Source organism: Cucurbita pepo, unplaced genomic scaffold, assembly GCF_002806865.2.
Source record: "Cucurbita pepo subsp. pepo cultivar mu-cu-16 unplaced genomic scaffold, ASM280686v2 Cp4.1_scaffold000330, whole genome shotgun sequence".
NCBI lineage: Eukaryota > Viridiplantae > Streptophyta > Magnoliopsida > Cucurbitales > Cucurbitaceae > Cucurbita > Cucurbita pepo.
Genome location: NW_019646573.1, coordinates 1 through 54,325, shown reverse-complemented (window position 1 = coordinate 54,325; position 54,325 = coordinate 1). Strand labels below are relative to the sequence as shown.

At 37.8% G+C, this 54,325-nt stretch overlaps 4 protein-coding genes and 1 pseudogene across 4 annotated transcripts; 4 read left to right on the top strand and 1 right to left on the bottom strand.

Moving 5' to 3' along the window:
• The first annotated feature begins 14,695 nt into the window (after positions 1 to 14,695).
• Positions 14,696 to 16,478, top strand: LOC111785006. Its single transcript, XM_023665491.1, has 4 exons — positions 14,696 to 14,947; positions 15,526 to 15,737; positions 15,816 to 16,071; positions 16,182 to 16,478. Exons 1-4 carry the CDS (start codon positions 14,696 to 14,698, stop codon positions 16,476 to 16,478), a joined length of 1,017 nt encoding a protein of 338 aa, XP_023521259.1.
• A 9,490-nt stretch (positions 16,479 to 25,968) lies between these two features.
• Positions 25,969 to 26,869, top strand: LOC111785005 (annotated as a pseudogene).
• Positions 26,870 to 31,786: 4,917 nt separating this feature from the next.
• LOC111785009 (receptor protein kinase TMK1-like) lies at positions 31,787 to 36,194 on the top strand. Its single transcript, XM_023665493.1, has 2 exons — positions 31,787 to 34,482; positions 35,456 to 36,194. The coding sequence occupies exons 1-2, from the start codon at positions 32,085 to 32,087 to the stop codon at positions 35,962 to 35,964; spliced, it is 2,907 nt and encodes a 968-aa protein (XP_023521261.1). The 5' UTR covers positions 31,787 to 32,084; the 3' UTR covers positions 35,965 to 36,194.
• A 675-nt stretch (positions 36,195 to 36,869) lies between these two features.
• Positions 36,870 to 38,441, top strand: LOC111785007 (pentatricopeptide repeat-containing protein At1g05750, chloroplastic). The gene has a single exon (XM_023665492.1). It carries the CDS (start codon positions 36,900 to 36,902, stop codon positions 38,430 to 38,432), a length of 1,533 nt encoding a protein of 510 aa, XP_023521260.1. The 5' UTR covers positions 36,870 to 36,899; the 3' UTR covers positions 38,433 to 38,441.
• Positions 38,442 to 53,672: 15,231 nt separating this feature from the next.
• LOC111785004 (translation initiation factor IF-2-like) lies at positions 53,673 to 54,283 on the bottom strand (the record flags this gene model as incomplete). Its single annotated transcript, XM_023665490.1, has 1 exon — positions 53,673 to 54,283. A coding segment is annotated over one exon (611 nt), but the record flags the coding sequence as incomplete, so codon positions are not given.
• Between the last annotated feature and the right edge of the window lie 42 nt (positions 54,284 to 54,325).

Here is a 54,325-nt window from a genome sequence, read left to right as displayed (position 1 = left end):
GTTTTTCGTACATATTCGACAGCGTCTTCAACAGACCTGACGTTGTCTTCTCCTTGATAATGTTGAACACCACGTTTCTGGATAGCGTCAACCGGATCAGCCCCAAGGCTTATCGATCCTTGAGCTTCCACTGTTTCGTGATCATGGTATCCGGCTTCACCCCCAACAGAGGTTCGTGAAGATCTTTCTGGTACAGATAATCTTCAATCTGCATCTTCCAGAAACCGAAATCGAATCCATCGAATTTCTCAATTCCAATCTTTGAAATTAACATCTTCACAGATCGTGGTGAATTTCATTTCGCCTGGCTCTGACTTCCGCCTGGCTCTGACTTCCGCCTGGCTTTGACTTTCGCCTAGCTCTGATACCAGTTGTTAGGATCGATATCAGTCGTTAGCTCTGATACCAGTTGTTAGGATCGCACAACAACGCACACGCTCGATCTAGATGATCACAAAGAATGGGATAGAGAAAATTTGCAAGGAGAACTCTGGTGGCCAAAAGGATTTTGTATTGATGATTTCAGGTATGTACAACAAGAGAGTACAGAGAATAGAAAAGTACATTTTCAAAGCTCTACCCTACCAGATATATATATGGTATAGTTTACTATATATAGCTTTACCGGATATAGCTTTACCATATATAGCTTTACTATATATAGCTTTACTATATATAGCTTTACCGGATATAACCGTTGACCAAACTATAAATAAGTATCAGGCTCCATAAGCCTAACACCCATACCTTGCATGCCACCTCCAAGATAAACCGTGCACCATCTCCACCTTCTGTAATTTCTGTAGAGCAGAAAAGTTTAGGTGCCCATACCTTGCGTGCCACCTCCAAGATAAACCGTGCACCATCTCTTCCTTGTGTAATTTCTATAGAGCAAGAAAGTTTAGGTGCGCCCATACCTTGCGTGCCACCTCCAAGATACCTCTTCGGTCCTGGCTGAGAGGCTAACTGGTTGCTCTATCTCCAACTCCAGGATGTAAAGGCTGAACTTAACTGTCCCACAAATCCCCGAGTCAACCTCGGAGAACGCAGACTTGGCCCTGGTCATATGGTTTGTTGCCCTCGTGTCGAGGACATGCCCCATACCTTGCGTGCCACCTCCAAGAGAGGCTAACTGGTTGCTCTATCTCCAACTACAGGATGTAAAGGTGGTTTTCCGTGCACCGAACATGTGTGAGCAGCTGTCGTCGATCATCGCGGATCTTCGAGTTGACCCAGGCTAACTGGTTGCTCGATTTGCCGTGCACCAAACTTGTGTCGTCGACCATACCTTGCGTGCCACCTCCAAGATACCTCTTCGGTTCTGGCCGAGAGGCTAACTGGTTGCTCTATCTCCAACTCCAAGATGTAAAGACCGAACTTAACTGTCCTGCGAATCCCCAAGTCAAGCTCGAAAAACGCAGACTTGGCCCCGGTCATATGGTTTGTTGCCCCCGTGTCGAGGACCCATCGTCGGTGCTCTTGCTGCTCGCCTCTTTCACCAATTTGAGCGAACACTCGCTACTCCTTCAGTTGAATTAGCTCCATAGCCGGTGCCTTTGTTATGCTCAGTCGGTGCTCTTCCTCGAGTTCACCGGAGTAGTTACGCAGTCGTCGATTACCTCCATAGGGACGTTAGGTAGGACTAATGCACTCACTATGAAAAGATTTGGAATCGGAAGACCAGAAGGAGAAGTGGAATCGGAATTAGGGACGTCAGGTAGGACTGATGGATTCACCATGAAAAGATTTGGAATTGGAAGACCAGAAGGAGAAGGAGCTCTCGGAGGAGTGAGCCTGCTCGGGATGGACCCCACGATGTATGTATTTTCACACTATGCATTTTCTTCTACTTGAACCTGAGATCTGTGTGTTGTTAGATCGACGTTCTATTCAACTTGACTGTTGACAAAGTTGGCTCCTTTGCAATAATATACCACTGTAGATTAAACTTGGTACCAAACTTCTATCAATTGAGAGGAAAATATTGTAAAAACCAAAGAAACTTCTTCTAAGAAAAAAAATAACGGACAAATTTAATCCCAACAAATGGAAGAATATTTAAATAACAAATTTAATCTTAAAAATAGAGTAGTGGACACCTTCCATCCATCTAATTGTGTAGGTTTAACAGAAAAGATGGTTACCTTAGGAATGAATTTCAACCGAGAGATTTACCTATCTGAGGGCTAGTACGTCCCCTGCATCAGATGGTGTTGTTTTGCTTGAATTTAAACGGTCTTCTTCATGAAGATCCGGATGCTCTTCCGTCGTCTTAGCTGACTGGGAAGGTAAATTGGAGGAATTCAGTGATGGACAGTTGTAAAAAGTATCAGTAACACTCTTTTCTTGCTTCTCTGACTGAAGCTCCTTCGGAGGGTCCCTCGGCCCGACTACACTAGCAGCACCGTAGGCAATCTTCCTTTGAAGGTTGAAGTAAAAGTCACTAATGTCACTCTTCTTGGGTAACCTTCAAATTAGTACAAAAACAACGATCAGCTTTGTGCCTGCCGATGGAAAAACACATATTAAAGAAAGCATAATCTTGGATATGAAGCGAATTTATTTGGTCGTAGGTTCGAGTCCTACTCGGGGAGATTTGATTCATTCCGAATTCTTTAATTCAGAAAACCTCAGATTTACTACTCGCTTCTAGACAAAAATTGCAATAAAATCAGCAAACTAGCCATTACTGTCAAGGATGGTTGGGAGGGTGTCACACCTTCTCTACTTTAGAGAATGATCGTGGATTTATAAGTAAACAATACATCTCCATTGGTACGAGGCTTGTTGGGGAAGCCCAAAGAAAAGCCATGAAAGCATATGATCAAAGTGGACAATATCATACCATTGTAGAGAGTCGTTATTCCGAATAGTTATCGGGGAAATCATGCTAAAACTCACTTTCTTGTAAAAGAAACTATACAACTTACACTTCTCATTTTTTCACTGTATTAGGAATTTAACAATGATAAGAATTTAAAAAATTTAAAACGAAGTGAAAAAGACGGTTAAAAAAGTTATACATACATCCTGTTTCTCCTCCCGAAGTTGTCGGAGACGTTCTTCCTCCATCCATTTTGCTTGTTCTGCAAGTTTCTTTTTGTAGGCACTAGTGACAAATTTGTCCTTACCAGCATAGAGACTTTGATAGTTTTCTTCACTAGAGTGGTAGGATTAGATTAAGGTGATCATGTATTTTTGTACATATATTCGGTTTTATATAAGACTTTGATCAAGTCGGTTAATTTTGCACTTATACTCACCATTTTCTCATTGCTATATTTATTCTAATTAGTATACATAAAATAGTCAATTGTGGTTTAATATGAAAAGAAGATCAATTTGCTTAAATCTAACTTAATTGTACACTTATTTGAGTTATTTGGTAAAATTCCAGAACATTTATGCGAAACTATGATGTTGTAGCAAATCTGGAAATAAATTGCTGACTTTGATACTGAAGCAATCCGAAAAACAAACTTTTCAGGGATGACCTGGAAATTTTAATCCACATCAGCTGTGCACGTGGATCATTGGCTACCAAACTAGAAACATCATAGGTGGACGATTTTATCCTTTCTCAGCCCTAAAGGAGAAGAAACAACCATTATAAAAGGGAAAGGATACCTAAAATAGAGGAGAGCCACACTTTGGAAGAGAAATCGGATTAGATAGCAGCAGCCTCCACTGCTGTGAATTGTTGGAAACCAGAGAAGAAGAAGAAAATCCTAATCCAGTAGCTGTTGACAGCAGAAGGAAAAAGAGACAAAAAAGGATTGAGTAGGGCAAAGAGGTGGACGTGAGAGCTCAAGGGAGGGGAACTTCCATTGACGAACGACAACAAACCGGGATAACTCTCTATTTCCTTATTCTCTTTTCTCATTTCATCAATTTTACATGATTGAGATGCGAATTCCTCTGTTTAATTCAGTTTGTATGGAGAGCTCAACTTTACAGGGGAGGTGAGAGAGTTTTATATAGCTTAAGTAGGTTGACGGTATGATTTTTAGTTTATTAAAGAGTTGTTGTTAATGATTTACATGTGTTCAAGGAGACTTGAAGGGTAATAGAAGGGTTACGAATAATTCTTCTACCGGAGCCTTGTTAATAAAAATTACAACGATTATGAAAATAATCCCCATCCATGAACCTCGAAACTGGGCTTGGGAATCTATTAAAAGGAACTAAAATCTACCACAAAACTCAACGACTTATCTATTTAATTTCTCTTAGCCAAACCTTTCTCGTTATGGTCGATTTTCTCATTATTTTCTGTTTTTCGACAGCAGTGGTACTCTGCTTTAATTTTGTTTAAGTAGTCAAAGTCACCAATACTCATTTGAATGTTAACAAAAAAAAAATCACTTAATTTCCAACAATTAAATTTACTAAAAGAACAGGTTTTATGTGGAATCGATAATTTACTTATTACTTGCTACTTGTGATAGTATATACTTCACTTATTCTCGTGAGTTTTACATGTTTCATTAAGTTTTAGGTTCTTTTGTCTTAAATACAATCAAGTTCATGTTAATTAGGAACCCATTAGGTTATTTTGAGATCCTCTAATTCTAATTAGATTACAAGTCGGAGTTGAAATCTAATGGGATCGAAGTTGGGACCAAAAGATGAACATACCTTTCTCTCTTCACGATCATGTGTTCGAGGTTGAACAACCTTTTCTTTCATTGCATCATAGACTCCATCATAGTCAAAAACAGACAGGATCCTCTTTTAGTGCTTTCTTGTGTTGCTCCTCAATCTAAATCGATTTTTCAACAGCATACAACCTCGAGATTCTCGTTAATGACATTGTCTTTGCTCCATATTTTCAACAGTAATTGAACAAGTACCAACAAACAGAGAGAAAAATAGTAAAATACAAGCTAGCTTACATCCTTAAGCGCCTTATTCTTGGAAGCTTGGCGGGATATCTCTCTCTCAACATCGTTATTGTCATCGTCTTGAAATATAAGAGGAGCAGGAAGGGGCAGTCTTGTAGCCTGTTCCTGTTGTGATGGCTTAACCCTAAGCTGCAGGCCATACTTGCTCATTAACTGTTCCTGTGAAAACATGAATGTAACTCATTGATGCACAAAACATACAAAAAAAATTATTCCATATTAAACACCAATTTTCTCCTAGGAAAGATTATATAGACAGAAAATGTCTGCAAAAGTAAGACATCTAACTCAGATCAGCCCGTGGTTGTATGCTAGCCTTAAATATCAATAAACAAGGAATTAGGGAATATTAAAGATATTATTAGGACATTAATAGGTTGATGGAGGATTGTTAGGGGAAGTTCCACGTTGGCTAATTTAGTGGAACATCAATGAGTCAAAGTATATGCTCAAAGTGGACAATATCTTACCATTGTTGATATCCGTAATTCCTAACATAATGTTAATTTATTTAATCTTGTATTAACCATAATTTATTTTATTTACTGTTTGTATTTCAAATTATGTCAATTAAGGGAAGTTTAGCCGTTAAGGGAAGTTATTAGCGATTAAGGGTAGTTATTAGCGGTTAAGGGGAAGTTATTAGCAGTAAGTGTGCCTATTCTGTCTATATATGTACTATGTAACAAGTTGAATAATAATGAGTAAGTTGGTTCCTCTCTTAGTTGTATGAGTGTTTTCTGACAATTGGTATCAGAGCCAAGTTACATGTCAAAGATCATGTCGTCGAAGTCTGCAACAAAGGAAGGTCTGGTATCACTCCAATACTCGACGTATCGAGAACCAACTACTCAGCATGGGTTATGAAGATGAAGATCTATTTGCGTGCTCAAGGGGTGTGGGACGCAATCGAATCAACTGAGTCTCTAGATAGTCTTGATGAAAGGAAGGATCAAATGACTTTAGCAGCTATCTATCAAGCAATCCCTGAGGAGATGTTGTTTTTGTTAGCAGAAAAAGAGACAGCAAAAGAAGTATGGTAGACGTTAGAAACTATCCATGTCGGTGTTGAACGTGTAAAGGAGGCAAAGATCCAAACTCTGAAGATTGAGTTCGAAATTATGAATATGAAGGAGTCCGAGACTATTGATGATTATGCAACAAGGTTGACAGGAGTTGTTAATAAAATACGTACTTTTGGAGACAAGTTTGAAGAGGCATATTTGGTGAAAAAATTTCTCCGCTCAGTACCTTCTAAGTTTCTTCATATCGCATCGACAATAGAGCAATTTGCCGATTTAAAGGTGATGACCATGGAGGAAGTCATCGGCCGTCTTAAAGCATACGAGGAACGGATCGGTGGAAACAAAGAGAAAGCTGAGCATGTCTTATTGACTCAAGGAGAATGGAAAGCAAAAGAACGTAGCGACAATGGAGGCCATAGCCGAGGGCGAGGTAACAGTGGTTGCTGGAGAGGGAGAGGTCATGGACGTGGAAACGACTCGTTTCATCAAGAGAAGAAGGCTGACAAGAGCAAGGTAAGATGCTACAATTGTCAAGGCCTAGGCCACTATGCCTCAGAATGTCGGAAGGTGAAGTGTTATAATTGTCAAAAGATTGGCCATTATGCATCCGACTGTAGATCGAAGAAATGGGAGGATCAGGCGCACTTGGCTGAGACGCAAATTGAAGCAACTACTTATGAGAAATGGAGAGGAAGAAAGCCTAATGTAAAGCATTTTAGAGTGTTCGGAAGCCTGGCATATGCAAGAAATACAACACCAAATTTAACCAAGTTACAAGACCGAAGTGTGCCAATGATTTTCGTGGGATATGAAACAGGTTCAAAAGCTTATCGTTTGTATGATCCTAAAGCGAAAAGAATTCATATCAGCCGAGATGTCAAGTTTCTAGAAGAAGAAGAATATAAATGGGATGTGCAACAATTGGAAGAAAATAAGAAGGAAGGTGGTGAATTCGCTGTTCATTATGATCCACAGGCCTATGTGAATGATGAGGTCATTTTAGAAGAGCGGGGAGAATCATCGGGGACTCTATTGGGAGACGATTCATCACCAGCAAATGATTTATCACCAAGAGTCGATTCATCACCAAGAAACGATTCATACATCTCATCAAATCCAAGAAAATTTCGACAGTTAAGAGAAATTTACTCTGATTCTATTGAGTTGGATGAAGAAGTTGGGATGTGTTTTCTTTCACTTGAGGAGCCAAATTCATATATGGAAGCAAGAGAAAATGAGAAATGGCAGCAACAATGCTAGAAGAGTTGTCTGTTATTGAAAAAAATGGCACGTGGGAATTCGCAAAACTACCAAATGGACATCGAGCAATCGGGTTGAAATGGGTATATAAGTTGAAGAGAAATCCGGATGGGGAGATTGTGAGATATAAAGCCCGATTAGTCGCAAAGGGTTTTGTCCAGAAATATGGAGTGGACTTTGATGAGGTATTTGCACCTGTTGCAAGGCTTGAAACAGTGCGAGTCTTGATTACTATAGCAGCACATGAGAGTTGGGAGATTCATCATATGGATGTCAAGTCAACATTTCTTAATGGTGAGTTGAAGGAAGAGGTTTATGTAGAACTACCAGAAGGATTTGCGGTGGAAGGTCGAGAAGGGAATGTTTTACGACACAGGAAAGCATTGTATGGCTTACGTCAAGCTCCTCATGCCTGGAATGCAAAACTGGATAATTGCTTAAAGTCTCTTAGATTTCAAAAGTGTCCTTTAGAGCATGCTGTGTATACACGTTGGAAGGAAAATAAAATTCAGATAGTTGGAGTTTATGTTGATGATTTAATTATTGTCGGGTCAAGCAAGGATGATATTTTAACCTTCAAGCAACAAATGAAGAAGTTGTTTGAAATGAGTGACTTAGGATTGCTGTCTTATTATTTGGGTATAGAAGTTAAACAAGATGTTGATGGAATCAGGTTATCTCAGTCGAGTTATGCGGCAAAGCTTTTGGCAAAACTTGGAATGATGGATTGTAATCCGTGTCATGTTCCTATGGAGCCGAAAACAAAACTAAGCAAAGTGAGTAATTGTACATCTGTTGATTCCACTCTTTATAAGAGTATTATCGGAAGTCTTCGTTATTTAGTGAACACACGACCTGACTTATCATATTCCGTTGGAGTTATGAGTCGTTATATGGAAGCTCCGACTATGGTTCATATGGCAGCTGTGAAGCAGATACTCAGGTACGTGAAAGGAACTATTGATATTGGATGTCATTATGTGAAGGCAAAGCAAGTAGAAAATCGCTTAATCGGATATAGTGATAGTGATCTTGCTGGAGATATAGATGATCGAAAGAGCACTACGGGGACATTGTTTTTCTTATATGGCAATCCAATTACATGGACTTCAAAGAAACAAAAAATGGTGGCACTTTCGTCCTGTGAAGCGGAGTATATTGCGGCGACGTCAGCTGCGTGTCAAGGAATATGGTTAGGACGTTTACTAAAGGAATTGCATGGGAAGGAAGTGAATCCAGTTCGTTTAAATATCGACAACAAGTCTTCTATAACATTAGCGAAAAATCCAGTTCATCATGATCGCAGCAAACATATAAACATGAGATTCCATTTCATTCGTGAATGTGTGCAAAAAGAAGAGATTGAAGTGGATCATGTAAAAACTGAGGATTAATTGGCTGATATACTTACGAAGCCATTAGGACGACAAAAATTTGTGGAGCTTCGAGAAAGAATTGGTTTGAAGAATGTAAGAATGTGAAGATCGAAATACAAGATTGAGGGGATGATTTGTTAGTTTATTTAATCTTGTATTAACCGTAATTCATTTTATTTACTGTTTGTATTTCAAATTATGTCCGTTGAGGGAAGTTATTAGCGGTTAAGGGTAGTTATTAGCGGTTAAGGGAAGTTATTAGTAGTTAGTGTGGCTATTCTGTCTATATATGTACTGTATAACAAGTTGAATAATGAAAAAGTTGGTTTATTGCCTCTCTTAGTTGTATGAGTGTACAATTGTCAAGGCCTAGGCCACTATGCTCAGAATGTTGTAAGGTGAAGCATTATAATTGTCAAAAGATTGGCCATTATGCATCCGACTGTAGATCGAAGAAATGGGAGGATCAGGCGCACTTGGCTGAGACGCAAAGTGACAAGGATGAGCCAGCCTTACTTACAACACAAGTTTGTGAAGTCTNAGGATGAGTCAGCCTTACTTACAACACAAGTTTGTGAAGTCTGAACTCTCAGTTCACCAGAGTTGACGGAGATGGCTCTTTATGAAGAGAAGGTTGTCCCGGAAGAAATTGAGAAGAAAAGTAACACTTGGTTCCTAGATACAGGAGCCAGCAATCATATGACTGGTTGTCGAAGTTGGTTCTCAGAATTGAACGAGTCAGTGACTGGCACGGTGAAGTTCGGAGATGGATCACTTGTAGAGATAAAAGGACATGGAGATGTGAAGGCTGCGTCTGTGAAAAAAAACAGAGAAGATAATCGATGAGGAGAAAATCGATGGCTCTGTGAAGATTGAATCGGAGGAAAAAACAGAGAAGCGAGAAGAGAAGAAGAGCGATGGCGAGAAAATCATTGGCGCTGTGAAGTTTGAATCCGAGGAGAAGAGCGATGGCGGAGGTCCAGAATGTGGCAACGGAGGTAGCGAAAGCAAATGAGATAAAAGAGAAGGATTGTGACGGCGAGAAGGAGAAGGAGGACAGAAACAATGGCTGTGCTATTGAAAAACAGGTCACCGGAGAAACGAAAGCAGAGAAGGAGAAGGAGAAGGAGGCCATTGTTCCTGGCAATGCAATTGAAGTAGCACAGGTAATTAAACTTGTTGAGAAAAAGCTGTTGGCCGGACAAGTAGAACAGGTAATTAAAACTGTCAATGAAAAGCAGTTGCCCATTGAAACGAAGACAGAGAAGAAGGAAGGCGGCGATAATGGCGGTAGCGGTAGCGTTGAACAAGTAGTAAAACTGGTGAAAGGAACTATTGATATCGAATGTCATTATGTGAAGGCAAATAAGTAAAAAGAAACAATTGCATGGGAATCCAATTACATGGACTTCAAAGAAACAAAAGATGGTGGCACTTTCATCCTGTGAAGCGGAGTATATTGCAGCAACGTCAGCTGCTTGTCAAGGAATATGGTTAGGACGTTTACTGAAAGAATTGGTTTGAAGAATGTAAGAATGTGAAGATCGAAATACAAGATTAAGGGGATGATTTGTTAGTTGATTTAATCTTGTATTAACCATAATTCATTTTATTTACCGTTTGTATTTCAAATTATGTCAGTTAAGGAAAGTTTAGCAGTTAAAGGAAGTTATTAGCGGTTAAGGGTAGTTATTAGCGGTTAAAGGAAGTTATTAGCGGTTAAGGGAAGTTATTAGCAGTAAGTGTGGCTATTCTGTCTATATATATACTATGTACTGTGTAACAAGTTGAATAATAATGAGTAAGTTGGTTCCTCTCTTAGTTGTATGAGTGTTTTCTGGCACATAATACATGTAGTTCGGTAGTAGAGTAGTTATTTATACATAGAGTAACCCAATTCAGAGTCTAGGACAATATGGGCGGTAATGGAAAACATTCTAGTGTTGTTGATGACTGAATTTGCAATAATGAACTAAAATAAAACAGAGAAACGAAATCGCAATCTAGTGCTGGCAGGATGAAAGCAAATATAAGCTGGAGAGGTTTAAATCGGAACTGAGCTAAAGAACACAAGCGAACAGGATCGGACAAGCAAACTCAAAATCATGCCTGGTCAATACGAGATTTGTAATCCTTAGTCAAAATCATGTTTACACCCGTCAAGGTCTAAACTCTCCAAAATGTATTATATATGGCTAGTCAATTCTTCCTAATCGACTCGAATTATATGCTATCAAGGTTGTGGTTGTGGTTGTTACTTATTTGTTTTTAGCATTTAACATCGTTTTCTTACCAATTGTTTTCAACACATTTCCTTGCTCACGATTTTAAAATATTTTCTCAAACATGACCAAGACTCTATTATACATCTAAATTGTCTGTGACTTATGATTTCCGTATGCCTAACTTGTACATTGGATTAGAACAAGTGTCACACAATCGTAACATTTGGTAGTCCGTTAGCGAGTGCTAACCTGACAAGACATGGCCCAGGGAGTACGCAAGCCCGCCTATTAGGTTCATATGCGCATACGTGGGGTGTGATAGAGAAGTACTACACATCCAATCCTGCCTCGATTAGAAAGCTACCTAAGGGCATGCCATGTTGTTTTCAAAAGGATAGGTCTCATCATATCGCATGTGTTTGTGTATCTTGACCACAACAATGGGGTTACTTATCGAGAATTTCTTAAAATACTCAAGACACGTGCTACTCTTATTTTTCAGATAAAGGTAAAACATCCATGTACAGATGATGACGTCGCATTTATGTATGTCGGCTGCCCTTAGGTTAGGTGGGGGTTTGGTTTATTCTATGTAATTTATGATGTTTAATTTTCGTGGATCCCTTTGAATCTCGTTATTAAGAAATAGGTCTTTTTTACACTCGGGATATGTATCACTTCTATACACGGTGTTTTGTAAGCACCACTTTTGTACGCACATAACTCACCAAGCTCATACCACTTAATCCCTAGGCATCATCGGGTACGCACTAGTTTTATAAGTAAGCGGTATCCTTTTTATACGCATCGACCTTATGTTAAATGCTTTAATCTAAGTAGGGACTCCAAAAGAGGTATCTTTAAGTTCTGATTTTGGACTTAACAATGGGACCTCATCCTCTCACTCGCTTGAGAGAAACTTGAGTTTATGTTGGATCATAAACAAATTATTCTTTAGAGAATCAATGACACTCATGTAAGATCTAATTATAAGGGTAAAACAAACTTTTAACCAAATTACATACTTGAAGAAAAATTAATTAATTAATTAAAGAGTTTAATTAATTAATTTTGTATTATTAGAACCTAGAGAAAATAGGTTTAATTTAGGTGTTAAAATTAATATTTAATATATTAGATATATTGAATACAAAAAGAAAAAATATGTTTAATTTGAAACGTTAAAATTAATATATAATATATTATAGTGTTAAGGATATTTAGTAATAAATTATAGTTTACCATATATATTATATTTGATATTTTATTATAAGGCAAATATCTAATATTTGCCTTATTACCATAGATATTTTTCCATTTATTTTTATTTCCATTTATTATTATTTCCATATCCTTATAATTTATTTGATTATAAATAAGATAACTTTCCCATGGTGGATTAATCAAACATTAACATATATTAAATATAAAAAGAGACAAATATATTTAATTTAAAAATGTTTCGACAGTATTTAATATATTAGATATATAAAGATATTCGATATATTAAATATTAAAATAATTAATATTATTAGATACATTAAAATATTTCTCTATATTTAATCTTCCTCTTTGTTCTTTGTATTTAATCTTGGAAGTTCTTTGTATTTATTATGAATAGATATTATTATCTAATTTTGTTAATTGATTCTTACTCCTAAAACTTCCGTTCTTTTTCTAAACATGTATTTCCGGGTATGTCATTTTTCATGGATTCTGATTTTCTTTTCTTTCTTAAAATTAAAGAAAATTAAAATGGCTATATATGATGAAGCAATTTACCGAACTAAATAAAAAGAAAATTTTAATTTAGTTATTATCCTTTAATTTATAAGTAAAATCTAAATATAAATAAGGTAACAAAATCTAAAGATTGACTAAAATCTAAATATAAATAAGGTAATAAAATCCAGAAGATTTAACTATGACACAATTTAGTTTTTATAAATAATGAAACAAAATCAGTATAAAATCAAAGAAAAGATTTACCTAAGACAAATTCTCCGACCACATACATCCTCTGGTAAAGCTGCATTTTTCTTCCGACAAAATTTGACATTTTTGTTTTCTTTGTCATTTTTGTTGTTCTGTTCCTCGGAGAAGTGGAGAATTTATTATTATTATTATTATTTAATATTCTTCTCTTTCTTTAATTTAATTATTTTTGTTTGTTTGTTTATTTATTTGTTATTTTCTTTTGGGCTATTACAAAGAGAGTATTAAAAAGTGAGTAATATTCCATTGGTTGATGATGAATAAATAGTAACCAAATTATAAACAATAGGTGTGGTTGGAACAACTTTAGATTCCATACCGACAAAGAGCATAATGTAGAATGTCTTCCATATGTTCTTCGGTTGTGCTTTTTGGTTTATTAATTATTGGTTTGAACTTAAAAAAGTTCAAAGTTTTGGGATGATTGTTCTTGGGTCCGCCAATTTAATGGTTTCGTGAAAGAAAATGGTTATTATTAGATCGAAGATGGGCTACAATCGTTTTTTAGTAAGATTTCTGTGAGATCGTACATTGGTTGGAGAGGGGACGAAACATTCCTCATAAACGTGTGAAAATATCTCCCCAGTAGACGCGTTTTAAAACTTTGAGGAGAAGAGTGGATGGGAAGACTCAAAGAGGACAATATCCGTTAGTGGTGGACTTAGATATTACAAGTGGTATCAGAATCAAGTTCTGAATGGTGTGTCAGCCGGGACTCTGGGCTTTGAGGGGGTGGATTCTGAGATCCCACGTTAATTGGAGAGGGGAACATAATATTCTTATTCATAGAGGTGTTGAAACCTCTCCATAATATTAGCATTTTAAAACTTTGAGGGGAAGCTCAAAAGAAAAAGTTCAAAGAAGAGAACAAATTTAAGTGTTTGTGATTGGTGGTGTTTTGCAAAATCAAATCGTGCCTAATGATATTAGTTTGGTTTCTCGAATCTCTAATTTAGAAAACTACTTTAATGGTTTGATTTTCAATTAGATTTTCTATCTCTCGTCATTCGAGTTAAGCAAACTACGTACAACCTCGAGGGTTATTTGTGTTGCATAACATTGGTGACATTTCTGCTCCAAGTGGTTCAAGCTTTCCGAGAATTCATTGTCAATTTAATAGGAGGACATGCACGATGTCACAATCGCACTCTTGCAGCAGCAATATGGTGATTGTGTAACACTTTTTTTAACTAGCGAACAAGTCAGTCGTGTGAAATTCGCACTTTGCGGAAAATATCGACGTATGCTCGAGCCTCAAGTCACGTTTGAGAGAAATTTTTTAGAAAACGTGAGCGATGAAATACATTGAAAATGATTTTAAAAAAAAAAAAACAATGTTATAAGCTAAAAGCGAGTAGGCAACAACAATGGTTTTGATAGCATAAAACCTAGGTGGGAAGAATTGACAACTAGTCACATCTATCTATAGTACATTTTGAGGCATTTTCAATGTTCTTGAGGTAGACGTCATTTTGGCGAACAATCATACAGTGTTGTGGAGCATCTGTCCGGTGTCCAATTAACACCAAATTTGACGAACATTCATATTTCATATGGAAAGACTTTACTCCAGAACTGCATGCTCAAATTCTCTCTGGAACACCAACTTTCGAGGTTAAAGCTCAAGGTTCTACCTAGCCGTTTAACAAGTCTATCTTTGACACTCTTGTTTACACATTTCCCTTGTCTTGTTTATGTCTTGTCTACTTTTCAATACACACGTTGTATAGTACGTTGGATGATGCATCATCATCCTCGGTCGCATCATGACATTCTTCTATATTTGTCCTCGTGTGGTCGGATAGGCGCCTCTTGAGGGCCGCCGCTTTACTTGATTCGACGTAACATATTTGCAGTAATACAATTGATCACCTACATGGGTAGTAATGAAGTTCTAGTTTCTCCAGGCAATGATTGTAGCAATAGTATTAGCATTGGCAGTGGGTCTTCTTGGATGGGTTTATCAAGCACTGAAACCTCCACCTCCTAAGATATGTGGATCTACAAACGGCCCTCCACTGACTTCACCCAGAGTAAAGCTCAGGGATGGCAGGCATTTGGCCTACAGGGAAGTAGGCGTTCCAAAGGAAGAAGCTCAATACAAAATCATTATTTGCCATAGCTACAATAACTCCAAAGACATGCACTTACCTGCCTCTCAAGTAACAAATCCTTCTTCTTTGCTTACCCTGTCTTTGTTTACTAAATGTATTCAATCATATCGGTTAAGAATTTCGACTCTCTACAATGGTACGATATTGTTTATTTTGAGCTTAAGCTCTCATAGATTTGTTTTGGGCTTCCCCAAAAGGTCTCGTACCAATGGAGATGTATCCCTTATTTGTAAACTCAGAATCATTCCTTAAATTAGCTAACGTGGGATTCCCTCCCAACAATCCTCAACAATACTCCCCTCGAACAAAGTACACTATAGAGCCTCCCCTGAGGCCTATAGAGCCCTCGAACAAAGTACACCTTTTGTTCGAGCTTACAACTTATTTGTTCGACACTTGAGGATCCTATTGACATGGCTAAATTAAGGGCATGACTCTGATACCATGTTAAGAATCACGACTCTCCACAATGGTATGATATTGTCCACTTTGAGCTTAAACTCTCGTGACTTTGCTTTGGGCTTCCTTGAAAGGCCTTATACCAATGGAGATGTATTCCTTACTTATAAATCCATAATCATTCCCTAAATTAGCCGCTCCCTCTCCACAATATCTTTTATCTTCAGGAATTTATAGAGGAGATTAAGCTATACATAGTATTATTCGACAGAGCTGGTTATGGCGAGAGCGACCCATATCCAGCACGTTCAGTGAAGTCCGAAGCTTTTGACATTCAAGAATTAGCAGACAAATTACAACTCGGCACAAAATTTTACGTAATGGGATGGTCAATGGGAGCATGCTCTATTTGGAGCTGTCTAAATTACATTCCACACAGGCACCTAATCTTCATTTCACACTCATCAATTCTTATACACTTTTCTTTCACGAACTCTAAATTAAGCTTTATTTACAGACTCTTAGGAGCTTCCCTTGTGGTTCCTTTAGTGAATTACTGGTGGCCTTCCGTTCCTTCAGCTTTATCACGACAGGCTTTTAGGAGCATTCCTCCATCTTTCCAACAGACATTTCGGGTTGCACGTTACACACCTTGGTTATACTACTGGTGGAGGACCCAAAAATGGTTCCCAAGGTTGGTGGGTGATGACACACCCTGTGATTCAGATTTAGAGATATTAAAGAGTCTTTCAGGACACCTAAATCATAACCAGGTGCTTTTTTTTCTCTCCTATAGATCAATGAATGCATGATGAATGAGCCTGTTACTGCTTGTATTATCAAATTTTAGTATAAGTAATGTTTCTTTTGCAACCAAATTTAGGAAAAAGTGACGCAACAAGGTGAACACGAATCGCTTAATCGAGACATACTGGCTTCTTTTGGATCAAAATGGGAGTTTGATCCCATCGTCGACTTGAGTAATCCGTTCCCTGACAACAATGGCTCTGTTCATATTTGGCAAGGTTGTGAAGATCGCATCATTCCTATTGCATTTACTCGTTTTATAGCAGAGAAACTTCCGTGGATTCAGTATCATGAGGTTCTTAATGGTGGGCATCTAATAATTCATGATGCTGAAAAGTTTGAAGCCATAGTGAGGGCACTTTTGGCCAGATAAGTTAATCTTTGTCGGGTATTACTCTGTCATCATGTAATTTACTATTGTGTTATATGTTTATGTTTTTTCGAAGTTCAATAACACATGGTAGATTCAAATCTCTAACCTTGGCTAGTTGAGTCATGGTCAAATTGGTATTGTAATGTATAAGCTGCATTATGTTCACCATATAGTTGTGGCAACAAACCACTACTCCCGGAGATATGTGGAAACAAATATTTGAAGGAGAAAAAACAATTTGAGAGGAGAGTTATTTGGAACAAAGAAACCTTAAACACTTATGTTTTTTAATTCTCTTCGATTAAGATAGGGTGCAAATGCGACATGAAACACAACATTTGCAGCCTTACAAACACTCAGGTGGGTGATTACATGTTCCATTTGTCAAAAAAAACAACCAAGATGTGTTTGTTTTTCCATCAACATTCCCGATATCATTTGGTATATTTGGTTGTTGATGTCACTTGTCATAACCTAATTTTCAAGATTTTGAACTTTGGACCATTTCGAAAAAGATAGACGAATGTAAATAAAATAAAAGTAAAAATATAGTAAAATGTCGTGCAATTTAAAAACAAACAATACCACAATTAAAAACAAATTTAAATCAGGTTTAAATAGGTGTTGTTCAGATTTATTACAAATTGGGTCCTAAGATACAATTTTAAACCATACAAAAATACCAAAAATTTATAAAATAACTAATGCCCCATCTACGATTTCGAAGCTCCCAAACTCTCTTCCACCTTGACAGGCAATAAAAGAATACTTGAAAAAGAAATGTAGAATGAGATGAATATAAAAATAATAAGTAGCCTACTTATAAGCTCTCATTGCATCTAATGTTAATAAGTTACCATGGACGTTTCTCTGAGCTTTAGAAAGTTTGGGTCTAAGTTCTATAGTTATTTGAGCTTCTAGGAAGGCCTCGAAGTTTCGAACGATTCTCTTACTTCTCACAAACCCACTCGATGTCTATAAGTTGTTCACCGAGTTTTAGTGCTGCATATCTACTAGACAGTGTATCTAATCTTTGGGGTGAACCAACTTTTTTGTTTTTTCGACTTAGTCAGCTTGCATTACTACAACAGTGAATGATCGATATTATAGGTAGAAGCGCATCCTCATCATATTTGGTTAGGCAATGTGACATCATGTCATCTGAACATCATCTATGTAAGGTTAGTTGGCGATCCTTAACACTTGACCATAAAGTCACATTGAATTTGGGTGAGTAACACCAAATGTCAATCAACTACTAAATTTAGTTGTGTGCTCTCTTGTCCATCTCAGATGAATTTACGACAGTGCAACCTTGTTTATGAGGCCCAAGGTTATTTCCACACACACTGAGGACACTCATCTTGAGCTAACTATCCATGTAATTCCTAGTCCAATCTTAGGACCAGTTCATGAAATTGGGGCCTCAACCTTTGACCCATTTTTACACACTATAGTAACTCAAGTAGCATTGTCATACTATCCTATCTGACCAATTTGAGTCAAGCTCGACGGTAGGGGTTCTTGGTTACTTACACACCTGATCCGCAAACTTCAGCTTTGCTACATACAATCTATTGGATTGTCTGGTCATCATAATAACGACTCCTAGCCCTGTCATATATCTTCACCACACTGTCCTCTATGACAATTTTATTTCCACTCTCATCCAGTTGTCCCAAACTTATAATATTGCTTTTGAGTTTAGGTATGTAATAGACTTGTGATAAGATGAAGTGCTCATCGGTTTTGCATTTGAAGAGCACTATTCCTCGACCACAAATGTCTATTACAGAGTTATCACAGAAACGTACCTTTCCAACAACAGATGCGTCGAGCTCACGAAACACCCTCCTTTCTCCTGACATGTGGTTGCTTGCTCCAGTATCTAGGAACCAGGAATTTTCAGCTCCAATATTGACTGGTGGAGGCACTATAGTTTCATTCAACATCACAAAATCAGGCTCTTTGTCATGTGTGGTTTTAATTTCACACACCTCTATCATCAGCAATGAAGACTTCTCATCCTTTTGCATCTCTATCAAGTTGAGTTGTTCCTCTTTTGTGGAACACTCTGATGCGAAGTGTCCCATTTGTTGACACTTGTAACATTTAATTTTACTTTTGTCGAATTTCTTCTTCTGAGTTTGCGACTCTCCTTCATCTCCTCGATGCCAGTCACTTCTCCCACGGCCTCTTCATCTTCCACGACCCCATCCCTTGCCTCCTCTAGAACTGCCTTGATCCTTCCATTCTTTCTTTAAGGATTTTGCATTCTCTCGTTCCTTCCATTCTGCATGAGTGAGGAGAACGGTTTCATCTTTTTCTCCAAACCCTTGCAACCTTTCTTCATGTGTCTTGAGTGATCCAATAATCTCATCAACGGATTTCGTTTTGAGATCACTGAACTCCTCAATCGTTGAAGTGATTTGAAGAAACTTTGTAGAGGTGGATCGTAGAAGTTTCTTAACTACTTGGATATCATCCACAGTATTGTCGAGGCCTCTCAATTTGTTGACAATAATGGTGAGTTTTCCAGAATACTCATCAATACTTTCTGAATCACCCATCCTCAACGCTTCAAACTCCCGCCAGAGAGTCTGCGTTCTAATTTCTTTCACTCTTTCCGCACCTAAATTCATATTTTTCAACATGATCCAGGCTTCCTTGGCCATTTTCTTGGCACCCAACTGTAGCAACGTATTTTCTCTAATACTTTGATAAATAGCTACTAAAGCCATCTTATCTTTGCGATTATCTATTGTTTCGGGTGACCCAATTGCCTCCCAAACACCTTGTGCCATCATAAATACCTCCATCTTAATCGTCCAAGCTGCATAGTTGCATTTTGTCAACATCAGGTATTTGAGTGTGGCAGATCCCTCCTTTTCTTGAATTCGTACACTCACTTCATGTGAGGCATCACCTTCTATCGCACCGGTGTTTTGGCTCCTGTCACTCAATTCGTGTCTCCTTTTTTTATCTCTCTCCCTTCTTGACCACTCAATCTGTAGGTGAGACATGATTGAAAACAGGCCTTGATCTTGTAGCTCTGATACCAATTGAAAGAAAAAAATAACATAAGCGGAGAAGAAGCAAAGACACACAAATTAATTTTCTCTTCTTTTTGTGGTGTGCTTTGAGAACTTGACACCATTTTCCTTATATAATAAAAATTTACATATTTATGCTACAAATCAAGAAGCATCCCACCACTCCTTAAAACTAGTTCCACTATTCCCAATATCTCCCTGACAGCTATTTTTTAACTAAANATCCTCAACGCTTCAAACTCCCGCCAGAGAGTCTGCGTTCTAATTTCTTTCACTCTTTCCGCACCTAAATTCATATTTTTCAACATGATCCAGGCTTCCTTGGCCATTTTCTTGGCACCCAACTGTAGCAACGTATTTTCTCTAATACTTTGATAAATAGCTACTAAAGCCATCTTATCTTTGCGATTATCTATTGTTTCGGGTGACCCAATTGCCTCCCAAACACCTTGTGCCATCATAAATACCTCCATCTTAATCGTCCAAGCTGCATAGTTGCATTTTGTCAACATCAGGTATTTGAGTGTGGCAGATCCCTCCTTTTCTTGAATTCGTACACTCACTTCATGTGAGGCATCACCTTCTATCGCACCGGTGTTTTGGCTCCTGTCACTCAATTCGTGTCTCCTTTTTTTATCTCTCTCCCTTCTTGACCACTCAATCTGTAGGTGAGACATGATTGAAAACAGGCCTTGATCTTGTAGCTCTGATACCAATTGAAAGAAAAAAATAACATAAGCGGAGAAGAAGCAAAGACACACAAATTAATTTTCTCTTCTTTTTGTGGTGTGCTTTGAGAACTTGACACCATTTTCCTTATATAATAAAAATTTACATATTTATGCTACAAATCAAGAAGCATCCCACCACTCCTTAAAACTAGTTCCACTATTCCCAATATCTCCCTGACAGCTATTTTTTAACTAAAAAAACTTATGGAGCAAAAAAAAAAAAAAAAAAAAAAAAAGTTTATAACCAACAATTTTGATCTCACACATCCGTTAAGAAGACTGCTCTGACACCAATTGTTAATGAAAGAGTGAATGATTGAATGGTTGATGAGAAGATTATAGTATGAAGAGCCAGGAGGCTCTATAATATACCGAGAATATTAAAAGATATTAAAAAATCTACCTAAAAATTTGCAGAAAATCTGGTAACAAACCTGTTAAGAATGAGAAATAGAAATAGAATTGGGATCGAAAGTATGATCTTCATTCAGGTTTACCACGTTTATATAGGATACAAACTATCAACTAATACCTAAAAATAGAAAAAAATATATATCTAACTAAATCTGGTAAATAAATAAAATATACCGTTAATCAAATCTATACTAACAACTCCCTAAATATCTGAGATATATTCTAACTAATTATCACCGCAAAATATCCTCTTAATACTCCCCCTCAAGTTGGAGAGTGTATGTCGATCACACCCAACTTGTCCTTCAAAAAGTCAAATTGCTGTCTTCCCAAAGCTTTAGTAAAAACATCTGCCAATTGCATTTTGGTCGAAACATAACACGGTTTGATGATTCCAGCTTGTAACTTTTCTCGAACTATATGACAATCTATTTCAATGTGTTTCGTACGTTCATGAAAAACTGGATTGGCTGCTATATGTAATGCTGCTTGATTATCACAATATAATAATGCTGGTTCGGACAGTGGAACATTCAAGTCTTGAAGAATGTATCTTAACCAAGTTAACTCTAAACAAGTATTTGCCATAGCTCGATACTCGGCTTCTGCTGATGATCTGGACACATTAGTCTGCTTTTTAGACTTCCAAGAAATAATTGAATTTCCGAGGAAAATGCAGAACCCAGAAATAGATCGTCTGGAAGTTCGACAACCACCCCAGTCAGAATCGCAATATGCCTGTAATCTTAAATTGTTTTCAGATGGCAGTAGAAGTCCTTGACCAGGAGTGCCTTTGATGTACCTCAGAACTCGAAGAGCTGCCTCCCAATGTGGTTTTCTTGGTTCATGCATAAATTGGCTAAGCATACGAACTGAATAAGCTATGTCAGGCCTAGTGACGGTCAAATATATTAATCTGCCAATCAACCGTCTGTATTTACTTGGATCATTCAACTTCTCTCCTTCAGTTAAAGAAAGTTTCAGATTTTGCTCCATAGGAAATTTGTCTGGACGTGCTCCTGTAAGACCTGTGTCTTGAAGTATGTCTAGAGCATACTTCCTTTGAGACATAAAAATTCCTTTTCTAGATCGAGAAAATTCAATGCCTAGAAAATATTTCAAATTTCCTAAATCTTTGATAAGAAATTTCTGGAGTAAACTAGTCTTGAGATATTGAATTTCTTCGAGATCATTGCCTGTCAACAGAATATCATCAACATAGATTAGAACTGCAGTGAAAGAAGTACCTTTACTCTTAGTAAACAAAGAGTAATCTGCTTTGGACTGAGTGTAGCCTGCATTTTGTATAGTTGTAGAAAATATGGAGAACCAATTGCGAGAAGCCTGTTTTAATCCATAAAGAGATTTATGGAGCCGACATACTGTATTCTCCCCCTGTCGGCGAAGACCTGGTGGTAAAGACATATAAACTTCCTCGTCTAGATTACCATGGAGAAAGGCATTTTGAACATCCAACTGATGGGTGAACCATTTTCGAGCAGCAGCAACAGTGAGTAAGCAACGAAGTGTAGTAAGTTTCGCTGTAGGGGAAAATGTTTCTGTGTAATCAATACCTTCAACCTGAGTGTATCCCTTTGCTACTAGTCGAGCTTTATAACGTTCAACAGAACCATCAGAGTTGTATTTAATTTTGTACACCCAACGACAACCAATAGCTTTATGACCAAGTGGTAGAGGAACGAGAGACCATGTATGATTACGTTCCAAAGCTGCAATTTCATCATTCATAGCCTGCTGCCATAACGGGTCGCCAACTGCCTCGTCATAGGTTTTAGGTTCTGTCTGGGATGTAATAAGAGCTAGAAAAGCACGTTGAGTAGGAGAAAAACGAGAGAATGAAAGGTAATGATGAAGGGGATACCTGGTGCCAGTGCCGGGACTTGAGCTAGAGGTTAAATGATTGGCTCCAGAAGACATCTCATAATCCTTATGCCAAGCTGGAGGCTGTTTAGTACGAGTAGAACGTCGAAGTGGAGCTGATGTATCAGGTGGGATAGGATTGGAATTAGTGGGCGAATCTGGAGAAGGTGGAGGAGACGACGGAGTAGGAGGTGAAGGAATAGAAGGTGGAGGATGGATGTTTGAGTAGGATGGATCATGAAGTGGTACAACAGGAGTCGAAGGAACTAATGTCGAAGTTTGTGAAGCTGATGAAAAAGGAAAATCATCTTCACAAAATTTGACATCACGGCTGATAAAGAATTTGTGAGATTGCATGTCATACAACTTGTAACCTTTATGACCACAAGGATATCCTACGAAAACACAAGGAGTTGCCCTAGGTTCAAATTTTTGCTTAGGATGTACTATAGTTGCATAACATTTACAACCAAAAACTTTAAGATGATGAAATGTAGGTGGTCGTTTGTAGAGTGCTTCAAAGGGTGTCTTGTTAGATAATAATGGTGATGGCGTTCTATTTATAAGATAAACAGCCGTTAAAATGCACTCTCCCCAAAAATTAAGTGGAACCTGTGACTGAAAAAGAAGAGACCTAGCTACATTTAGGATATGGCGATGCTTGCGTTCTACGACTCCATTTTGTTGTGGAGTATAGACACAAGTGCGCTGAAATTCAATACCACAAGAAGTAAAGAATGGTTGCAAAGATAGGAACTCAGTCCCATTGTCTGATCGAACTATCTTGATAGTAGTATGAAATTGAGTTTGAACGAATTTAACAAAGTTCATTAACAAATGATGTACTTCTGACTTATGTTGCATTAAAAAAACCCAAGTACATCGAGTAAAATCATCAACAATAGTGAGAAAAAAACGCAAACCAGAATGGGTAGGAATTTTATGTGGTCCCCAAACATCACAATGTATCAGATCAAAAGCAGAATGGGTTGTTATTGAACTTCTTGGGAAAGACAACCTAGTTTGTTTTGCTAACGGGCAGATACTACAATTATGAGAATAACTCGCATTATTAAGATGCAATTGATCAGCTAGAAATTTAAAACGAGAAAAGGAAGGATGACCTAGGCGTAAATGCCACAAATCAGATGACTGAGATACTTGATGAGCTGAAGATTTGATTGGAGATGAAGAAATATGATAGAGACCTCCAAATTGTTTACCCGAGCCAATCATCTTCCCCGTAGCCAAGTCCTGCATAACACAAGAATCAGGATAGAAGGTGACATAACATTTCAAGTTATTGGTAAGTTTGCTGATCGACATTAGGTTTAAATTGAATGAAGGCACACATAAAACGTTGTTTAATTGAAGGTTAGGGCTAAGAGAAATATTGCCAGTATGTGACACACGTGCTGTCTCTCCATTAGGCAAATTTATTGCAGACATGATGGCAGCCTTTGGTTCAGTCATAACAGAAGATTTTGATACTATATGATCCGTAGCTCCACTATCGAGAATCCATGAATTAGAACTCGCAGAGTTAATAGATAATGTAGATATGGGAAACAAACCTGCAACATTGATGTGATTGTCAGAATTACCAGAAGGGTGATGATTGATTGCAGATAAGGCTTGTGCTATCTGTCGTAATTGCTCAGAAGAAAAATTTGGAATGGAATTAGGTGACTGTTCTTCTGTATTCAACTGTGAAACATCGGCCATATTTGCAGATGATCGATATCCACGGTTATTGTGTTGATTGTCTTGTCTTGTCCTTCCAGAATTATTTTTCTGTCGACACCGATCTTCTGTATGGCCCCTTCTATCACAAAACTTACAGTGAAACTTAAGAATTCGACACTCATTAATTGTATGACCACTTTTATTGCAGTGTTCACACAATTTGTCCTTGGCGAATTTTGAATATATTGTTTTCTTTTGCACTGCTGATGCAATCGAGATTTTCTCAGTAGGTTCGGAAGTTACCTGACGCTGCATCTCTTCTTGTACAAGTAATGAATAGGCTTGCCTCACATTAGGTAATGGAGACATCATCAATATGTTAGATCTCACCGTTTTATAAGACTGATTAAGCCCCATGAGCAATTGCATCAATTTGTCTTCTTCGCGTTGATCAATATGTATTTGACGTTGATTACAGGTAAATGGTGTGCGGTACGCTTCCAGTTCATCCCAAAGTGCTTTGAGCTTGGTGAAATATGTTGACAGCGCCATGGTTCCTTGTGACATCGTTGCTATCGAGTTTTGTATTTGAAAAATTGCTGGAGCATTCTTTTGTGAGAATTGATCGTGAAGATCAACCCACACTTGATGAGCTGTCTTGGCGTGAATAATGCCTTTAGCGATATCTGCTTCAACGGAATGAGTTAACCAAGATATTATCATACTGTTGCACTGATTCCAGAGTTCGAATTCGGTTGAATTTGCATCTTGGGACGGTTCCTCAATTGTGCCATCAATGAAGCCAATTTTCTTCTTGGCAATAAGAGCATGCATAACTGATTTACTCCAGGATTGGTAATTTGCTCCATTTAATTTGATTGGAACAAGTGAATATCCTGGCTGATCAGAGTGATGAATATAGTACGGATGTGTTAAATCAACATCCGAAATTTTGAAGCTGGATTTGGCTGATTCCGCCATAAAGGAAATTTTGATATTTAAGAACACCAAGATCGGTGCTCTGATACCATGTTAAGAATGAGAAATAGAAATAGAATTGGGATCGAAAGTATGATCTTCATTCAGGTTTACCACGTTTATATAGGATACAAACTATCAACTAATACCTAAAAATAGAAAAAAATATATATCTAACTAAATCTCGTAAATAAATAAAATATACCGTTAATCAAATCTATACTAACAACTCCCTAAATATCTGAGATATATTCTAACTAATTATCACCGCAAAATATCCTCTTAATAAAACCAGTAGATCAAATCAAAACTAAATCAACTCCTAACTATGAGGAGATTTAATCAGATACTAACTGACAGCAATCTAAACAAACACATGATCTTTAACACTCACGTTATACAGTATGTTGGATGATGCACCGTCCTCCTTGGTCGCATCATAACATTCTTCTATATTGGCCCATGCGTGGCCGGATAAGCGCCTCTTGAGGATCTCCGCTTTGCTTGACTTGACGTGCGGTTCACAACCTACTCTCTTCATAGTATGATCTTTACATAGTATGATTGTGACATGGCTCAAGTTCACGGTGTATTACTTAGATGATACACGAGCAAGAAAAAAGTAATACACAAATTCTATTTCTTAGAATTGCTACGAAGTATTTGCAGTAAGACAATTGATCACCAAGTATGATCTTTTTATTATGAATCACATGGGTAGTAATGAACTTCTAGTTTCTCCGGACAATGATTGTAGCAATAGGATTAGCATTTGCAGTGGGTCTTCTTGGATGGGTTTATCAAGCACTGAAACCTCCACCTCTTAAGATATGTGGATCTGCAAACGACCCTCCACTGACTTCACCCAAAGTAAAGCTCATCGATGGAAGGCATTTGGTCTACAGGAAAATTGGAGTTCCTGAGGAAGAGGCTCAATATAGAATCATTATGTGTCATGGCTACAATAGCACCAAAGACATGCACTTACCTGCCTCTCAAGTAACACATCCTTCTTCTTTGCTTATCGCTTACCTGCCTCTCCATATCTTTTAAGAATCACGACTTTCCATAATGGTATGATATTGTCCACTTTAAGCTTAATCTCTCATGGCTTTGTTTTGGGTTTCTCCAAAAGGTCTCGTTCCAATGGAGATGTATTCCTTACTTATAAACCTATGATCATTCCCTAAATTAGTCAACGTGGAACTCCCTCCCAACAATCCTCAACAATATCTTTTATCTTCACGAACTTATAGAGGAGATTAAGCTCAACATAGTATTATTTGACTGAGCTGGTTATGGCGAGAGCGACACATATCAAGCACGTTCAGTGAAGTCCGAAGCTTTTGACATTCAAGAATTAGCAGACAAATTACAACTCGGCACAAAATTTTACGTAATGGGATGTTCAATGGGAGCATGCTCTATTTGGAGCTGTCTAAAATACATTCCACACAGGCACTTAATCTTCATTTCACTGTGATCAATTCTTATACACTTTTCTTTCATTAACTCTGAATTGAGCTTTATTTACATACTCCTAGGAGCTTCCCCTGTGGTTCCTTTTGTGAATTACTGGTGGCCTTCCGTTCCTTCAGCTTTATCACTACAGACTTTCAGGAGTCTTCCTCGATCAATGAATGCATGATGAGTGAGCCTGTTCCTGCTTGTATTATCAAATTTTAGTATCAGTAATGTTTCTTTTGCAACCAAATTTAGGAAAAAAGTGACACAACAAGGTGAACACGAGTTGCTTAACCGAGACATATTGGCTTCTTATGGATCAAAATGGGAGTTCAATCCCATCATCGACTTGAGTAATTCGTTCCCTGACAATAATGGCTCTATTCATATTTAGCAAGGTTGTGAAGATCGCATCATTCCTACTACGTAGAAACTTCCATGGATTCAGTATCATGAGGTTCCTAATGCATCAGTTTTAAGTAACAGCTTACTTGTCACGACTTAATTTTCGAGGTTTTGAATTTTGGACCATTTTGAAAAAGATAGACGTATACAAATAAAGATATAGTAAAATTTTGCTATAATTAAAAACAAACTAAAATCATATTCAAATAGATGTGGTTCAAGTTTATTACAAATTGGAGTCACGAGTTCGAGATACAATTTTAAATCATACAAAATGACCCAAAATTCATAAAATAACTAATGCCTTGGGATGCCCTATCTATGACTTAGAAGCTCCTCAATGCTCTTCTACCTTGACTCGCAATTAAAGAATACTTGAAAACAGTGTACGAAGACAGTGTACGAAGGGGCGAGTATAAAAATATTCCGCAAGCAGCCTACATGTAGATGTTCATTGCATCTAATGTTAATAAGTTACCACGGCCTTTTCTCTGGGCTTCAAAAAGTTCAGGCCGAGGTTCTATAGTTATCTGAGCTTTTAGGAAGGGCTCGAAGTTCCAAATAGTTCTTTTGTTGTGTTGCACACGATGGAACATGAATGCACAAACACGTGTGGTCGAAAAAGCTTGGATTTCGCACAAGCTGTTTTCAGTTGGTGAAGACAAACCTCGTTGACGGTCCAACGAAGCCACAAAGGTGGTGAAAAATGAATATGAGGCTCGAGTTCCCCTTAAGGCTTGTCGTGAGCATGTCAAAATCACGACACCGCATGGTTGAAAAAGTACGACCATGATAACACGCGACATCATATATAATACAATTCATCCAACCAAGTTAATAGTAGAGTCACTCACTTGATTCGTCTGAGTCAAAGTTACTAGATATCTCTAGAGTTGGCTCAAGTGCGTCCCTCAAAATCTATTTCAATCTAGGTGGACTCACTACTCGCACTAAGACATATTAACGAACTTAGTACCTAAATTATCAAATTATTCCAATTTCTAGCTCATTGAGCAATTACGAGTCATAATGACCTTAAATATCTCCAATAAGATCCAAATAAGCTCCTAAAGGGTCGAAATCATAGAAAACGAGTCTAAATAGTGCAACTTGAGTGGGTAAGCGATTAGGAGCCATCGGAGCTCACGTTTGTCAATCGGGTGGCGTTCACGTGTATGCGGATAAATTATGGGTGAAGAATGCATATGTGCAGGTCGTTGGGCTGTTAGCGTTTGTGCGGGCTTGAAACAAGCGCGCGATCTAAGGCTGAATAGAGTGGGCCGCTTGGTCGTCAACTAAACACTCTGGTGGCCCAAAATAGCACACAACCCAACGGTCAGTAATACTCATGTCTCTAACTTAGCATACAACGCATCCGTCGGGTTTCCATGAGGTTAAGTAAACTAATTGGACAACATGCTCTATAACTATTTTCTTGGATTTCAAACTCGTATGTAAGACTCACTATTGGTCAAATACGACCCATCTACTAAATGCTCTAGTTGCCTAAAACAACAAAGAACCCAATGGTCAGGAATACTGATGTTCCTAACTTAGCACACAGCGTGCCAGTCAAGTTTTTGGTAGGTTTAGTAGAATAAGTACACTCACGTATGTTATATACTAGAATCATCTCGTAAGCATAAAGTAGAGTCATACACATGCATACTAATCATTAACCTCTAACATGCTTATGATCATGATTACTACTAATTAGGTCATAGTATAACGTGCATTTATCATAACTAAAACAAATTCAAACTTATTTATGAGCTTCGATATGCTACTTACGTGAATAGCTAACTCCTTTTCTCACGAAGATCAATCCTAATATGGCAATGGTATATTCAGTAATTAACAAAGTCAAGATGAACTAATATTGATAGGGCAAGTCAAAAGAAGTCGAACAAGATGAACTAGAGCTCGTCACACGCCTGTATGAACTCACCTCGAGCCTTCCAGCTTTCAGACATGCGTGCATGAACCCGACACGCTTGTCATCTTCTTCCTTGACCCGAATTTATTATTATTATTATTATTATTGTAATATTCTCTAAAATTATTTTGAGAATGGAGAGGTTAAGCCAAAGTCCAAAGGGCCCTCCTTTTTATAAATCCTTCAATCTTTAAAGCTCGAGGAAGACGGACGCTTTAATCGAGTGTGGAATATTACTTTTGGAAAATATTATGTAGTCAAACCCACACCATCTTATAAAGTATTTACAAAACCACCAATTTCACACCTTTTTTAAAAAATTAAATTAAATAAATAAATAAATATTGTAGTTTCTTCCTAATTTTGTATTCTAAGTTTTTATTTTATTTTAATTATTTTCAAATCTTGATTGGATTTAAGATAAATATATATATATATATATAGAAATTGAGTTGCAACTTTTAGTAAACTAGATCTGATTGGATTCTACCGATTTAGTCGTTGTTCCTATCTGAATCAACTCCAGAACTTCGAATGACTGACATGTTTTGGACGGTAGAATGGGGAGAGGGGGAGTTGTGTTCACCTCCTTTCCCTGCCGCCTTCCAACCCACGGGAGTATACAATGACAACTTTCGGGCACTCATGCCTAATCATGAAACTGCCTGTTGAACGTTCGATGATGTGTTGCTCCAACCTAAGCTATTTTCTCAGCTTTGTCTCTTTCTGCTAATGTCGACCCTTCTCGCATGCTTTGAGGGATTGAGCCTTCGAATCCCACTTTATTGGTCTTCTTTCTGCTATTGCTGATAAATGTTTCGAATCATGGGTCTAGTTTATTGATACATTCTCTAAAAGCCCCCTTAAGTCCACTTGATTTCTTCATTCCTGCACCTGTCTCCAATGGAAGAATGAGTGATATGTCCCCCTACAGATCATGACCTTTCCACTCAATCCCCGATGGGAAGCGAGGGATTTGGTATAGCAGCCCACGTTCGGTTTCACTACAGGTTCCCGTTGGACATGTGTCCGAGGAAGGGCTCGTGTCTAATTAGCTAGTTGGTGAGACAATAACTTACCAAGACGATGATCAACCATACTGAGATTGAGACACGACCTAGATTCCCACAATAGACAGCAGTGGAGAATTTTCCACAATGGGCGAAACCCTAACGAAACCGTAAAGCCAATTGAATTGTCTAGTTCTGTGTAATCAAGGTATGACAGGTGCAATATCAACCCATCTCAATCTACAAAATAAAAATATTGTCAGTTTTGACCCGACCTCGTTTCAAACTCCAAAATAAAAATTTGAATAAATAAAACCAACCAAATTTAAAAAATTTATAATTGGGTTAATTAAGTTNTTTTTTTTTTTTTTTTTTTTTTTTTTTTTTTTTTTTTTTTTTTAAAATATAATAACTGAAATCTAGGTGTCGGCGTGGAAATTCTTTTTCCATTTTATGGATTAAATTTATTCCTAGGTGGAATAGAATCATCCTCAATTAACGGCATTTCTTTTTCTTTCATTCTTTTATTATGACACCTGGGACCCACCTTCCTGTCTCTTGCTTCTATCATAATTATTAATAATTTACTTTTATTTATTTATTTATTTAACATAAATATAATGTATTTTTAAATAACAAAAATACCATTATCCATTACTAATAATTAAACATTCCTAATTAAATAATTATAACTTGCCTTCTTCCTTAATTTTGTTTTACAATCTTTAATACTTTAATTTTTTTTTATATTTTTAAAATATAGTGAGAAGATCTGGTCATAATTATTATATATATATTTTTTAATAATAAAAGTGAATTGTTAACCTAATTTATATTTGTCCTTTGGATAATAAAAAGTTTAAGATAATTTAATATATAATTTTAAACTAGTGCCAACGTCATTTATCATAAATTTTTTTTTATATAATATAAATTTAATGAATGACAATAATATTAGTAGATTATTCATCGAGATTAGAATGGCCAAGTCGAGGAGAAACAATGATCGCATTTGGAGGTTGTGATCTACCGAATTGGGTCTTGATCGAGCTGAGTCATGTATGCATCTTTTATATACACTAGTAATGAGTATATGATTAAAAAAATGTATGACATGAGGTATCAAAACTCATTTGGACACTGTTATGGTCGGGAGAAAAATCTTTTGGACCAACTTGAAATTTCTAGTTGGTTGGATTCATAACCCGAACAACTTGAATTAAATTTACAACCAAACTTCACTAACCCAACCCTAGCCTCTATTTTTCGGGTTGGGTTGGGTTGAGTTGAATTATCGGGTTACTTTTTTTAATTACTTAAAAAAAAAAAAAGTATACACGGTATATTTAAATTTATAACTAAAATTTCATAAAATTCAAATATCACACATTTACAAGTGACTGTGCATCACTTTTACAAACACTATATATACTGGATTTGGTTGAATTGTATCTCTATTTTTAAGTTTCTTAGATTGACGAGACCAAAAAATAGATTAAATTTTAAATTTTATAATTTGAATTAGATTATTTAGTTATATGAACACTCCTAACCTCTTCTCTTCCACATAGTACCACTGCTTTGCATAGAGCTTGACATGTAACTATGATCGATTAAAATGTTTTTGAAGGGCCTCTTGTCACTTGTCTGAATCATCCTGTTCTTGTTTTGGAGAACGAGTGATGTCGGCAAGCTCAACTGTGAGTGGATTAAACATGCCCCCATTGTTAATTTGGGTAATGAGGCCAAAATTGATGGGCGAAAAGGACAAAGCAAGCCGTGTTAGGTTCAAAGGAAGGAGACCCGACGAACGAGAGAAACAGACAGTCGTAAAGGCCCCCTTCTCTGCTTTTCACGATCATACCCACTTCCCCCATCTACCTTTCACTGCTCCTCTTACGAAACAGAGCTTCGGTTTTCAGGTGTTCGTAATCTTTTTGCCATTTTTCTGATCTGGGCTATGCTTATTTCGACTTCAATCCTTTCCAATTCATGAGATTTTGCAGTGCATTGCGATTTATTCTTCAACATTTTTGTTTACTTCTTTAATGGAAATGATGGATTACAATTTGGGGCTCTGTATCTCTCTGGTTTTGTTATGCACATCAACTGTTTGTTTTTGTGCCACTGACCTAAGTGATGTCAAAATCTTGAATGACTTAAGAATGGGGTTAGAAAATCCAGAGCTTCTCAAATGGCCTGACAATGGAGATGACCCATGTGGGATTCCTCCATGGCCTCATGTTTATTGTGCAGGTGATAGAGTTTCTCAGATTCAGGTTCAGGGCTTGGGTCTAAAAGGACCCTTGCCTCAGAATCTTAACCAGTTATCTAAGCTCTCAAACTTGGGTCTCCAAAAGAACAAGTTCAATGGGGCATTGCCTTCTTTCAGTGGCTTATCAGAGCTGGAATTTGCTTACTTAGATTTCAATGAGTTCGACACGATCCCTTTAGATTTCTTCAATGGATTAACCAACATTAGGGTATTGGCTTTGGATTATAATCCTTTCAATGCCACTGCTGGATGGTCTCTTCCTGATGAGCTTGCTAAGTCGGTTCAGCTGACGAATCTTTCATTGGTTCATAGCAATCTAGTTGGGCCTGTCCCTGAGTTTTTGGGGACATTGCCATCATTGACAGCTTTGAAGCTTTCTTACAACCGGTTAACTGGTCCAATTCCTGAAAGTTTTGGGCAGTCTTTGATGCAGATTCTATGGCTGAATGATCAGGATACCGGAATGACCGGTTCGATCGATGTTGTTCCGTTGATGACTTCTTTGACTCAGCTATGGCTACATGGAAACAAATTCTCAGGGGTGATCCCTGAAAATATTGGGGAGCTAGCAGCTTTGTCTGATCTTAATCTCAATAGAAACCAACTTGTTGGTCCGGTTCCTGAGAGCTTGGCCAAGATGAACCTTGACAATCTGGTCCTCAATAATAACTTTCTAATGGGTCCGATACCGGAGTTCGAGGCTCGTAATGTTACTTATGATTACAACTATTTTTGTCAGTCTAAACCAGGTCTACAATGTGCCCCAGAAGTTACTGCACTTTTGTATTTTCTTGGCAGTCTGAATTATCCTATACGTCTTGCATCGGAGTGGTCGGGTAATGATCCATGCCAAGGGCCTTGGTTGGGACTTAGTTGCAATCCTGAGTCCAAGGTTTCGATGATCAATCTGCCCAAGCGAGGACTTCTTGGTACTTTGAGTCCTTCTATATCGAACTTAGATTCGTTGATCGAAATTCGATTGGCTGGCAATAATATTAGTGGTATAGTTCCTCAGAATTTTACGAGTTTGAAATCTTTGAGGTTGTTGGATTTGACTGGAAACAATTTCGAGCCTCCTTTACCGAAATTTCGAGATGATGTTAAAGTTTTAACGTTGGGAAATCCTTTTTTGGTTTCTAATCATTCTGCAGTGCCTCCTTTACCGATTACACATCCACCACTTACCAGTGTGTCGCCTCCCCTAGACGATCCCTCAGGTGATGCGTCATCGAGGAGTCCAGTTCCTGGATCTCCAATTACAGTAAGGAATTCCTCTTCATCTGTCCATGTCGAAACTGAGATGCAAAAGTCTTCGAAGACGAGAAGAATTATGTACGTGGTTGCCACGGTTCTCATTATAGTCATGATATTTCTATCAGCATTGTTCTGTATCTTCTGCTTTAGGAGGAGAAAACGAGCTGCCGAATCTCCAACTTTTGTGGTGCACCCGAAAGATCCCTCGTACCCTGAAAGCATAGTTAAGATTTCTGTGTCGAATAAGAACACAGGAAACGTATCGAATCAAACGGGAACTAGCATGACAAGTACTAATAGTGGTGGAACTGAGAGTTCTCATGTGATTGAGGATGGGAATTTGGTTGTAGCTGTTCAAGTTCTCCGCAAGGTGACCAATAATTTTTCCCTCGAAAATGAGCTCGGCCGAGGTGGCTTTGGAACGGTCTATAAAGGTGAGTTGGAGGACGGGACGAAAATAGCAGTGAAGAGAATGGAGGCTGGATCAATCAGTAATAAAGCATTAGAAGAGTTTCAATCCGAAATCGCAGTTCTTTCACATGTTAGACATCGACATTTGGTATCGCTTTTGGGGTATTCCATAGAAGGAGCTGAAAGGCTTCTTGTATATGAGTATATGTCTCAAGGTGCTCTTAGCAAGCATCTCTTCCATTGGAAAAGTTTTAAATTGGAGCCTCTACCTTGGATGACTCGGCTGACGATTGCGCTCGATGTTGCCCGGGGAATTGAATATCTACATGGTTTAGCCCGACAAACCTTCATACATCGAGATCTTAAATCGTCTAATATTCTTCTGGACGATGATTTTCGAGCAAAAGTTTCAGATTTTGGACTCGTGAAGTTGGCTCCAGATGGGGAGAAGTCTGTAGCAACTAAGCTTGCTGGTACATTTGGATACCTAGCACCTGAGTATGCAGGTACTTACACCAACACTTTTTTTAAAACTCATGGCAAACAATTGAGCTAGGCTGTTGAAGTATGTTTGGTTTGTTTGACTTTTCGCAGCCATGTTAGAACCTGAATAGAATAGATACTCGTAGTTGCTCCATTTGATTTTTTGTGAGATCCCACGTCAGTTGGAAAGGAGAACGAAGCATTCTTTATAAGAGTGTGGAAACCTCTCCCTATCAGATGTGTTTTAAAACCTTGAGGGGAACCCCGAAAAAGTTACTCATAGTTAGAACCTGAATAGAATAGATACCCGTAGTTAAGGCTCCATTTGTTTTTTTGTGAGATCCCACGTCGGTTGGGGAGGAGAACGAAACATTCTTTATAAGGGTGTGGAAGTCTCTCTCTAGTAGATGCGTTTTAAAACCTTGAGAGGAACCCCAAAAGGGAAAGCCCAAAGAGGATAATATCTGCTAGTGGTGGGCTTGGGCGTATCAGAGCTAGACACTGGGCAATGTGCTAGTTCGGAGGTTGAGCCCTAAAGGGGGTGGATACGAGGTGGTGTGCCAGCAAGGACGTTGGGCCCCACAAGGGGTGGATTGGGGAGTCCCATATTGATTGGAGAATGGAACAAGTGCCAGCAAAGACGCTGGGCCCCAGAAGGGAGTGGATTGTGAGATCCCACATTGGCTGGTTGGGGAGAAGAACAAAGCATTCTTTATAAGGGTATGGAAACCTCTCCCTAGCATACGCGCCTTTGAAAGAGAAAGCCCAAAGAGGACAATATCTGCTAGCGGTGGACTTGAACGGTTACATTTTTTTTGTTTTAGAAAGTTAGGCCTATAAACTCTATTAACACAAGCACAACTTTCAAAACTAAAAACCAAAACGTTATCAAACGAGCTTATAGCATTCATTCCGATGGCTAATAATTGATTGTTTGATTTGAAGTTCTTCAATTTTCTGAAATCTTCTTGTTCTTAAATTTGTGTGGGGATTCAGTGATGGGGAAGATCACTACAAAAGCTGATGTATTCAGTTTCGGCGTGGTGCTAATGGAGCTTTTGACCGGAATGATGGCATTGGATGAGGAGCGACCGGAGGAAAGCCGGTACTTGGCCGAATGGTTTTGGCGAATCAAGTCGAACAAAGAAAAGCTAATGTGTGCGATCGATCCATCTCTATCGGTAAACGCCGAGGTGTTCGAGAAGGTCTTCATAATCGCTGAATTGGCAGGACATTGCACAGCTAGAGAGCCAACTCATCGGCCCGACATGGGACATGTGGTGAACGTGCTTTCGCCTTTGATCGAGAAGTGGAAACCAATTGACGACGATGCGGATAGTATGTCGGGGATTGATTACAGTCTACCGCTTCCTGAAATGTTAAAGGTATGGCAGGAAGCAGAGAGCGGGGAGACGAAGTTTAGGAGCCTTGAAGACAGTAAGGGAAGCATTCCCGCCCGACCCACCGGATTTGCAGACTCCTTCACCTCTGTTGATGGAAGATGAGTAAACTCCACATTGCAAAGGAACTATTACCATCTACCTCAGCTGAATATAAGTTAATCAGTTAAAAGCAGTTGGAGCTGGGTTTATGAGCTTTTGATTTCACTCTTTGTTTTGTTTTGTGTTCCTTTATTTATGTCATGCTTTCTTTATACAAAGCTTTTTACTGTGTAAAAAATTGTTAGCTGATTGGAAATATCATTAATATTATCAAATATAAGCTTATAATTATATTTTAGCATCCTAATTTTACCGTTAGTTTTGGATACCATTAATATATTTTATTAAAAAACAAATAAAAAAATATTGTTAATTTAAGAATATTTTTAAATTTTTTTAAAAAGTTGTAATTTATTTTTATAGTTAATAAAATTCTCCTTTTATATTTTTATTGGAAAAAAATATGATATTGTTAAATATTGTCCACTTTGAGTAAATTAACCGATCCTCCACTCCCCTCGCACAATCCACTTTGTTAGCCGATGTGGGACTTTCATCATCTAACACCTCTCCTCCTCTCGCAGTTTGTTCGAGGTCTGAGGATTTACCAATCTATTGGCACGACTAAGTTTAGGGCATGACTCTAATACCATGTTAGACGAACACGACTCTTCACAATGATATTATATTGTCCACTTTGAGCATAAGCTCTCATGACTTTGCTTTGTTTTGGGCTTCCAAGGATCATACCAATGATCATTCCCTAACAATAGAAGAGAGTATTCTTTGTTTATAAACCCATGATCATTCTATAAATTAGGGGAGTGAGATTTTCATTCTCTAATCATATGAATGATTTTTATTCCAAACTAATTATATATATATATATATATTAAAGTTTATAGATGTCATATTTTAATTTTTATTACTTTAGGAAATGAATTTACCAATAAAATCCCATTCCCGCTCTATCCCAAACGATTCTTCACACTGGAACGATGAGCAGCGTTCCAGCGCACACCGCCGTTCCATTCCAATTCCAACTCCAACAATATTCTAATTCAAATCCATCAAATCTCAATTTCCCTCGCTATCCCAATTCCTCAAATCCCATTAAACCCATTGTTCTATGGACCTCTTCTATTGCTCGCTACTGCCGCAACGACCAATTACCCGAAGCCGCCGCAGAGTTTACCAGGATGAGACTCGCCGGAGTTGAGCCGAACCACATCACATTCATTACGCTTCTCTCCGGCTGTGCTGATTTTCCGTCACACAGCCTCCACTTCGGCGCTTCTCTTCATGGGTACGTCCGTAAATTAGGTTTGGATACAGGGCATGTAATGGTTGGGACTGCTCTTATTGCTATGTATGCCAAATGTGCTCAATTGGGTCTTGCTAGGAATGTTTTTGATTATCTAGACATGAAAAACTCTGTCACTTGGAACACGATGCTCGATGGGTACATGAGGAATGGAGAGATTGAGTTGGCCATTGAACTGTTTGATGAAATGCCTACAAGAGATGCGATTTCCTGGACGGCTTTAATTAATGGTTTTTTGAAACAGGGGTACTCTGAACAAGCATTGGAGTGCTTCCATGAAATGCAATGCTCGGGTATCGAGCCTGATTATGTGTCAATAATTGCTGTTCTTGCGGCGTGTGCTGATTTGGGTGCGCTTTCTTTTGGGTTATGGGTTAATCGGTTCCTTATGCAGCAGGAGTTTAAGGATAATATTAGGATAAGTAATTCATTGATAGATATGTATTCTCGATGTGGATGCATTGAGTTTGCCCGCCAAGTGTTTGATAAAATGCCCAAACGAACTTTGGTATCTTGGAATTCAATGATTGTGGGATTTGCTATTAATGGCTTTGCAGATGAATCTCTGGAGTTTTTTGATGCAATGCAGAAGGAAGGATTCAAGGCAGATGGAGTTAGCTACACGGGAGCTCTTACTGCGTGTAGCCATGCTGGCTTAGTGAACAAGGGGCTGGAATTGTTTGATAACATGAAGAGAGTACATAGAATTACTCCTAGGATTGAGCATTATGGATGCATTGTTGACCTTTACAGCCGTGCAGGGAGGTTGGATGAAGCGTTGAACGTGATCGAGACAATGCCGATGAAACCAAATGAAGTTGTACTCGGGTCGCTGCTGGCTGCCTGCAGGACTCATGGTGATGTGAGCCTGGCTGAAAGGTTGATCAAATATCTCTTTGAGTTGGACCCTGGTGGTGATTCGAGTTACGTGCTGCTTTCGAACATATATGCAGCAGTCGGGAGGTGGGAAGGCGCCAACAAGGTCAGGAGAACAATGAAAGCCCGAGGCGTGCAGAAAAAACCGGGGTTTAGCTCGATTGAGATCGATGGTAAGGTTCATGAGTTTGTTGCTGGTGACAAATACCATGCTGATGCAGATAATATCTACTCGATGTTAGAGGTGTTGTTTCATGAACTCAAGATATGTGGCTATGTTCCTGAAACGGCTACCTTAATGAATGGTAATGAATCTAGTAAAGAGTATTGAAGCTTATTTCGTAAATCCCTTATTTGATCAATTTGAGGCTTTGTGAAATAGAAAATATGAATGGAAATATTTAAAGTAAATTAAAATAAAGTGAAAATATTAAAAAACAATCCCCTATGCTAACCTAAAGTCTATGGAAAATAAATGCAACTACTATAGGCAAATTTCATAGTCTTTGATACCATGACGTCATCAACCGTGCAAATGTGCCTTGCTTTTACCAAGAATTTTTTTTAGATTTTAACAAATGGTTTTATCAATTAAAATAATGAACTTCAACTCGCTAATTTAATTATCTAATTTTATAGCATAAAAATTATTATTGTCGCATTGAAATTTATTATTTAAAAGAAAAGGCAATCTTTTGAGTTTTTATATTCATGAGAATCACCATCTTCGAAATATTTGCTAGGAGGAAGTAATTCTTTTATTTTTATCATAGCATCAAAGCATATCTTACAAGAAAGTGCGAAGGCAAGAGTCACTTAAATTGAGTAGGACACTTGGGCGACAGTCAATGAGAGTCACTCCATCTTTATTAAAGCACAATATGATTTCGACTGTTTTTAGTTTTTATATTGATGTTGCAGCGGATGCCTGACTTCTTTCCTCTTGTGACTTGAATGACACCTTTGATGACATGATATTGGTGGGATGTGCTGCCGGTCGGGCCGAGTTTACGGTATTGAAAATGGCCAATAGGACCCGTATATTTGGAGTTTGTACAAATGTTCAAAGTTGTTTGAAAATATTGAACATGTTTAAAAACATTCTCGAAACATGTTCCATGTTTATCTCATTGACATATCCAAAAAGCTTGGTAAGCAAATATTGGTTCAAAAGTGGTTTCAATGCATCAAATGCCTCAACTAAAAAAACCACTTAGGATATGAATGGAGAAAACAAAAAGTAAATTACCTGGATACTTGACATTACCAATTCTTAGAAATTAATAAAAAAACAAATTAAATAATAAAAAAAAATTAAGTCTGGAAATATAATGTTTCATACTTTATACATACAAATTGATTTTATATTTCGAGGGCATTTGCGAACATGACTTTCGAATTATATACAGAAAAATGTGAAAACCAACCAACAAAAAAATTGGGATTCAGTTTTTTTTAGAGCAATAAGAAAAAAATGGAGAAAGATATTAGTTATTTGTTTTTAAATGGAGGAAAAGACCCTCATTTTTTCGATGGTAGCATGTGGTACTTATTATTTCGAGAAAAATTTTGTTCCTTGATAAACAAGTTTGGCATTGGTGTAAGTTGCTTGGGCAAAAACCAGAACTTGGTTGGAATTGGTTTAATACATTTATACACGTTGTCGGTGGCCATTGTTAAACCATTTCAAAGTATTGAAATTGAACATTTACGAGCAAGATTAGAGCGGAGATGGATGGTATATAGAAGATATCTTTTATATATATATATATATATATATATATAATAATAATGAGAAAGGATGGTATATAGAAGATATGGTGGTTCACTCTCCCATTCATCATCAAGAACTCGCACTCCATGAAAAAGGGAGAAAAATCAAGAAATAGTATTCATCATTTTTTAAAAATGGTGAATTTGAGATTCTAATTTTAGAAAAATGAAACATTTCATCCCAAATTTAAATTAAGTAAAGATCAATTTGAGTTTTTAAATTAAATTAATCATTTTTATAATTAAATTGAAAAAAAAGTACAATAATAATTGTTAGATGATAATATGTAACGACCCTCCTTTCAAGGAACTCGAGTCAAGGACGGTTACTTACTCACATGGAAATAAGTAAAAATGCGTAAAATTTAAAACTTTTAAACGTATATGCACATAACGAAAATTTAGATTAAGTACTATATGGTTCGAAAACACATCACAAACGGACGACTCACACAACGCACACACAAAAGAATGACACTAGTAGTCCATGAAATCCAGAAATACTAACAAAACATAAAAGGTTTGTAAGTAAAACATATCGATAAAGCACATGACACCGATGTAGCCCGAAACTCCATAGCCCCTAGCTCATGATGGCTATAGGCATTTACTAGGCTACACCCTAGGTTTACTCATTCTATTTCTTGGTTTTCGGTCCCATCTAGACCTACAGCCCTCTGATTATTCTTATGTTCTCTAGGTCTCCTAGTTAGTTGTTTCTACTAGTCTCTCATCATCATAGTCATATCTCAGAGTTCTCGAGGTGCAACCTCTGTATAGATCTCATAGGGATCATGCATGTTAAGGTTAAACCAACTCTAAGGTGCAATTGTGGACCGCTACCACTCGCGACGGGTTCACCAAAAGAAAGCTAACTGGTACACTTCATAATGGTCCCCAACAGGGCACAAATCATATATCCTAAAACATCATAGGCTAGTTCTATGGTTATCCGGACCCCTGACAATCGAGTCAGGTTTATGAGGGGTTAGTTGGTGAATCCCTATCGTCCCCGTATAACCGCATAAATCACATGCATGAACAATAAACATAACCAACTCATAAGGTACAGCTTGGACCTCTGTCGCTCATGACAGGCTCACTACAGGAAGCTAACTTGGAAACTTTGTAGTAGTCTACACATGGTACAATCATAAATTGTAAACTATCATAAGCTAATTCTATAGTTATCCAGATCTCTGACAATTGAATCTAGTTCACAATTAAGAGTTAGTTGATGAATCCCAAATTGTCCTCATATAACTGCTTACATCATAAACATATGAAATAGAGACATAACATAGTTATCTAAACATGGATACCTAGTTATGAATTTCAGTTCATAAGGCAGTGCATACACGTTTAAGTAGATATACATAATTACATTCAGCATGTGTCATCTCAACTTTCTATGCTCAAATTCCTGGGATATGTTTCTTAATCATACTTCCTTGCATACCAAAAACTTAGTTACATTAAGGTTCCGGTTCCACTTACCTGGAAAACATGACAGTCTTAGTTGGTATTTTGGTGGTTACAAAATTTACCAAACTCCTCAAATAAGTCCTACATTGGTCAAAAATAAGGAATACCATGGAAAAGGTGCCAAAATCAGAGTTAAAACAGGTGAATTACTCAAAAGGGGCGAAATCCCAATTAAGCCGGGCAGGGCCTGGCCTGGCTGCAACCTCGGTCGCGCGCGTCGTGTTGAGCCACACGAGGCACATGCCCACGTTCGACCGGCGTTGATTGTTGTTTTTTAAATAACAGAACGTTACATATATACATGGATGAGAATCACCCATCTTCGAAATATTCGTTGACAAGAAGCCATTCTTTTATTTTTTTTTTTTTCTCAGCACCGATGCACATCTTAGAAGAAAGTGTTAAATAACAGAACGTTACATATATGCATGGATGAGAATCACCGATCTTCGAACTATTTGTTAACAAGAAGCAATTCTTTTATTTTTTCTTATCATCAATGCACATCTCAGAAAAAAAAATATAAGGCAAGAGCCACTTAAATTGAGTTGGGCACTTCTAGCAAATGTACAGTTGAGAGTCAATCTTGATTGAAGTACAATGTGATTTCATACCATTGACTATTTTTAGTCATTAGTCATCATATTCATGTTGTAGCAGGGGTCTGACTCCTCTCCTGTTGCAGCCTAATGACACCTTCAATAACAGGATATTATAAATTGAGTCATTTTACACCTTATAAATAAACAAATGACATACAATAATTTGTTTAATTTCAAAAGTAAAACCACTCATTTTAATTGAATTTATAAAATTTTAAAATTCCCATATTTAACCCAGGTTGATTTTATAAGGACATTTGAGAAATTATATGCTGAAGAAATGTGGGAAAAAAAAAATTGGGTTTAGTTTGTTTAGAGCAACAAGAATAAAAGGGAGAGAGTTATATGTTTAAATAACCTCCCTCGTATGTACTTTATTCTTTCGAAAAAATAAGTGATATTTATACATATGGTCGATGGCTATTGTTGAACTAAGTATTAAAATTGAGCATTTATAAATAAGATTAAAGTGGAGATAGAGAGTACGAAGAGATGATAGAAAGATTTAGATGAAGAGAATAATGAAAAAGGATGTTTTTAGAAGATTAAGATTGTGAAGATGAAATGACAAATATATAGAAAAAATGGAAAGGAGTAGAATTAACTCTTTAAGCACCTATTATCTTATAAATGGGATTGAAAATGCTATATTCATTCTGTTTAAATAGGATAATTTAAAAAATTAGGAGACTACTAACTCAATCTAAAATATACTACCAATCAATCCCCGAAAAAAATATTAGATATCTCATATATATATATATATATATATATAATTAATTAATTATTATTCCACAAAATTTATTCTCTAAATATATTTATATGTTAATAATAACTTAAAATCTACGATAAAAGAAAAAATAAAGAAATAAAATCAACTAACAAAAGTAAAAAATAGGAAACAAAATCAAAATTTGTGAATTTGAGATTCCTAATTTTAGAAAAGTGCAACAAATTTCATCCCAATTTTAAATTGGAAGTAAAATAAATTTTAGTTTTTAAAATAAAGTAATCATTTTTATAATCAAATTGAAAAAAATACAATAATAACTATTAGATGATAATATGTAACGGTCTGATTCACGAGGGACTCAAGTCACATACTGTTACTTATTCACATAAAAATAAGTAAAAGTGCATAAAATTTATAACTTTTGATCGTACATGCAAATACATAAAATTTAAATTAACTATGATATCGTTCGAAAACATATCACAAACTGAAGACTCACACGACACACATAAAAGAATGTGACACTAGTAGTCCTTGAAATCTAGAAGTACACACTAAACACAAAAGATTCGTAAGTAAAACATATCAATAGGGCACATAACACCGATCTAGCCCAAAACTCCATAGACCCTAACTCGTGTGCACCTCCACCTCGTCCGCTCTAGCAAGCCTCATATGAAAGAAAATTCAGAGTAGCAGGGATGAGTATCTAAACTATACTCAGTAAGCAACTTGCTAGTTGTTCATAGTTTGCTATCGAGTTTTGTTAATCTTAGTTAGTTCATTCGGTGTCTTATCCTCATTAGGGGGTTTGGTTCCCAAAATAGGCATTTCCTACGCTACACCCTAGATTTACTCATTCTATTTCTTGGTTTTCAGTCTCATGTGGACCTACAGCCCTCTAGGTACTCTTAGGTTCTCTAGGTCTCCTAGTTAGTCGTTTCTGCTAGTCTGTCATCATCATCATATCTTAGAGTCCTCGAGGTGCAACCTCGGTATAGATCTCATAGGGATCACGCATGTTAAGGTTCGACCAATTCTAAGGTGCAACTGTTCACGCCTACCACTCACGACGAGTTCACCAACTAGAAAACTTCTTAATGGTCCCCACAAGACAGAAATCATATATCATAAAACATCATATGCCAATTCTATGGTGTTAGGATTGCACAACAACGCACACCTCGATCTAGATGAACACAAAGAAAAGGATAGAGAAAATTGCAAGGAGAACTCTGGCTAAAAGAATTTTTTATTGATGACTTCAGGTATGTATAACAAGAGAGAGGACAGAGAATAGAAAGTACATTTCCAAAGCTTTACTGGACGGGATATATATATGGTTCAATCTACTAAATATAGCTTTACCACATTTAACCATCTACTATATATAGCTATTTACCATATATAGCTTTACCGGATATAGCTTTACCATATATGGCTTTACCAAATATAGCTTTACCGGATATAGCCGTTGACCAAGCTATAAATACAGGGAGCAGACTCCATAACTCAACAATTCTCCCACTTGGAGACTAATCCTACACCATACCAATTAGGGCTTTGCATAGCCTTAATTTTCCAACATCAACACATTTTGTCAACATGTCTGCTGGATTCTTTGCACCCTCTATCTTCTCCAAACACATATCGCCTTCTTCCACTAACCTGCGAGTGAAATGGTACCGTCTTCTAATGTGTTTTGTTCTTGAATGATAGACTGGGTTTTTCACCAACTGTATGGCACTCTGACTATCTGTATAAAGGATCTTCTTGCACTGCTTCCGGCCTAATTCTTCTAGATAGTCTGTCATCCATATCATCTCCTTTCCAGCTTCAGCTATGGCCACGTACTCAGCTTCAGTAGATGAAAGAGCAACGCATTTCTGAAGCTTAGACATCCAACTCACTGCTGTTCCATCTATAGTGTAGATATACCCAGATGTGCTCTTGCTGGAGTCTACATCTCCACTCAGATCAGCATCCACAAAACCTTGCAGAACTACTTTGCCATTGCCATAACAAAGTGTAGTATTGGATGTACCTCTCAGATATCTTAGAAGCCACTTCACAGCTTCCCAATGTTCCTTCCCTGGATTTGCCATGTACTTGCTAACAACTCCCACTGCATGTGTTATGTCAGGTCTAGTGCAGACCATAGCATACATCAAACTCCCAACTGCAGAAGCGTACGGAACTGATGCCATGTGCTCACGTTCCTCAACTGTCTTGGGAGATTGCCCCTTTGACAATTTAATATGATTTGCCAAGGGGGTAGTCCTGGGTTTAGCGTTATTCATCTTGAATTTGGACAACACCTTCTCAATGTACTGCTCTTGGGATAGATTTAATGTGCCAGCAGATCTATCTCGAGAAATCCTCATCCCAAGGATCTGCTTCGCTGCACCTAAATCTTTCATCTCAAATACTGAAGACAAGCTTGCCTTCAGGTGGTTTATCTCCCTCATACTTGATCCAGCAATTAGTATATCATCCACATACAGGAGTAGAAACACATAAGAATCAGTGTATTTCTTGAGGTAGCAACACTGATCCTTTTCACTTCTGTGGAAACCACTCTTGCTCATGAAGGAGTCAAACTTCTTGTACCATTGTCTCGGTGCTTGTTTCAGTCCATACAAGCTCTTATTGAGCTTACACACCATGTGCTCCTTGCTTGGAGCTGCAAATCCTTCGGGTTGTTGCATATAGATCTCCTCGTCTAGATCTCCATGTAAAAATGCCGTTTTTACATCCATTTGCTCAAGGTGCAAATTCTCCGATGCAACAATACTCAGTAGAATTCGGATAGTAGTTAATTTCACAACTGGAGAAAAGATCTCAGCATAATCAATGCCTTTTCTTTGTGAATATCCTTTAACTACTAACCGAGCCTTAAACCTCCTTCTGCCATCTGGTTCAACCTTGATTTTGAACACCCATTTGTTCAACAGAGCTCTCTTTCCTGTAGGCAACTCAGTCAGCACCCACGTATTATTCCTTTCAAGTGAGCTCATCTCATCATCCATGGCTTGCTCCCACTTAGTTGAATCTTCCACTTGTAGGGCCTCATCAAAGGACTCTGGTTCTCCTTCGTCAGTCAGCAACAGATAGTGTAATGAGGTTGAATATCTGTCTGGTGCTCTGGTAGTTCTGGATGATCTTCTCAACACCTGCTCAGGTGCAACTTGCTCCACGTCTGGTTCTTCAGCAATAGGATCAGCCACGTCTGGTTCTTCAGCAATAGGATCAGGAGTTTCTTGAGCTTCTGTTGTACCATCACTGTGTGAATTTTCTTGCCACTCAAATTCAACTCCCACTTGCTTCGTAGTCTCAGAGTTTATCTTCTCTCTGTCCTTGTACATGACATTTTCATCAAAGGTCACATCACAGTGTCTTAGGATCTTCATATTTTTCTCATCCCAAAACCTATACCCGAACATGTCAGAGCCATAGCCTATGAAGTAGCATTTCACAGCCTTAGCATCAAGCTTATCTCTCTTCTCTGGATCAACATGAACATACGCAGTACAGCCAAAGGTTCTCAAGTGAGAGTACTTGAGTTCTTTTCCTGTCCATACTTCTTCGGGCAATTTGAACTTCAAGGGTACTGACGGCCCTCTATTAATCAAATATGCTGCTGTGTTCACAGCATCAGCCCAGAATGCCTTTGGCAATCCAGAATGAATCCTCATGCTTCTTGCTCGCTCATTCAAGGTTCTGTTCATCCTTTCTGCAATACCATTTTGTCTTGCCTTACCGGGAATTGTTCTTATTAATCTAATTCCCTCAGCTGCACAAAATGTTATAAACTCTGATTTGTTGTACTCTCCTCCATTGTCAGACCTCAGGCATTTGATCTTCAAGCCGGTCTGATTTTCAACTTCAGCTTTCCACTTCTTGAAGGTGGTAAACACATCTGACTTATGTTTCAGAAAGTAAACCCATACCTTCCTGCTGAAGTCATCGATGAAGGTGACGTAGTACCTTGATCCACCAAGTGATGAAACTGGAGATGGTCCCCAGACGTCTGTATGGACCATTTCCAACCGCACTTTCTTCGGTTCTCTGGCAGCCTTTGTGAAACTAACTCGTTTCTGTTTGCCCATAACGCAGCTCTCACAAAGACCCATATCAACAGATTTTAAGCCTTCTAAAGCTCCTTTCGCAGTGAGCATCTTCATTCCTTTGACGCTCATATGTCCAAGTCTATTGTGCCATAGACTTGAATTGGAAGCACTCTCAGCAGCAGCAGTCATGTTTATACACTCTGCAGTAGTGTATAAGGTTCCAGATTTTGTGCCACGCGCAACAACCATGGCGCCCTTCACAATCTTCCAGGAACTCTTTCCAAACTCTGCTGCATAGCCTGTGCTATCCAACTGACCAATAGAGATCAGGTTCTTCTTGAGACCAGGAATGTATCTGACATCTTGTAATGTCCATTGATTTCCTGCTGGAGTTTGTATGGAGACATCTCCCTTTCCTTCAATCTCCAAGGTTTTATTGTCGGCAAGATACACCTTCCCGAAATTTCCTGATTTGAAATTTCGAAACAATTCCTTACTTGGAGACGAATGGAACGATGCACCTGAATCCAAAATCCAGGATTCAGCTGGGCTATCCACACTAAGGATTAAAACGTCCTCAGCATCTTCTGTTGTGTATATAGAATCATCATCATCTTCAGATTTATGATTCTGCTTCTTCTTTAGCTTTGTACAATCTGTCCGAAAGTGTCCTTTTCCCCCACAGCTCCAACACGTTACGTTGGGTTTGTTTGGAGATTTTCCCCGGTTCTTTGATTTTGAACGCCCATGTTTGTTTGAGCTCTTTGATTTGCTTCTTCCCCTTCGATCAACACTGAGAGCATTGCCTGATGAATCTCCAGTTTCCCGTTTGCGAATACTTTCGCTGAGAACTACATCTCGAATTTCATCAAACTTCAGTTTATCAGATCCTCGGGAACTGCTGATTGCGGCAACAACAGTATCCCATGACTCGGGTAAGGATGACATCAAAATCAACGCTTTAATTTCATCTTCGAAATTAATTTCCACCGAACCCAGTTGACTTATGATCATATTGAATTCATTTATATGATCCGCAACACGTCCACCTTCAGACATCTGTAGATTGAACAATCTACGCATCAAATACACCTTGTTCATAGCCGACGGTTTTTCATACATATTTGACAGCGCCTTCATCAGATCTGACGTTGTCTTCTCCTTGATGATGTTAAACGCCACGTTTCTGGATAGCGTCAACCGGATCATCCCTAAGGCTTGTCGATCCTTGAGCTTCCACTGTTCCGTGGTCATGGTATCCGGCTTCACCCCCAACAGAGGTTCGTGAAGATCTTTCTGGTACAGATAATCTTCAATCTGCATCTTCCAGAAACCGAAATCGGATCCATCGAACTTCTCAATTCCAATCTTTGAACTTTCCATCTTCACAGATCGTGGTGAATTTTGCCTTGCTCTGATACCAGTTGTTAGGATCGATACCAGTTGTTAGGATCGCACAACAACGCACACGCTCGATCTAGATGAACACAAAGAGAAGGATAGAGAGAAATTGCAAGGAGAACTCTGGCTAAAAGGATTTTTTATTGATGACTTCAGGTATGTACAACAAGAGAGAGTACAGAGAATAGAAAGTACATTTCCAAAGCTTTACTGGACGGGATATATATATGGTTCAGTTTACTAAATATAGCTTTACCAGATTTAACCATCTACTATATATAGCTATTTACCATATATAGCTTTACCGGATATAGCTTTACCATATATGGCTTTACCAAATATAGCTTTACCGGATATATTGACCAAGCTATAAATACAGGGAGCAGACTCCATAACTTAACATATGGTTATCTGGACCCCTGACAATCAAGCCAGGTTTACAGTGAGGGGTTAGTTGATGAATCCCTATCGTCCTCGTATAACCGCATAAATCACATGCATGAACAATAATCATAACCAACTCATAAGGTACAGCTATGGACCTTTGCCGCTTGTGGCAGGCTCACTACAAGAAGCTAACTGGGAAACTTCGCAGTATTCCCCACATGGTACAATCATAAATCGTAAACTATTCCGGACCCCTAAGAATCTAGTCAAGTTCATAATTAAGAGTTAGTTGGCGAACCCCTGACTGTCTTCGTATAATCGCATACATCAAAAACATATGAAATAGAGACATAGCATAGCAATCTAAACATGGATAACTAGTTATGAATTTCAGTTCATAAGGCAGTGCATACTCGTTTTAGTAGACATACATAATCACATTCAACATTTGTCATCTCAACTCATTATATGCTCAAATTCCTAGGATATGCTTCTTATATCATACTTTCTTGCGTATTAAGAGCTTAGTTTCATCCAAGATTCCGAAGTGCCACTTATCTGAAAAGTGTGATACTTTTTGTTCCAATTTATGTCTCTAGTGGTTCCAAAATTTACCAAACTCCTCAAATAAGTCCTACATTAGTGAAAAAATGAGGAATACCGTGAAAATGGTGCCAAAATAGGAATTAAAACTGATGAATTACTCAAAAGGGGCCAAACCGGCCCAATTAAGCCGGGCCGGGCCGGGCTACAACCCAAGTTGCGCACGCCTCATCGAGCCATGAGTTATATGCTTTAAATGGAGAGAGAAAAAAAAAAGTCCTACATTAGTGAAAAAATGAGGAAAACGGTGCCAAAATAGGAATTAAAACTGATGAATTACTCAAAAGGGCCAAACCGGCCCAATTAAGCCGGTCCGGGCCGGGCTACAACCCAAGTTGCGCACGCCTCATCGAGCCATGAGTTATATGCTTTAAATGGAGAGAGAAAAAAAAAAGTCCTACATTAGTGAAAAAATGAGGAAAACGGTGCCAAAATAGGAATTAAAACTGATGAATTACTCAAAAGGGCCAAACCGGCCCAATTAAGCCGGTCCGGGCTGGGCTACAACCCAAGTTGCGCACGCCTCATCGAGCCATGAGTTATATGCTTTAAATGGAGAGAGAAAAAAAAAAAGTCCTAGTGAAAAAATGAGGAAAACTGTGCCAAAATAGGAATTAAAATTGATGAATTACTCAAAAGAGGCCAAACCGGCCCAATTAAGCCGGGCTGGGCCGGGCTACAACCCAAGTTGCGCGCCTCATTGAGCCATGAGTTCTATGCTTTAAATGGAGAAAAAAAAAACCCATCCCATATATGGCCGCATGTGTACCTTATTATTTAGAGAAAATTTTGTTTATGGTCACACAAGTTTTTAGTGTAATTGCTCGGCCAAAGACCATGAATAGTGAATTTGGTTGGAGGTGGTATAACATAGTAGAGTTTTACATGTGGCTGGTGGCCATTGTTGAACCCGTATTGAAATTTAGCATTTACATGCAAGAGAGAGCACGAAGAGAGCATTTACATGCAAGAGAGAGCACGAAGAGATAAATATGAGCCATGATAGACAGAGTTAGAGAGCACGAATAGATGAATATGAGCTTTGATAGACAGAGTTAAAACATGGAGAGAATAATGAAAAAGGATGGTATATAGAAGATTGAAATTAAGAGTCGATAGAGAGTTAAAACATAGGCAGAGTTAAAACATAGGGAGAATAATGAAAAAGGATGGTATATAGAAATTGAAATTAGGAGTTAGTTGACGAATCCCAAACTGTCCTTATATAACCGCGTACATCATAAACATATGAAATAGAGACATAACATAGCGATCTCAACATGGATACCTAGTTACGAATTTCAGTTTATAAGGCGGTGCATACGCGTTTCAGTAGACATACATAATCACATTCCGCATGTGTCATCTCAACTCATTCTATACTCAACTTCCTAGGATATGTTTCTTATATCATACTTTCTTGCATACAAAGAGCTTAGTTACATCCAAGGTTACGAGGTTCCACTTATCTGGAAAACATGACACTTTTTGTTGGTATTTTTGTCTCTCAGTTCCAAAATTTACCAAGCTCCTCAAATAAGTCCTACACTGGCAAAAATGAGGAATACCATGAAAATGGTGCCAAAATCGGAGGTAAAATAGGTGAATTACTCAAAAGCGGCAAAACCGGCCCAATTAAGTCGGGTCGGGCCTGGCCTGGGTGCAACCTGGGTCGCACACGTCTTGTTTGGCCACCTGAGGCGCAGGCCCACGTTCGATCGGCTCTGGTTGTTGTTTTTTAAATAAAAAAACGTTACATATATGCATGGATGAGAATCACCCATCTTGAAACATTCGTTGGGGGCAAATGAACAGTCAATGAGATTCACTTTTTATTGAAGCACAATGTGATTTCATACAATTGACTATTTTTAGTCATCATAGTGATGTTGCAGTCTCGGTCTGACTTCTTTCCTGTTGCGGCTTGAATGACACCTTCAATGACATGATGTTGGTGGGATGGGCTGCCGGTCGGGCGAGTTTGGCGATGTTCAAAATGGCTAGTAAATCGTATTTGGGGTTTGTACTAATGTTCAAAGCTGTTTGAAAATATTGAACCGGTTTAAAAATAATGTTCAAAGCTGTTTGAAAATATTGAACCTGTTTAAAAATATTCTCGAAACATGTTTCATATTTATGCATTGGCCTATCCAAAAAAAACTTGGTTGCCTTCTTTTCCTATCAGGTTCCGAAATGGTTTAAGTGCATAAATGCCTCAACAAAAAAAACTCACTTAGAATATGATTCATTTATTGGAAGGAGAAAACAAGAGTAAATTAGACACGCGGTTATTTTTTTATAGAGATTTTACATTACAAATTTGTAGAAATTAAAAAAAAAATTAAAACAAAGAATAAAATAAATTAAGTCTTTACCGCATAATGTTTCATGAACTACGAGTAATTTTACACCTTATCAAAATAAACAAATGATATGACAATAATTTCTCTAATTTCAAAAGTTAAACCTGACTTTATAAAGTTTTAAAATTATAATCCCATATTTTACTTCATTTCACTTTAAATGTGATCCAGAGAAAACAAAAAGTAAATTAGACAACAAATTTTTTTTTAGGGATTTGACATTACAAATTCTTAGAAATTAAAAAAAAAAAAAAAATTAAAAAAAATAAATAAAAACAAAGAATAAAAAAAAATTAAGTCTTTTAACATATAATGTTCATGAACTACGAGTCATTTTACCCCTCGTCAAAATAAACAAATGATATGACAATAATTTCTTTAATTTCAAAATTAAATCACTAATTTTAATTGAATTTATAAAATTTTAAAATTATAATCCCATATTTAACTCCATACATACAAATTGATTTTATATTTCATTGTGAAATATAAAATATGAATAGATTGACTTTGATTTTGCATTTGTTATCGCATTTGAAAGTAGAAGCAAACCGGGTCTAATCTTTTTATATGGAAACGTTTGTTTAAAATCATTTCATAAAATTATGTCATAAACTTATACGTTGAAACAAGAGTCTTAAAGTAAAACGAAGGAAATATTTAAAGTAAATTAAAATCAAATGAAAATATTAAAAAGACAATGTCTATACTAACCTAAAATCTTAAAAAAAATAAAAAAAATAATAAATAAATAAATAATGCACTTACCATATGCAAATTTCATAGTTTTTATACATATGCCATCTTGCTTTTAGCTTGAATTTTTTAGGTTTAAACAAATGGTTTTATCAATTAAAATAGTGAACTTCAGTAATAGCATAAAAATTATTATTATCACGTTGAAATTTATCATTTTAAAAAAAGCAATCTTTTGAGATTTGTGCACGAATATGAATGGATGAGAATCAGTCTTCAAAATATTTTTTCATGGCATTAATGCACATCTTAGAAGAAAGTGCTAAGACAAGAGCCATTAAACTAAGTTGGGCACTTGCCGGCGACAGTCAATGAGAGTCACTCTGGTTGGATGCAAGTATCACGTCGGCTAATTTAGGGAATAAATTGAGTTGGGCACTTGCGGGCACACCGACAATCAATGAGAGTCACTCTTGTTGGATAAAAGTCTCACATCTGCTAATTTAGGGAATATTCATGTGTTTATAATCAACTCATACTATATTTATTTTTATTGGTATGATGCCTTTTGAGAAGCCCAAAACAAAGTCACGAGAGCTTATGCTCAAAGTGGACAATATCATATCATTGTGGAGAGTTATGTTCATCTAATATGGTATGAGAGCCATGCCCTAAACTTAGTCATGTCAATAGAATACTAAAATGTTGAACAAAGGACTCCAAAAGGGAAGGAGTCGAGCCTCGATTAAGGGGAGACGTACTTTGTTCGAGGGGAGGTGTTGGATGAAAGTCCCATATCAACTAGTTTAGGGAATGATCATGAGTTTATAATCAACGAATATTATCTCCATTTGTCTGAGGCCTTTTGTCATACTATTGTGAAGAGTCGTGTTCATCTAACAACTCAATCTTTATCAAAGCACAATGTGATTTCATACAATTGACTGTTTTTAGTCGGAGACCTGACTTGTGGCTTGAATGGCACCTTCGATGACATGATTAATATTGGTGGAATGTGCTGCCGATCGAAAAGTAAATTACACCGATAGTAGACCACTTAGAATGTGGAAGGAGAAAAAATAAAAGTAAATTACACCAATAGTTAGTAGTTATTTTCGAGGTATTTGACATTACCAATTCTTAGAAATTAAAAAATAAAAAATAAAAAAAAATAATAAAAAAAATTAAGTCTTAAAATATAATGTTTCATACTTCATACATATAAATTGATTTTATATTTCAAAGGCATTTGGGAACCTGACTTTCGAATTGATTTCTTATTTCGAAAGCATTTGGGAACATGACTTTCGAATTATATATATATAGAAGAAATTTGAAAACCAGAAATGCTTTCAAATAGAGGGAAAAAAAAACCTTATTTTCTATATGATAGTATGCTTACCTTAATTCTTTTGAGAAAATTTTGTTCCAATGGCAAACAAATTTGACGACCCTTTCCTAGCCGGCCCCTTTCTGGTTGCAGCTTGAATGGCCCCTTTCCTTGCCGACCCTTTTCCGGTTGCGGCCTGAATGTCCCATGTCCTGGTCGGTCCCTTTCCGGTTGCGGCCTAAATGGCCCTTTCCCGTTGCAACCAGGATGGCCCTTTTCCCGTTGCGACCAGGATGGCCCCTTTCCTGGCCGGCCCCTTTTCCATTGCGGCCTGAATGGCCCTTTCCCGTTGCGACCAGGATGGCCCCTTTCCCGTTGCGACCAGGATGGCCCCTTTCCTGGCCGGCTCCTTTCCGGTTGCAGCCTGAATGGCCCCTTTCCGGTTGCGGCCTGAATGGCCCTTTTCCTGGCCGGCCCCTTTTCGGTTGCGGCCTGAATTGCCCCTTTCTGGTTGTTGCCGGGAGGGCCCCTTTCCGGTTGCGGCCTAAATGGCTCCTTTCTGGTTGCAGCCTGAATGGCCCCTTTCCTGGCCGGCCCCTTTCCTTGATGGCCTCTTTTGGTTTGCGGCCTGAATGGTCCCTTTCTCGTTGCGTCCTGAATGGCCCGTTTCCTGGCCGACCCCTTTCCCGTTGCGGCTTGAATGGCCCCTTTCGTGGGCCGGCCCCTTTCCCGTTGCGGCCTGAATGGCCCCTTCCCCGTTGCGGCCTGAATGGCCCCTTCC

Bases quoted from the DNA above. Each gene is read 5' to 3' on its own strand.
- LOC111785006 (XM_023665491.1), top strand. From the start codon at position 14,696: ATGATTGTAGCAATAGTATTAGCATTGGCAGTGGGTCTTCTTGGATGG. The intron at 15,738-15,815 runs GCACCTAATCTT...CTTTATTTACAG, and splicing joins CTAAATTACATTCCACACAG to ACTCTTAGGAGCTTCCCTTG. The intron at 16,072-16,181 runs GTGCTTTTTTTT...AACCAAATTTAG, and splicing joins GACACCTAAATCATAACCAG to GAAAAAGTGACGCAACAAGG.
- LOC111785007 (XM_023665492.1), top strand. From the start codon at position 36,900: ATGAGCAGCGTTCCAGCGCACACCGCCGTTCCATTCCAATTCCAACTC.
- LOC111785009 (XM_023665493.1), top strand. From the start codon at position 32,085: ATGGAAATGATGGATTACAATTTGGGGCTCTGTATCTCTCTGGTTTTG. The intron at 34,483-35,455 runs GTACTTACACCA...GTGGGGATTCAG, and splicing joins CCTAGCACCTGAGTATGCAG to TGATGGGGAAGATCACTACA.